Raw genomic sequence first — 72,089 nt, forward strand, 5'->3', positions numbered from 1 at the left:
GATACAATGATTGAAGCAAACAATGATCAATGTTACTGTAGGTCAGCAGTAATAATGGTGATTCTCTTGTGGCAAGCTTCAGGGACAGCAGGAACAACCAGTAGTAGTCTCAGGTAAGCTACAAAAGTTTCCTCTGAGTCAAAATGGTCCAGTGGAGGATATGGGCTGCCAAATGTTGACCTGAAACCTTTTGCCACTGTGTAGATCAGTCCATAAGGGTGGAAACTGGGATGCTCTTTTGCAATGACAGGCAGACTGCAAGTCTGCCTAACACATCACTACAGTGCCAGAGCTTCCTCTTTAGGGAGGGGTCGGTGGTCCTTTGGTGAGTTCAGAAGACAGCCTCGCAAAACATCATCCTTACCCCTCCAACTTAGACCTGTTGTTTGTTAGTGAGATTAATACATTTAAGAATCAGAAATCTTATTACAGGTTTGTGAATTGTTCAACATATCGAACCACAGGAGTTTCATTCATCTGTAATATTATATAAAATAGCAACTGTTAAGTGAAAAATCAAAGTCACTTTATGACTGCATATGCACTCATATAGCTGTTTATTGACATGATCGCATAAATTATAACAAGACATTGACTGCATGTTATCACCATTTATAACCAAGGTTATAACTCTAAGAGCAATGTGTGTAAATGCTAGGAGCTTAGGAAATAAAGTCCCTGAACTAATTGCAATAATGACAAGGGATGATCTGGATATTGTGGCTATTATGGAGTCATGGTGCAATGAAAATCATGACTGGGACATAGCTATACCGGGATATACTTTATTTAGGAAGGACAGAATGGGAAGAATAGGAGGAGGAGTAGCAATGTATGTCAAGGAAAGCATAAATACTACAATAATACATAGTATTGAAGAAAAAAAACGAGTCCCTTTGGGTGACTATAGAAATGGGAGAAAGTGATTCTTCATATTGATGTGATCTACAGACCACCAGGTCAGGAAGAGGAATTGGACAATAAACTATTGCAGGACATCACTAAAATGGCATTAAAAGGAGAGGTTATAATCATGGGAGATTTTAATCTACCCAATATAAACTGGGAGGTGTCTGTAGAAATAGGGACACCCTGAATTCATTGCAGGGAGCCTCCCTCCAGCAATTGGTGAGGGAGCCCACTCGGAAAGATGCAATATTAGACTTAATACTTACAAATGGAGACACAATATCTGATGTAAAAGTGGGTGAAACCTGGGATCCAGTGATCATCAAGCAGTATGGTTAAGTATAAAGATAGATACTGACTTACCCCATACAAGAACAAAGGTGTTAGATTTTAGGAAGGCTGATTTTCCAAGGATGGGAAGATGTGTAAGCAAATCTTTGGCAGAGTGGAGAAACTTGAAAGGAGTGCAGGAGAGATGGGAAAATTTAAAAAGTACAATATTAAAGGCAACAGACCTTTGTATCAAAAGGGTTAGGAAAACCACTAGGAAAAGGAAGCCAGTGTGGTTTGGGAAAAAGATAGCAAGTATTGTGAAAGCAAAAAAGATGGCCTTTAGGAAATACAAGCAGATGCAAAATAATAAGGACAAAGAGGTGTATCTTGTAAAACTGAAGGAGGCTAAGAAAGTAATCAGATGTGCAAAGGCAAAAGCTGAGGAGAAAATGGCACAATCAGTGGGTAAGGGGGCAAAACTTATTTTAAGTATATAAGCAAAATGATAAAAACAAATGGTGGAATAAAAAGACTAAAAACAGAAAGAGGGAGTCTTGTTGAGGGAGACAATTATTTTTGTTCAGTATTCACTACTGAAAGAGAGTGCAAGGGGCCACAGTTAAGTTGCAGGTGTAATCAGAAAAATGAGGTAGGAACAAGCACATTTACAGAGGAGAACTCTCAAAACTGAAAGTGGATAAATCAATGGGATACATCCAAGGATACTAAAAGAGCTTAAAGGGGTGCTGGTAACACCATTAACAGAATTGTTCAACCAGTCACTAGCTACTGGAGTAATTCCAGAGGACTGGAAAAGAGCAAACGTCCCACTGCACAAAAGTGGAAGCAAGGAAGAGGCAAGCAGCTACCAACCAATCAGTCTTACATCAGTAGTAGGGAAATTGATGGAAACACTCTTAAAAGAAAGTGTCATAGATTATTTCAAATTCAGCAATTTGCAGGATCCCAAACAGCATGGATTTACTGGGGGGAGATCATGTCAAACAAATCTTATTGACTTTTTTGACTGGGTGACTAAGGAAATAGATAAAGGTGGGGGGCATAAATATAGCTTATCTAGACTTTATTAAGGCTTGTAACACTGTTCTACATCGCAGACTGTTAAACTGGAAAGCATGGGATTGGATGCAAAGATAGTTGAATGGATAAGATCTTTGCTGCAGGATAGGAAACAGAGAGTTGTAGTAAATGGAGTGCAGTCTCAAGAGGGAAATTTTACAAGTGCAGTACCTCAGGGACCAGTGCTTTTTAATATCTTTATTTGTGACATTGCAAATGGTATTGAAGGGAAACTATGCCTTTTTGCAGATGACACAAAAGGTATGCAACAGGGTAGACACACCAGGATGGGTAAAACATATGATTGATGATCTAGGTAGACTAGAGGAATGGTCAAGAACGTGGCAACTACACTTTAATGCCAAAAAATGCAAGATCATGTACTTGGGTCTCAAAATTCCAAAGGCTAAATATAGTTTTAATTGCACTATACTGGAACTGGAAACTACTGGTGGAAAGAGATCTAGGAGTCACTATTTCAGGTGGCTTAAAGGCAAGCAAACATTGTACAAAGCAATGAGGAAGGCAAGTCAGATGCTTGGTTGCATAGGGAGAGGAATCAGTAGCAGAAAGAAAGAAGTGATAATACCACTGTATAGGTCATTGGTACAGCCTCATCTCGAATACTGTGTTCAGTTCTGGGGGCCATATCTCCAGAAAGATATTAATACATTAGAGACTGTACAAAGAAGGGCAACTTAAATGGTGCAAGGTCTACACTATAAAACATACTAGGAAAAACTAAAAGATCTTAATATGTATATTTTTGAGCAGAGAAGGGAAAGGGGGGACATGATAGAAACATTCAAATATATAAAAGGATTTTAACAAGGTAAAGGAAGGAGACATTCTTCAAAGAAAAGTATTAGAACAAGAGAACATGTTCTGAAACTGGAGGGTGGTAGGTTCAGGGGAAATTTGAGGAAAAAATAATTCACAGAAAAGGTAGTGGACAAGTGGAATAGCTTCCCATCAGAGGTGGTAGAGGCTAAGACAGTAGAGCAATTTAAACATGCATGGGATAGATATAAGGATATCCTTCAGTAGAAGGATCAATAAGGGTTGAGGTAACAATATTTTTTAAAATGGGGCAGACTAGATGGGCCAAGTGTTTCTTATCTGCCATCAAATTCTATGTTTCTATAGGTTTGTACCTAGAATTCAGATTACAATCGCAAAGGACAGCTCTTCTGAAAAGAGCTGTACTTTGCGATGATTTGACTTCCAGGTATATGATACAGAAGTTCCTCGGGAGTCCCTCTGCACATGCACCATGGATGCATAAGTCACGGGGGACACTGGGAGAACTCATAATGGATCCCCCTCAGTTAACATTGTGGAGAGTAGCCCATAGGCTTCTATTAGGCAACACCATCAACAGATGATATTGCCTAATGGATCCAAGCTCCAAAACTTCTCATTCCGGAGCTTGGTACATATGAGAGTAGGTGTCATTTACCATCCCCCTGGCCCTCCTTCCAAATTCCTTGACAACTTTGCTTCCTGGCTCCCTCACTTTCTGTCCTCTGACCTTCCTTCCATTATCCTAGGTGACTTCAATATTCCAATTGATATTCCCACAGAATCCTCTGCCTCCAAACTCCTTACCCTCACATCTTCATTTGGTCTCTCCCTATGGACCTCCTCACCCTCCCATGTGAGTGGGCATTCGCTTGACCTGGTCTTCACTCACCATTGTGATATTTCTGAATAATCCAATTCTCCATTTCCCCTTTCTGACCATAACCTATCCCTCTCTCCTTCCCCTCTTCTACCTCCTAAGACCATCATCACTAAGCGTAACAAATTTATGTTATCATCCTACAGTGCTACCCTTTCCCCCTCTAAACAGTCATATTTCAAGAACCTCATCTCCTTCCAGTCCTCAAATCCCCAGCGTCTCTCCACCACCTTCAACTCTCTCCTCTGACCACCCCATTCTCACCTCCCCTCCTTGCTCTCTGTCCTTGACTTTGTTACTTTACATCTAAAATAGATTCCATACATCAGGACATCATATAGGAAAGGTTCCTGGACTGCACACCCTTAATATATATAATGGGAGGTGGTACCTGATGAGACTAATTGCAGGCACAGAAACAGACACATCTCAGGTGCACAACTCCAAATTACTGATAATATATAAATACAATAAAATTTTGCAATCAGTAGAGGTTTTTAGAATAATCATGGCCAAGGTTATGGGCCTACCCACCATATCCAGGTAACCTCTTTAGGGTAGGTCCCTAACATACTAGGGTTCAAATCCAGAGTGCAGGACACCCCCAAACTAGCCCAGCTAAGCCATTAGGGACCTACCCTAAAGAGGTTACCTGGATATGGTGGGTAGACCCATAACCTTGGCCATGATTATGCTATAAACCTCTATTGATTGCAACATTTTATTGCATTTATATATTATCAGTAATTTGGAGCTGTGCACCTGAGATTTGTAAGTTTCTGTATCAGGACATCACATCCCAGCAGTCCCCCCGCTCTCCACCTCCTCCTTTCCTGGATCACCCCTCCCCATCCATTTTACCGACTCTGACATCCTTCTTCCCTGTATCTGAAGAGGAAGTTATGTTCCTCATCCAGTCCTCCCCCCTTCCACCTCCCCCCTTGACCCTATCCCTTCATGTCTCCTCCACTAACTCTCTCCTTCTGCCTGCTCCCATCTTTCCCTCTGCCTTAATTGCTCCCTCTCATCAGGCACTGTCCCTTCTGCATTCAAACATGCCCTTGTCTCCCCCATTCTTAAAAAAACCTACCCTTGATCCTAACACTCTCTCCAACTACTGTCCCATCTCTCTCCTCCCTTTTGCCTACAAGCTCCTTGAGCATGTTGCCTTACCACCTTTCTTTCCTCTACTCCCTCCTTGACCCTTTTCAGTCTGGCTTCCATTCACTCCACTGAAACTGCCCTCACAAAAGTCAGCAATGAACTCCTTGCTGCTAACTCCAATGGCCATTACTCTCTCTGGCCATTCTCCTTGACCTCTCTGCTGCTTTCAACACTGTGGACCACCTCTCCTGCTGCAAATCCTTAACTCCCATGGTCTCGGTGACTCCTCTCCCCCCTACAGCCTCTTACAGTAGGTTTTCCCCAAGGTTCTGTTCTTGGACCTCTCCTATTCTCACTCTATAAGTCCTCACTAGGTGTACTCATCAGCTCTTTTGACCTCCATTATCATCTCTATGCTTATAATACTCAGATCTACCTTTTCATCTGACCTCTCCCCCTCTCTCCTCACTCGTATCTCTTAAAAACTTAATATGTCTAAGACTGAGCTGATCATTTTCCCACCATCCAACATGACCGCACTTCCCACCATTTCTTTAAAAAATAATGGCACAACTATCTCCTCTAGTCCCTAAGTGAGCTATCTTGTAGTTATCCTGGACTCCACCCTCTCCTACAAACCACATATCCAGAATCTCTCGTAGTCCTGAGGCGAAGAGTCTAACCCACTTGGTGGTCTTCACCAGTGACCCCTCCTGTTGGGATATGGGTTTCGCCGCACCAAGTGAGCAGGTCGTGGCCCTCTGGTTAGCTACCTGGGAGTAACGAGGAGACTAGGAAATGTCATTGCAATAATGTGTAGAATGATGCATTGGTATGCACTATAACACATTGCTGGATACACCAAGAAGTGAAACAGGAGCACAGGCACAGACTAGTTGGGAGTAAAGATGAATAATGGAAGGTCAGGTACTGGATGCTTTGGGTAACTCTGAAGATCTGGATGCAGAGTAGTGTAAGGAAGCTTGGGAATCTAGACAGAGAGTCACTGGGTGTATAAAGGGCCCAGACACAGGGTAGTGTACTTGGTGCACTGTAGATCCAGAAACGGAACACAATAACTTGTGCATGGAACTCAGACGCAGTTGAGTGAACTTGATACATGGAAAATTCAGTCACAGCATACACGTGACTATGCAGGGAACTCAGGTGCAGGTAGTGAACTGGATACACTGAAGATTCAGTCACAGCAAGCAAGTAACTGTGCAGGGAACTCAGGTGCAGATAGCGAACTTGATACACTGAAGATTCAGGCCCTGATTCAGAGCCGGACACTCTGACCAGAGCGCTCGCTCTTAATCAGGGCCGTCCTATTTAAATGTGGAGCGGCCTTTTGGACGCTCGCATAGCTGTGGGTTACCACCCACAGCTTATGCGAGCGTCCATGATGATGGTTGTGATGGTCAAGACCATTGCGACCATCGGGCTTGCGACGAGACCCTGCGGCAGGGTCTCGTGGCAGCAAGCCCTGGAGTGATTTTGGCTCTATCAGAGCCAAAATCACTTCCACTGACACCACTAGTGATGTCAGTGGGGCCGGACCCAGACGGTAGGCGTTCCCATGGGAACGCCTCCGTCTGGCAGCCACACCCCTGGCATGCCCACCAAAGGGGGCGTGCTGTCAGTCACCATCGACAGCATGCCCCCTTTGGTGCGAGACCTGGAGCAACAGCTTGGCTGTCTCTGTCCGGGTCTCGCACATGCGCACGACGGAGCTCCCTCTGTCGTGCGCATGCGCATTGGGGTAACATCGACCCGCTTGCGAGCGTCCTGCGCTCGTGAGTGGGTCTGAATGAGATCCTCAGTCACAGCAACCAAGTAACTGTGCGGGGAACTCTGGTGCAGGTAGTGAACTTGATACACTGAAGGTTCAGACAGACAGAATGAAGTAGCTGTGCAGGGAACTCAGACACAGGGAAAGCTATTGAAACTAGTTCTTGGGAACAGTACTGGAGGAGACACAGGAAAACTTGGTAAATGAACCAGAGCTGGATAAAAACAGAAGGATAAACTGAAGCAGGTGAAGAGGTGAAACAAAACAAGACACTGGTATCCAGACGTGGATATGCTCAGGAAGGCACAGGAGACAGAGACGTGAGCTAGCTACAATGGTACTAAAGAGCCAGATGCAAACTAGCCAGTATTCCAGGCTCTAGGTTACTTTCTTAGCGTAGATAAGAAAGTAACCTAGAGCCTGGAATACTGGCATCGTAGTCACTGGGGAAAGCAAAGTTGAACAGCAACTTCCTGTTCCTGGAATCAGGCTAAATACCCTTAGGTAGTTGGTCTTTTGATCAGAGGAGCAGCTGAGTGACCGCAGGACTACCATTTGAAGAGACTAGTCAGGTGATATGGACCAACATGGCTGCGCCCATGCCCGCACCACGGGAACCAAGAAGAATGCATGGAAGCTCTAGCAGACCCTGGGGAAAATACTCAGCCACCACTCACCTCCACTCCTAGCGACTGAACACCTAAGCCCAAGGACATGGACACGGATGTGAGTAGCAGCCGATCCTAGGCCGCATCCTGACAAACCATCGGGATACTAATGTGCATACTAAACTAAAGAAATTAGTAGAGACCAAAGCAATGCATATGCATTACCGCTGAGATTCCTTTAGTTTACTCTAAGTGCTTCACACAATATACAAGGTAATTCACAAGGAAATAAGCCTGTTCCTAAAGGAGTACACTAATAATATAGCACATAAATACCTCATCCAGTCAGATTGGTACTTCCACATTACTCAGCATACTATATGTTTATTTAGTGAAACTACATAGATCATTGCGGTAACATATATCAATGTTATGGATGGCAAAGCTGCTGAGACATATACAGTGAGCCCAGTTGATAGAGGGGGTATGGGCAAACATGAGTGTGTGTGGCCATGGCTGCTTGTTAATGCTTGGATAAAAATGTCAGCCCCCCCCATAAAAGCCTGGACCATGGTAATTAGTACCTACACCATCCCCCTCTCTTCATCTCAGCTATTTTAATATAATGTTTTTTTGCATATATATTAAAAAGTCTATTGTCACAACTCTCACTGGGATGGTTTGGATGGTAACCATACAAATAGGACTGCCATGAACCCAGAACAGAGGCACTGAGTCTAGCCTTCACCAGGTACCCCCACAGGGGGCTTGGGCTTAGTTTCACCCAATACACAGGTTTTAACCCTCTGACTTGGCTTCTATGTACAGGCTGTTGAGTACAATGGCAGACAAAGAATGGTCACCGTGAGGTGTACTAGAACGTAGTAATTAGAAATGGGTCAAAACCGAGCAGATAATGCGGTACCAGGGGACAAGCAGAATCAGATCAGGAGAAAGCCAAGTCGGAACTAGGAAGTCACAAGAAGTAGTGTCAAGGAAGCATGTGAAGATAAATCTCAGATGGACCAGATCAGAATGCAAGTAAGTATCAAAGGAGTTCTAGCAGGACAGAGGCTATAGATCAGAAAGTAAGCCTAATACTCTGGGACTGAATAGTACCCAGACACTTCCTTATATATGGAGGAGATTCAAATTCTGTGCCACTGTGACATATAGTTTTGGGTCCCTATTGGAGTCACAGCCATCCGAAGCTAAGCCACCTGCAGTAGTAGGTAAGGATCAGAGACACTGGCATTCTCATCAGAAGATGCCAGCAGTCCCTACAGAAGCACAGGATTTGGATCGCTGGCAGCAAGGATTAACTTCACCACAGTGCGAGCCAAACAGCACCCACCTGCAACAGCCAGTGCCACCATACCTGATAAAAGAATTAGCTGTGCTTCTGTAGCGCTGTGACACCTATACAACTGACCCATTAAAGACTCCTGGACAACTTTGGCTCCTGGCTCCCCCACTTTCTTTCTTCTGAACTTCCCTAATTCATATTTGATGATTCAATATCCCTATTGATATCCCAATGATGCCTCTGCCTCTAAACTCCTTTTCTAAACATAATAATAGTCTCTCTCAATGGACCTCTTCACCCTCCCCTGCAAGTGGGCACTTCCTTGATCTGATTTTGACTTACTACTGTGATATCTGAGACTTTATCAATTCCCCATTCCCTCTCTCTGACCATCGTTATCTTTCATTTATCCCTTACCCCTTCTCCACCTTTCCCTTCCAATTTCTACCTTTATCAAGTATAACCTTGAGGCAAATGTCCCCACTTACTTCTCCTTCAAGCTCAACTCTCTTCTCTCCCCTATTGTTACCCTCTCATGTCCTGACCAAGACATTTTCTTGTACAATGGCACCCCTACTTCTACTCTTGACTCTGTTGCTCCAGTTGTCACTATGCATCTTCACAGATCTATGCCTCAACCCTGGCATTACAAGTTAACCAGATACCTACAAAAGTATTCTCTAACTGCCGAGCAACACTGGATAAACTTGTGCACCCATGCAGACTTTCTCCAATTCAAATTAATGATTTCTTCCTACATTGCTGCCCTTTATCTCTCCGAACAGCCAAAGCCAAGGATAACTACTTTCTGCTTATTCTCCTTTACCTGACCAGTTTTTAACACCATAGACCACCCTATCTTCATGCAAATCCTTTCCTCCTTTGGTCTGTGTAAAGTGAACCTCTCCTGGCTGTCCTTCAACCTCTCTAACCACTAGTACTTTGACTCTTCTAATGGCTCAACCACTCCCTCTCTTCCACTAACAGTTGGTATCCCCCAGTGCTCTTTTCTTTGTCAGATTGTCTTCTCTCTGTATACTGCCTTTTAGGTAAGTTCATCAGATCTTTTGGATCCCACATATTCGATCTCATCTCAAATAACTCTTCCAGCTGCCCACTTTGCTCAGCCAATGACCACCATCTTTATTTCCAACTGATTACCTCCTTCCACTCCAAGTTTTTGCCTGTGCTGCCCCCCATCACTGGAAATCTCTCCCTTCTCCAAAGAGGCTCTCCACTTTTCTCCAGTGTTTCAAAGAAGCTCTCAAAACACACTTCTTTATTAAAGCCTTCAGCTCTTATCCTAACTCACCCCATCATGATCCTATGATCCTACCTCACTGTCTATCCCCTCTGTGTCACCTCTTTCTATTTGCCACTCCAGTGTAGACTGCAAGCTCTTATAAGCAGGACCTTCTTCTCTCTTCCCCAACACACACAGACACCAAAACCTTAGGCTCAACATGCAGCACTACCTCTGTGGGTACTGTGACATCATATGAAACAATGTATATATAGCTTGTATCACATGTTCTACAATGTTTTGTGCTAGAAGTATTTTGCATTTTATATTTTTTCTTTCTGTGTTGTTTGTATAGTTTATGCTTACATACTTTGTACATTGAGATAATAATCATAATAATAATCATAAAATAGTTTGTTATATACTTATTCCCTAAATTAAGACCAATTAGCACTTTTTTATCTTTCCATTAGGATTTTGTTGTGTAGTCAATAGTTATTTATAAACAATCAATAAAACTTCAGTGTTAGTATTAGACCATCTTAACAGTTGCTGTTTACACATAAGAGTTTGTTAGCAACAGCATGCTTGTTAAATTAAAGATTGTGTTACAATTAAATGACAGTTGGCAGTAATATTCAAGTTATACTGATTAAAAATTAAATCACATTGACATAAATGCTCTCTTATGGCTGACACATATGAATGTCTTTGCCAGTTGACATCACAAGCTATCTACAGCAGCTATAGCTAACCTTCAGCACCACACTGTTTCTAGCCTACAAATGTCATCATGTTTGGCGTGCTGGTTAAAGCTGCATACACACACGATTTAGTAAATGAACGATTTTAGTAAACGATTTTCGTTCATTTTTTCAAGGGAAAATTGTTTACTAAAATCGTTCATTTACGAAATGTAATGAACGATTTTTTTGAACTACAAACAATTTTTGCATATTCCCTTACTGAATATCGTTGAGTTGGTCAGTCTGACTGAACTACAAACGTGAACGCGCATGAACGATAATCGTTCATCGTTTTAACTCTGAAAGTGAACGATTTTTTAAACTATTGAATGATAAACGATATCGTTATCGATAACCGTTCAAAAAATCGTTGTGTGTGTATGCACCTTTAGAATAATATCTTTCTGATCTATAATATAACTGATTTGGTAAAATTATTACTTAAATAAACATTATGGGCCAAATGCAATTGGGTGAGAGCTTAGAAAATGTGAAAGTTTAGCAGTAGAGTTGTGTCTTCAAAATTGGAATCTGGAAGAGAGATTAAATCGTGAGAGTTTTTTTGAGTCTGAAAAACATGTGCGTTTGCATGTTCTCGGTCTATTACATTGGTCGAGTTTGAAAAGTGTGAGAAAACTTACATTTTCTTCTCTCATCCTATTAAATTTGGTTCTAAGGATCTGTTTCAGAGTTCAGATCAAATTAAAACAAAGGAGCAAACAAGGAACAAGTTGCTTTAGGAACAAACCGTGTTCCAATGTAAGGGATGTAAATGCTGAATACACAAATGTACTGCGCCATCTTACACATGACTTTATTCCGAATCTCACACAGGTCTGTATGCTGTCACACCTAGCAAATTTTAGCAAAATGCATCTTCGCCATAGCAAACATATGCAACTTTGCATATCTCCAATTGTCAGATGCACCTCAGCTGCTTCTCTCATTATTGAAATACTGCATTTGCATGTAAGAGAACCATTTTGCCACGGTTGTGTCCTATTCATATGGATCTCTTACACCCAGCATAGGGTAGGTGTAAATCCCAATACCAGTTATGATGGATGCACCTGCAAATGGACAACAGTGCAGCTGCACGATGCGTACCCATAATGACTTGCATATAGTTACATTAGTATTCCATTAGTAAAATTTTCTTGTATAAAAAGTGATAGTATTTTGGTGTACAAATTGGGGGTGGTCCCAGTGATTAACAAGCAAAAGTAATCTTAATTGTCTTCATTTAGTTTGCTTTTCCATTTAGTGCTGTGCTTACTGGTGTTTAATGTGGTCTTCACAGTATGGCAATTGTTTAGCCAATGCCCTTTTAATAATCTGTCCTGACAAATTTACTATTTGTAAACTTGTCAGGCCAGATTACAAGAATTGATGATGAAATCCCTTCCCTCAGCGACTTTGCAGGCATATCAAGTGGCTTGGAGGGACTACCTGGCATTTTAGGACATCAAGGTAAGAGCCTGCATCATGCCATACTCAATCTGTATGGGAGTGGAAATATTCTTTTTTACTAAGATGCATGGTGATTTTGATTATATTAATAGCTTTTTAATTAGTAGGGCTTTAAATTGGTTTGTGTTGGGATCCCCAATGCTTGTAGATAGACATCGCCCCATTGATGTTAATTTGCCGGAATGGTTTTATTGAGTGGCTAGGTTCAGTTGTGCTCAATGCTTATAGGGAGGCCTTATTTAGTCTAGCCTTTGTATGACCTTCTGGGTTTTTCAAGTTAGTGAATGATAAATGTATTTGTCCTGTTCTTTAAACTACTTCTAAACCTGGCCCTGCATTGGGGGTGTTTGGCTGCTACACATGGACTCTTCTCCTTTTCAAAATAATAGTTTTCTGCTGTATTCAAGCGTTGCTTAGCTGAGGTTTGCCTTAATGCATCACAATTTGGAATTCAATCCTGCCATATCGATTTAGCTACTGTGTGCCTGAAGATGGTATTAAGGCTTTAGGACAGCTGTGAAAAATACATAAGGGTTGATCTTATAGTCATGGACACTTCCGGGAACAATTTAGCCTTGGGCTCTGTCTGCTTGCCGCTGTTCCTGGAATTAAGGAAATTGACCTGCATTTGACAACTTGGACCCTAAAGGGCATATGGTGTCTTTTACAGGTTTTTCACCTTCACAAAAGGTTAACTTTACCCTCCCATTGCTAGGCCATGTTAATTTACTTTGTTTGCCCTGTTTAAGGGGGATGTAGTCAGGAAGCCGACAGTCTAAATGCCAACCGCCAGCTTCCTGACTGTCTAATCCTGGCAAAGTACCAATGACTGGCATCGAAATCCTGATGCCTGTCATTAGACCTATGCTGGGAGACCGAGCGCGGACAGCCGTGGGGGGAGAGGGTTAGGTTTTATGGCTCCCAGGGAGACTTACGGTTAGGCATCCCCCTGGGAGGGTTAGGTTTAGGCTAGGTGAAGGGGGAGTTAGGGTTAGGCACCCCCAGGTAGAGGTTAGGGTTAGGCACCCCAAGGGAGACTTAGGTTAAGGCTGCGGGGGAAGGGGGGGGGTTAGGTTTAGGCACTTGGGGGGGAGGTTAGGGTTAGGCACTTGGGGGGGTGGTTAGGGTTAGGCACCCCTAAAGGAGGGTTAGGGGGGGAGTAGGTTAGCGATACTCACCTACTGTAATTAGCAGCCAGGATCTTCACTGGTGCTGGGCTTCCGCTGTCGGGATTCGAACTGCCGGCCATGCGGCTGGCAGTAATACCTACTACACCCGTTTCAGGATGGGAGAATGTTTTCATGTTACTAACATAATGTTTATTGATCAAATCAGTCACCTGTAGAAGAATTACCACATAGGAAAAGTGTGTGTGGATTGTGGGTGACTTTTACATGTTATGGATGTCCTGGCATGCTACCGCAAAGAATACATCCCTGGTCCCTGGAGAGCTAACTATCTGATAACTCAAGGTGTGTGTTTGGTGTTGGCCAGATTTGAGAGGTTCTGTTAACTGAGTCTTCTGATAGAGTTGTTGTACCTTGGCTTGTAGTGTTCCTTTAAGTGATAACAACCTTGGGATTTCAAAGTTTATGGCCTTGATTTGGATTTAGGTGCACTTTTAGGTGACAGATTGTTGGAGTGATATGGCGCTTAGACAGTTTTGAAAATTTGTGGCACTGCGATTGATGAAGTATGTAAGAAACTGAATACTGTGGTTAGGCATTTTGTGATGTAAATAGGTGTTTTGGTGGTGCAACACCATATGTTGTAATTCTGTTACATTTAGTTATATAGGCTGGATGGTGTGCATGTGACGGCAAAGTGCCTCAGCTTGTCTATAGAGCAAATCAGGAGGATTTGTGTGGCGATAGGGGATGTTGTTGCTTAGTTAAAAGACGTTGCTGAGGTGGAGGAAGAGTATGTCTGGTGATGTCTTCCTTTTGGGAACCTGGCTTTGGCGGTAAAGCACAGCAATCAGCAGCCATATAGGGTTATTGATATGGTTTGTAACACCTTTCTTGACAGGGGTAGATGTTAATATCACCCATAAGTGAGTTTTTGAACACCACCCTTTCTGGGGTGAAGGCGGTGGCCATGTTGTACAGATGGACTATATGTGTCACCTGAGCTGTTTGCATGTGCCACCAGCTGTCTATTGATATAATGTTAATCTTTTTTGTTTGCAGTTCTCATTGACCACAAGAATACCTTATTAAATAGCCCCTTATAGAGGAAAACATCATATGTTCATATTTCATTAAATTTAATTGGTACTTTTATTTTGTTTGGATTTGTTCGCATTTATTACACTGTCCAGACATTTTATGTGTAGAAGTTGGTGAGTAGTATTTATTACTTATGTGATCAACCTCAATCTCCATTCTTTTATTGCTAATGTAATAAACCAAGTTCATATACTACGATTTACTTATAGCAAACGATTTTTTTTTATGTAAAATTCATCCAACGCTACACAAGCCCCACAGAGTAGAAAAAAAGCTATTTCCACATGGTTGTAAGCTTAATAAATAGATCATTTAAAATTAGAGACCCTCTATTCTGAATATACTGTTTGGTCAAAGCAAGTTATTATTCGTGAGAGTAAAAGACATTGGTAGTGGCAGTTCCATTATCATAACATTTGAATGTGTTTATTACAATAGCAGTATGAAATGTGCTTTCCTGCATAAGTTCACCAGGAAAATGCTCCATTGAAAGTATAGGCCATAGCTGGATTTGTTCCACCACTTCCGAGACCTGATGCAGAGTTGGACATATGTCTGCTTGCAGCATATATCTTATGTGTGTTCACACTGCTAATACTCTAGAACAAAGTGTACTAATTTCAGATGCATCTCCATTTACAAATGAAGCCATGCAAGTGCGCTGTAAAGGGGGCATTCCCACACAGGCAAAGTTCAGCGAGGGTATGTCAAAGCAGAGTTGGATGGAAGCACATGCTTCCAGGTGTATCATTTGCACCAAATATAATCTGTACTGATAATGATCAGTAACAAAGCAAGCACATAGTTTGGAGGCAGGTTCAACAAGATGCATACAACTCTGTAGTCCAGAAAACAAAGTGTTTGTGGAAGTATCAACAGAAATATTGGAGAGAATGGTTGGTAATGCGTATGCACTTTCATGTTTGACCATGATTGTACCATGATGTCGGATACATTTTAGAACTTCCATGAAATCAGATCAGCAGATACTACCACTTTTCTTGCAATAAAACATGATCGTGGGTACATAGAGTACACATTCTTATGCTGGGTACACACTGGAGCGACCGCCGATTGTTCCGACTTTACAGACGATTTCCCTTGAGCCCAGAACTAGCCACATTGAGTGTACACACACTGCAATCTTGTGAATGGCTGAATGATATATAGTATTGTTTGGTCGTATATGATATATCGTTGCTCCTGTACACACTAGAACAACCATCATTAGAAGCTCCTGGAAATGTAAATAATGGGCTGTACAATATACAGTGGGCTGTGCTGTACTAAAGAGGAATAAAGGTTAATGCAATTTTCTCTGTAGTATTGCTTTGTCTGCTGGACTCTCTACATAGCTACTGCTCTGCTTTGTTTTGCTTTGCTATACAAAGTGTTCTGAATCTTATGGATACTTATGGCTATCAAGCTGTGGCTGCATATGCTGTCATTTTCGGGTCACTCCCTCTTATCACAGAGCCTAATACACTTAGAGATGTTTGCTGCTACTGCTGCTGCTAAGCACTGATGATCAGGATGGCACCAACCATCGCCCAACATGCACGGAAATGGCGGAGGACAGTGGCAGATACAGGGAGTGTCTAGAAGGAAACTTCAAATCGGACCGCCATATCGTAGGTCATCCGGTTGGACATACACACTAAGCGATGTGCACCATATTGCTAGCGAGGTCATCAGGTTTGATGTGCAGCACATCAAACCTGATGCTACATGCGACTGCGGGAGCATACATATTGAGCGTACACACTGAAGGTTTTGAATCTTATGATCTGTTTGACGAATGCATAGGTGTGTACCCAGCTTAATTTGTGTGGGGGAAGCAAGAACACTCTAATAAACAGGCCTTCAACTGTGTCTAGATCAGATCAGAATAAATTCAAATCTGGGAAATGTAGCATAGGTGTCAAACATATGTGCATGAAAACGGAAAGTGAGCAAATGTTACTTTATTTACATTAATCTTCTGCTCAGTTCTCTTCAGCCAATTAAAATTTTGTTTGGCATGCTGATGTGATGACAGATGATTAATAGCAAATGTAAATGGATAGCACTTTCTCTGTACTCTCTCTGTTGGTCAGAATTAAATCCATAAATGTTATTATAAAAAGGTACACTTCTTTGCTTACAGAATAACATTTGTGTAGAAATATTTACAGTTTACCCATGTACATCCTACTAACAGAGACACTGCTTATCCTATACATTACAGCTATCTATGTAAGAAAACAAGAAAATGCAGATACAACTAATGGCCACTAGAAGGCAATATTAGCCTTTCAAGTTTCTTTGGAAAAAAAAAACCTTAAGAATAATGTGTTTATACATGACAAGCATCTATTGCCTGTCTGAAATGCCTCACAGCTCTAGTTATCTGGCTTACGTGAAAGTAACAAACACACAGAAAATATCAATTTATTGTATGTTAAAGCACATTGTGTCACTTTCAGCTCAAGAAAAAAAATAACTGTCTTTGAAAAAGAATAACAGGGTTTATATTTTATGCAGGCAGCTATTCTGACACTGTTTAAAAGATGCCAGATTTTGAATAAAAATGGCATGGGCCTTTTGTAACCCTCTTTATTTACAACTTAACTATCTTTTCTAAAAATGACATCTACATCCCTGTAGAATATAATAATTATGTGTTCCATCCTTTAAATGACAATAAATCAACTAAGATTTCGGTCTGTAATCTGTAGAACACAGGATGCCATGATCCCTGGCCATTACACTGGGATCACTGGAATTATAAAGTTGCCATTCCAGGGAACTCAATCTTGTTATTGATCCCAGCCTCAGTAGCACAAGGGAGCCAGTAAAAGCCTCAGCATTTCTCAGATCAGGAATATTAGTGTCTGAAAGGGAACTATGGACTGTTTTTGCATAGATCTTTGGAGAACCAGCTCTGAGCTGATCAACCTAGAGTAGGTTTTCACTATTGCAAGAGGCTCATTATCTTATTACAGTGGAAACCAGCTTAGGGTGTATTCAGGAGCATTGAGATTAATAGACGATTTGGGGGACAAGGTCAAACCACTAATTTTTATGACCTGGTACATGAGATATGGGAAGTGTTTTGTCCTACAGAAATAAGAGTAAAAAGGGAAACTGGATGAAAAAAAATAAAAAATACATAGTTTGAATTAAGCTCAAACTCAGTGAAGCGTGCAAAATTTCACTGTCAAATAAGTAAGATAAAAGATAAATAATTTTGGAAACATCTGTCATCTCTACTTCAAATTATATATTATCTTATAGATATGTGCTATAATGCAAAGGACAGGACCTAGTTACTTAAACTTAAATACATAAAGATAGAAAGACTGATAAAGCAAGTAAAAAAAATTGTGCCAGGGTTAAAGCAAATAATAGTAATAAAAATATATATTGTTCTTATTTTTTATATATATATATATATATATATATATATATACATACACACATATATATATATACATATATATATATATATATATATACATACACACGCACACACACACACACACACATCTTAGATGAAAAAGAAATACAAAATATATGTTGTCATTTTACATTTTCACATATATAGCATGAAATATGTAGACAATTATCTGTACATGCCTAGGGAATGGATTTTAAGGCTTGTGCAGGAAAAAGTAAGGAGATAATTGAGGAAGGATTATGGAAAATGCCAGCAAGATGATGTGTTCTAGCTCTCCTTTATAGCGGCCTAGTAAATGCTGCATGTGGTGATGTAGGTGTTGTGATTTGTATATCTTTAGGTGTTTATTTGCATCTCCAGATAATTATGGCCAATCTTTCCTTGTGTAAGAAACCAATGAGTCCAAAGTGTATTTAGCTTTATCATATAGATGTATTATAATTTAAAATAGAAAATTATATATCAAGTGGAGCGCTTGTTTGAAGAAGTATACCACAATTTAAAAAAATATATATATATTTACTAAATTATAAAAAATTAAATACACACATCTAATTATCAATAAGGTGCATGTAACCACCCAGACTACAAATGCAAGTGAGTATACAAATGCAATCCAACAGAAGACAATGTATGGAGTATCATACGGAACTTAGACCAGAGTCCCTCTCTTATAAAATATGTCAGTAGATCACACTTTTCAATAGAATCAGTACTCACTGTCCAAATAGTATGCCAATGATCTCACCCAAAAAGCTAGTTTATCTCCCGCCGGCCTGGTGTGCAAGATGCGGTAAGGTACAGATATATGTGGAGAGGTCCCTATATCCACCAGTGGGGCTGTATAAGCAGCGACTCCCTCCGGGCTTAGGTGCAATCAGCCTCCCAGGTGCCGCACAAACTGGAACCAGCCAATAATCTCAATCCTATACCGTAGAGCGGCTGTTCTCACCGGACTCTCCTATTAGCGGGGATATGCTGGTCCCTCTCTCCTGCTCCTGGAAGGGGAGTACCCACATTTAATATGTGTGTATTGAATTTTTTAGAATTTATTAACTATGAATTTTATAAATTGTGGTATGCTTCTTCAAACAAGCGCTCCACTTGTATTATATTGTTTGCTTTTTGCAGGTAGCAGTTCCTGCAGTGGGAGCTGCTAGATTTTAATTAGTTCATACTCATTTGCTGATATAAAGAGACAGGCGCACCTATGTCTAAATTCTATTTTTAATATGAAGTTTTTAAAGGCTAAGAATGAGGGGATCTGACTTCATCCAGTTTCTGTGTAATGTTTTCCACAGTCCAACATTTTGATTGGCTACTTAAATGTTAAGGTGGGTATGAAGGAGAAAGATCTCAGATTATGTTACTCCCACATCAAATTAAGGACTTTGTGCACCCTGATTGGTGAAACTGATTTTCAGTTCTGTAATCTATGGTAAAGAGCTCCCATGTGGCCATAGTTGCTTCAACATCCAATTTTAGCAGCACTAAACACCATTACACACTTAAGGGTGTGTTTCATTTTGAGTACTTCTCGCATTTATCTCACGGTTTGCTTTTATCCCGGTGGTGTGGGACTAAGACAGTAAAAATATTGTTTTTTTTTGTCTTTTTTGTTTTTATATCCATCTACATCTGGGAGGGAAAGGAAGAACCTTTGGAAATTAAAAGACCCCTCCGGGCCCAAGGAATTAAATTACCCTACCAGAATCAAGTACTATATCTGATTTCATACACTTTCATTGAGAAGCATCTTCATCTGATGGAGCATACACACGGTCAGATTTGTCAGACTTGTCAGATTTGTCAGATGAACGATTGAACGATTTGAACGATTTTACCAAAGTTTTGAACGATTTGAACAATTGAACGATTTTTGACTGCATTAAAATGAATGGAATCGTCCAAGTCTGACTGCAAACACATCAGATGTCAGATATCGGTATCTGACAAACGGGAACGCGCATCGTTGATCGTCCATCGTTCAGGCATGTCAGATATGTCAGATTTTCCTTCAGATATGAATGACTGAACGATTTTTAAATCGTTATCGTTCATATCTGAAGGAAAAATCTGACCGTGTGTAAGCACCATGAGTCCCACCTTTGTTTGTATCATTCTAAATAGCTTACCTGAAGCCAAGTACAACTTGCTGTATACTTTATAGGAACTATTTACAATTCCATCTCTCACTTCCTCCAAACAATCTTCTTTTGGAAAGTGTGCTGATAGGGGTACAAAATCTTTATCCCATTCTCTTTTATGTCATCTCTGAGAGCTAACTATTAAATTGTTAACATGTTGTATATTAAGGAATTAATTTCTTTATGTTTAACGTATCAAAGGCAAATCATTTCAAAGTGAAGACCTCGCATGAAGGGCATGCAAGAGAAGGCAGTGTCTGGTCTAAAGATATTCAAAGTGCCTTGTTTGCATAGCTGTGCTTTATTACCAACATGAGATACTTACTATGAAAATGTATACATTTTTTAATTAGCAATTTCTGCATGTACTTGTTCAGTATGATATCAGATAACGTTATCAAATAAGCACTTATTAATGCATTTAGTTAGTAATATGTTTAATCAAATTATATATAAGATTATGATCCTGTTAGGCTAAATTCTTAACATAGCTGTCAAGTGATGCTAAGACAGATAAAGAAGTCATTGTAATATGATTTAAAAAAGGATTTGATTAAAGGAAAATAACAATTGATGAACTGAAACACTTTAAAAGTATTTTTAAATGATCATAGTAGCTTAATCTGTGCAAGGTCGCAAATGTTGCACTTTTGGTCTCCAATCTATCATGGCGGATTGTCGGTCTTTACATACAGTAGGTCTAATAAACAAATAGAATTCACAATATGTATATCGTTGTTTTAGATATACACATCTTCCAGAATTTTGTGTGCAGGACTAGAGTAAAGTTGACTGATGTACTCATTTGTATCTGAAAGGGTTTTTACTTTATATATCAATATCAGTAGTAACAAGGTTGATTGCAAAATCACCAACAGACTGTAGTGAAGGAAGATATACAGTACTATCCAGATGTCCACAAAAAAACTACTACTACTAGCTTTATTTTATGTTTTTTTTTGTTTGTTTGTTGTTTAACACATTATTTGTGACGTCCCATGGTACTAGGCAGTGGTATTTGTTAGATTTACTAATGGGTCATTGTATCAGCAATTGATTTTTATCCTGAAGTTTAAGCAGAGTCCTAGTGTGGCAGGTTATTGGACTTGTTTGTCAGCTGTAATTTGTAGAATCATAGTGACAGTATCAATGACAATCCTGTGCTATAGCTGTGTAATAGGCTGGCCCAAGATAATCTGATCATAAGGCAGTCACATTTGCACAAATAGAGGCATTCATTCCAAAGATATATTGGTAGAGAGTAAGAGTTCTGAGTCTTTCTATACAGTACCTCCATAGACTCCTCTGCTGACAGGATTTCTGAAGGGATTTCTTAAAGAGCGTTTAAGTGATCAGCCTATTTTCAGTAAGAGCTCACATGAAGTGGTAATATGGAGAATGTTGCCATAATCCCGTTCACACCACCAAATTCAATAAGTGTTACAAACGGTAATGCCCTATATTCTGCTTTGCACTATTAACATCATGCCAGGAACTTGTCAATTGTCTCCCCTGCAACAAAGGCTGCTGTTGTTCAGGTGCTTAATGCACATTATGTCCCTTCTAAAATAGATGGATGGCTTTACTGATGGAAGCAAATGTGTAAACTTGAAAACAGACTAAGATAAAGAGCATATGAATGATACAGGGAGGAACATTTAGGACATAAATAACATAACATAAGCAGTTTCAGCTAGGACATAATATGAAAACCAGTACTCAAAAAAAGGATGTTATAATTGTTAGCAACCAAATACGTGTTGCGCTCCAATATTCACATTTGCTGTTTAAGTAACAGTTCACAGTGCAGCTAGCTATGCACACCCATTTGCAGGTTCACCTATCACTTTTCATTTGTCATGACACCTGACTTCCCATTTTCACCAATAAATTGTGCTCAGTAGCAGAGTTATGCATGGTCTGTCCAACAAGCTTGAAAATGACCAAAGTAGTTAAAAAGATATTGCAGTGTGTAAGCAAGCAGGGGAAGATCAAGTGTCACCTCTTAAAGCATTATTGCTAACAGCTGAATCCTAAATGAATCTAATATTACACTTCTAATAATATCAATTATCATATGATGTTATATTTAAATGACAAAGAAAGTTAATTTAATATTCTACTGGAATTGAGGAATGTAGTTAATGTTCACTGTTTAACACATACAAATCTTATATATTGAATAAAGAATGCCCTATATTAAAGATATGCAAATAAACCATTTTAAAAACAATGACAGGCTAAAACTGAGCACAAACAGTATGTATCCATTTGTTTCTGGACACATTAACCTGGGATTCTATAGCTCAATGTACATCCATAACAGGGCTTATGGATGGAATTTGAGCTATAGAACCCTGGCACAAATGTTAATTTCTCATAAGGTAAAAGTACAAAAGTGCAACGGAAATGCAATACTCCTATTTATACATAAATGCAAAATTTATTAGGTAAAACACATAGGGCCTGATTCAGACCCACTCGCGAGCGGCTGTCCGCTCGCAAGTGGGTCGATGTTGTGCACTGCGCATGCGCACGACGGCGGGAGCTCCGTGGTGTGCATGCGTCAGACACGACGAGCGAAGGACTTTCCTTCGCTCATTGTGTCTGATCAAAGGGGGCGTGCTATCGATGTTGATTGACAGCACACCCCCTTTGGTGGGCGTGCCGGGGGGCATGCCTCCCTGACGGGGGCGTTCCCAAGAGAACACCTACCGTCAGAAGCCGGCCCACTGACATCACTAGTGATGTCAGTGGGAGTGATTTTGGCTCTGATAGAGCCAAAATCACTCCGGGCATTGCGGTTGAAAACCTCAACCGCAGGCTCCGGCTCGCAGTGGCGATGGTCGCGATGGCCAAGACCATCGCGGCCATCAAACTGCACGCTCGTATAGGCTGTGGGTGGTGACCCACTGCTATACGAGCGTCCAGGAGGACGCTCCATAATTATGGAGGCCGGCCCTCATTCAGAGCGTGCGCTCTGCTCAGAGCGTACGGCTCTGAATGAGGGCCATAGTTTTGTATGCCGAGATGGCAACGTCTCAGGGTGTACAAAATCCTACATTAACTCATGTTAGAAGCAAGGTGGATTAAAGGTCATTGTTTGTCTACCATAGGCTAAAAGGGGTCACACAGCATTTTTTTTCCAACCACAGTAGGTGCCTGTAAATAAGTTCCCTACTGCACTTTCAATGGGATGCCGTTTACATTATTCAGCTGGATATTATATGAGAAAGTGTCTAATGTATTAGAAACAATCAAGCATACATTATAGGTAGTAAAAATATCACCTTGTTGTCGTGATTACTTTGAGGCATAAAAATACTGAAAAGTACTGTCTATTAAGAGAGAAAAAAATCAATATAATATTAGTGGGGGGGTTGTCTAAAAAAGTAGTAGGTAGTGAATTTCCATTTTAGACCCATTATCCCCCCCAAAAAATGTTGAGATATCTGTGGACAGTTCCAGGAACAGAGGCGCGCGCAAGAGACTATGATGTGCTAGGTGCATAGTAATACACATTTGCACAAATAGAATAGCTATTTTTGTGTTTTGAGAAATCACCTTATTCGTTAATAAAAAAGGATAATGGGCATGGTCCAGAGTTGAAAGTACAAAAAAATGCATATATTCACCAATATGTATAGTTGAATGCAATCGTCAGATGCGTCTGCATCTGCGCACACGTTGGGATTACTATTGGCATCATCAGTTTGGACTTGTACCTATTATCAGAGCCGGCCCTAGCCAGTTTGGTGCCCTAGGCAAAATTTTGACTGGTGCCCCCTAGCAGATAATCCCACCAGCAATCTAAGTGCTTATACGCGGATTTAGTTATACTGCCGGCCGTTGATATATCGCTGCTGGAATCTCGCCACTCGGCAATAATGCTGACGCCGATACCCCGAAGGAGATCAGATTACCACTGTTGGCATCACGAATGCCAGACTCCCGAACGTCCAGACCCGAATAAGTATTTTGGTTGCCCCGGGGATGGGGGGGGTTAGGTTTAGGCACCTTCGGGGGGAGATTGGGGATAGGCACCCCCCCGCGGAGGGTTAGGCTACATAGGATATATATATATATATATATTATATATATATATATATACATATACACACACACACACATACATTATATATATATATATACACACACACACACACACACACCTCTCTTGGCGGTACTCAAATAATGAAATACTGCAACACACAGGATTGCTCCAACATTTCGATGTATTTTACTCCCTGATTACGATGGAGTAAAATACATCGAAATGTTGGGGCAATCCTGTGTGTTGCAGTATTTCATTACTTGAGTGCCGCCGAGGGAGGGAGGTGTAATATATATATATATATATATATATATATTTATTAGGGGTGTGCAGCGGCCACTTTTCGTGTTTTGGTTTTGGATCTGGATCTTTCTTCATGTTTTTGATCTGGTTTGGTTTTGCCAAAACCACCCTTCCGTGTTTTGGGTTCTGGGTTTTGTGTTTTGGATCTGGATTTTTTCTTAAAAGAAAAAAAAAAAAAATCTAAAATCACATAAAATGGGCCTTTTTTTGTTCCTACGCTATTAATAACCCCAATAACATTAATTTCCACTCATTTCCAGTCTATTCTGAACACCTCACACCTCACAATATTGTTTTTTGGCCAAAAGGTTGCACCGAGGTAGCTGGATGACTATGCTAAGCGACACAAGTGGGCGGCACAAACACGTGGCCCATCTAGGATTGGCACTGCAGTGGCAGACAGGAAGCCAATCAGCGTTATGGTGCCCATTTGCATGTAGCACGGACCCAGGAGATCCGTGTTACATGCATCTGTGCGATTGGCACAGAGCAATGACGGGTCCGTGAGACCAGTCTGTGCTGCTGTGGTAAAAAAAAAAGAAAAACCTGTGTAAACAAAGAAAAAAATGGCGTGCCCCCCCTCCCCCCAAAAAAAAGAGCAACCAGCCCCGGGCATTAGTGACCCAGTGCTGGGTGTGCTTAAATACAGGGGACAAATGACGTAAGGGTCCCCTGTACTTAAGCACAACCAGCACCGGGCTAATCAGAACCAGCACTGGTTGCCAAAATACGGGGGACAAACGACATAGGGGTCCCCCATATTCTGCGCAACCAGCTCTGGGCTCTGATCCGGTCCTAGTTCTGGAAATACAGGGGAAAAAAATGAGTGGGGTTCCCCTGTATGTTCCAGAACCAGCACTGGACTTTTTCTAGCAGGGGGCTGATGCCACAGCCAGGGGAGCCCTTTCACCGGGCCCCCCAGCCGCAGCATCAGCCCTGACCGCAAGTCAGCCCAGGCCGGGGATCCCTAGAGAGCTGGGGACTCCCCCAATAAAGGGGTCACCCTCTCTAGGGCACCCCAGGCTGATAGCCCGGGGCTATCCCTGCCACCCCTGGTGGCGGTGGGTGGTGGGTTGATTTTGTGGTGTGGTGTAAATAAATAATATCAAACAATGTCTTTACAAGTAGAACTGCAAGTCAAAGCAAGCCTGCCCCGCATGCTGGTACTTGGAGAACCACAAGTACCAGCATGCAGGGCATTAAGGGCCCACTAGTACCTGTAGTTCACCTGTAAAAAAATGTTTAAAAAAAAACACAGGACACACACACCGTGACAGTATGTGTGTAAGGAAGGAGTCCTCTACCCAGGAGAGGGACCCCCTAACCGAACTGTTTCACAATATATATATATATATATATATATATATATATATTACACAACACATATACATCCTATATATAAATATATATATATATATATATATATATGTGGATATATATATTGTGACACAGTTAGGTTAGGGGGTCCCTCTCCTTGGTAGAGGACTCCTTCCTTACACACACACACACAGCAGCAGGGAAGCAGCACACCAGTCTGGATGCAAGTACAAGCTGGTCGGCACCAGTCTTTATTGTACAATGTCAGAAACATAAAGAAAACATAAATATAAATCCTAGCCCTGTCGGGGCACTAACTTCACAGGTAGTTCCCTCACTACCAGAACCTGGCAGGGCCTAATGCCCTCGCCAGCAACAAAAGCACAGCACAACACTCACAGTTAGGTATCCAAGTGTCTCTGAGCAAACTCCCTGTCTGCTCTCCCAGGTGAGACAATCAGCCCTCAACACACTAGGCTTATATTGGCCACTCTCAGGTGGAAAACTAACAAGCCTGATGCCAGGCTGCGAGAACCAAAACCTGGAGTCGCCGTGGGTGGAGCCCTCCCTCTCCTCTCACCCACAACCCCCAGGTCCCAAACCGGCTTTTCAAAAAGCCGAAACTCAAGCCTGCTACACTGCAGACTTTCTCCTGGGGGTTTAAAACACAAAAGACAGGAATCTGGGACAAATGTACCTGCCACAGACCACTTTACCAGTGATCCTATCACATATCCCCACCCTTTGTTTCGACCTGGGGGGCGGAACAACTGAAGCCCCCAAACAATGAACGCGTGACAACGCATCAGCATTGGCCAGCTGGCTTCCTGGCCTGTGTTCCACTGAAAATGTAAAAGTTTGTAACGCCAAGAACCATCTTGTAATTCTCGCATTACTGTCCTTACTTTCAGACATCCACTTCAGAGGGGCATGGTCAGTGATCAATTTGAACTTTCTTCCGACCAAGTAGTACCTGAGAGCCTCTAACGCCCACTTTATGGCCAACGCCTCCTTCTCCACTGTGGCATAGTTTCTCTCATGTACATTCAACTTTCTGCTAAGATAGAAAATAGGGTGTTCCTCATCCTCCTTGTTCTGGGACAGGACCGCTCCTATACCTACTTCTGATGCATCGGTTTGTACTATAAATTCCCTTTCAAAATTAGGAGTCGTCAGGACTGGTTGGGAACACAATGCTACTTTCAACTCCTGAAAAGCTTTCTCTGCCTCAGGACTCCATTCTACCATGACTTTTTGTTTGCCTTTGGTCAGGTCAGTCAGTGGGACTGCCATGGTGGCAAAGTTGGGTATAAACCTCCTGTAGTACCCCGTAATTCCCAAGAAGGCTCTCACCTGCTTCTTATTCAGAGGCAGTGGCCAGTTTTGTATGGCATCAACTTTATTGAGCTGAGGCTTTATCAGGCCTCTGCCAATGGTGTATCCCAGATATTTTACTTCCTCCATGCCTAGACAACACTTTTTTGGGTTGGCTGTCAAACCTGCCTTATAGATGGAGTCCAACACTGTTTGCACCCTGGGTAAGTGAGACTGCCAATCAGGACTATGAACGACCACGTCATCCAGATAAGCAGCCGCATACCGTCTATGGGGCCTTAGAATCCTGTCCATCATTCTTTGGAAGGTAGCGGGTGCCCCATGTAACCCGAATGGGAACATCTTGTACTGAAACAAGCCCTCTGGCGCTGAAAAAGCTGTCTTTTGTTTGGCGCTCTCGGTTAACGGTACTTGCCAATACCCTTTGGTTAGATCAAGAGTGGTTAAATACCTTGCCGTCCCTAGTCTCTCAATCAGTTCATCCACTCTTGGCATCGGGTAGGCATCGAATTTTGAGACACTGTTCAACTTTCGGAAGTCATTGCAGAAACGCACACTCCCGTCGGGCTTTGGAATCAACACAATGGGACTTGACCATTCACTATGTGATTCTTCAATAACCCCTAACTCTAGCATATTTTTAATTTCTTTCGACACCGATTCTCTTTGTGCTTCTGGTAACCTATAGGGCTTTAGATTAACTTTAACCCCTGGGTCAGTGATGATGTCATGTTTAATGACCGAGGTTTTCCCAGGTACATCAGAGAACAGCACCCTATTTCTAATCAGAAACTCCTTGACCTCTTGTTGTTGAATTGCCGACAGGGTTTTTGCCACTGTCACTAAGGGCCCTGGACTTACTGGAGGGTCTCGGACGGCCGATAGTACCGTTCTATCTTTCCAGGGCTTTAACAGATTTATATGGTATATCTGTTCCGGCTTTCTTTTCCCCGGCTGGTAAACTTTGTAATTGACCTGCCCCACTCTTTCTAAGATTTCAAAGTGCCCTTGCCATTTAGCCAAAAGTTTATTTTCCACAGTGGGAACCAATACTAACATTCTGTTCCCAGGAGCAAAGCTGCGTAACCGAGCATTGCGGTTGTATACCCTCTGCTGTGCCTGTTGAGCCTGTTCCAGGTGCTCTCTCACTATCGGCACTACTGCAGCAATTCTCTCCTGCATTTGAGAAACATACTCAATCACCGTTTTGTAAGGACTAGACTGCCCCTCCCATGTCTCTTTGGCAATGTCTAGTAACCCCCTTGGGTGTCTCCCATACAACAAGTCGAAGGGTGAAAACCCGGTGGAGGACTGGGAAACTTCTCTTATGGCCAACAATAAATACGGCAATAAGTAGTCCCAATCCCTACCATCCTTGTCGACCACTTTCCTAAGCATGTGTTTTAACATCTTGTTAAACCTCTCGACCAGCCCATCGGTTTGGGGGTGATAAACCGAAGTTCTTAACTGTTCGATTTTGAACAGGCGGCATAACTCTTTCATGACTTTGGACATAAACGGTGTACCCTGGTCAGTTAGTATCTCCTTAGGTATACCCAGCCTGCTAAAGACATGAACTAGCTCTCTGGCAATGGTCTTGGTTGACGTATTGCGCAACGGGATCGCTTCCGGGTGCCTGGTAGCGTAATCCATTATGACCAGAATATACTGGTGTCCCCTGGCAGACTTCATTAAGGGTCCAACCAAATCCATCGCTATTCTTTCAAACGGCACCTCTATGATAGGCAATGGAACTAGTGGACCCTTAAAATGTGGCCTGGGAGCATGATACTGACACTCAGGGCAGGATGCGCAAAAATCAGATACCTCTTTGTGAAGCCCGGGCCAGAAATATCTCTGCATTATTCGCTCAGTGGTTTTCTCTACCCCTCGATGTCCTGCCGTTATATGACCATGGGCCAGATCCAACACTGTTCTTCTGTAGGCTTTGGGAACTATTAGTTGTTCCACAACATCTTCCCCCTTCTTAGTCACCTGATATAACAAATCCTGACACATTGCCATGTGGGGATAGGACAAAAGACTATCAGGGTCTACGGGTTTACCATCAACTACTTTTACATTCTCCCTGGCTTTTACCAAAGTAGGGTCATTCAACTGCTCCACGGCAAAGACCTCTCTTCTGACCTCTAAGTCAGGCAGACGATCACCTGGCCCAACAACACTTCCCACCTCAATGGGAGGCACATCAGTTGGCGGGCCACCATCACGTTCCGCATTCTCTAGTTCGCCAACCATAGTAGAAAAAGGGAATAACTGACTCAAAAGAAACTCCCTCCTCCACTACATCAACAACCTTCTCAAATGGATCGGGGTTGTTCACCTCTGGAACAAAACGGCTTTCCCACAACTTCCAAAAGTGAGCAAAGTCTCTCTCCAATATTGCATCGAACACCAGACCATGCACCAAACCCACAGAAACTATAGCAGAGCCACATGGTGTCTCGATGTTCACCTCGGCCGTAACATAATATCGAGTATCCCCATGTATGCAGGTCACACCAACAGTTTTCCCTGTATGCCTCAAGGGGTTCACCAGCTCAGCTTTTATAAGTGTCACCAAGCTACCAGAGTCTAACAGTGCCTCTACTCGGTTGCCATCTACAGTGAGTACACACATGTGCTTATCAGTCTCAGCCTGCCGGTCAGCCGTACAGGAAAGACCCCCTGCGGTAGACATGAGCAGTATCACATTGCATAGGTTCAGTTGTAAGTGCACAATTAGCGGCAATATGGCCAAAGCCACCACATCGGAAACACTGAGTCATATTAATGTCTAGTCGTTTATGGGGCAAGAACCTTCCCGGCCTGGCAGGCCTGTCTCCAGGTTCTACACCCTCAGTCTTAGGTACATTCCACCGCCCAGCACCCTTCTCCCCTGGAACAGTCTTACCAGTGTCTGTGGGAGTTTGCCGGTGCGCCATCGGGGCTCAGTGGGGTATACTCATCAGCTCCTCAGCCGCCACATACCTCTCCACCAGCTCGACCAACTGGTCTGCGGACTTAGGGTCTGCATGGCTCACCCACTTGCGCAGCGTCACAGGTATTGATCACAGGTACCGGTCCATCACGACCCTTTCCACGATCTGTGGTCTCGTCAGCGTCTCGGGCTGTAGCCATTTTGAGGACAGATGGACGAGGTCAGGCATCTGTGAACGTGGAGGCTTGTCCTTATGGAACTCCCAGCGGTGGACCCGTTGGGCACGAACAAAGGTGGTGACTCCCAAGCGAGTTAGGATCTCCTGTTTTAGTTTTTTATAGTCTTTGGCATCAGCCAGGCATAAGTCAAAATAGACCTTTTGTGGCTCCCCAGACAAAAATGGTGCCACCAGACTGGCCCACTGTTCCTTGGACCAACTCTCCCTTTCGACCGTTCTTTCAAATGCTGTGAGATAGGCCTCCACATCAACGCCCAAAGTCATCTTCTGGAGGAAGTGACTGGCTCGTACGGAGTGAGTGGTGGTGGGAGGACCAGTACCAATATCTCTGGGCCGGGCGATCAGGTGCTGTACCACCTCTTTTATGGCCTGGCTGTTTTCCGCTAAGGCCCGGCGGGTTTCCTTGATGGCAACCTGTTGTTGCCCCTGGGCAGTCTCCAAGGCCGACAGTTGCACCCTGGTGGATTCCTGCAGAGCCCTGGTAGATTCCTGCTGAGCTGCTGTAGCTTGGAGCAGGGCTTTAATAATGTCCTCCATTTTGTCCTGGGGTGTAGGTTGGAAGCTAAACCTTGCCTCTCTGAGCATGGGCTGACGCCTCCTCTATGGGACTCCAAGGACACAGCGTTATTTCCACACTCACAAATTGGGTGTCTGTCCCTTTAATTTTTAAACGGAAAGTTTTCCTCTTGCTGCAACTTCAGTGTGTGTGGGTGCCCGCATTCCCCACCATATTGTGTTACAGTTAGGTTAGGAGGTCCCTCTCCTGGGTAGAGGACTCCTTCCTTACACACACACACACACACACACACACAGCAGCAGGGAAGCAGCACACCAGTCTAGATGCAAGTACAAGCTGGTTGGCGCCAGTCTTTATTGTACAATGTCAGAAACATAAAGAAAACATAAATATAAATCCTAGCCCTGTTGGGGCACTAACTTCACAGGTAGTTCCCTCACTACCAGAACCTGGCAGGGCCTAATGCCCTCGCCAGCAACAAAAGTACAGCACAACACTCACAGTTAGGTATCCAAGTGTCTCTGAGCAAACTCCCTGTCTGCTCTCCCAGGTGAGACAATCAGCCCTCAACACACTAGGCTTATATTGGCCACTCATGTGGAAAACTAACAAGCCTGATACCAGGCTGCGAGAACCAAAACCTGGAACGGCCGTGGGTGGAGCCCTCCCTCTCCTCTCACCCACAACCCCCAGGTCCCAAACCGGCTTTTCAAAAAGCCGAAACTCAAGCCTGCTACACTGCAGACTTTCTCCTGGGGGTTTAAAACACAAAAGACAGGAATCTGGGACAAATGTACCTGCCACAGACCACTTTACCAGTGATCCTATCACAATATATATACACAGCACACATATACATATATATATATATATATACACACAGACACATACATACATACATACATACATACACACACACCCCAGGTAAAATATATATATATATATATATATATATAAAACTATACTGCCTGGCTTACTTTTCCTGCTTGATAGACTGCACGTTCCTCTCTTCATTGAACAAATGTAATTTCTTTCAACATCTTTGTCGGGGCCGGGCTGCGGCTGTGCCCTCCCTTCCTCCAGCCTTCTCCTTCTGTGCAGCCTGTCACTGAGCCACAGGCTGCAGCTTCATAAGCTGTCCAGCACTTCACTGCGGCGGCCATCGTGGTACGCGTGCGCACTGAGCCGCGCTGGATCGGTGCCGGTGGGCCCGGGGGTACTTATACCACCAGCGTTCTTCCAGGACCCGGGACTGGGGGGGCAGCATTGTGGAGAGAGGGAGGGTGGGTTGCCGGGGGTGGGAGGGGGAGAGCATGGCAGCTGCAAATCCCTTGAATACCCCTTCCAGTCTGGAGCCAGGGCAGAGACGTCAAATTACGTCTCTGCTCCGCAAAGGCTCATGAGAGGAGTGGCCGCGGCTGGGCATGCGCGGCATGCCCTACCGTGGCCATCTTGTTTTCTCCTCCTGTAGCCTAGCCACAATGAGCTTCTGTGCAGAAGCTCATTGTGACCTGGCTCACGCTGCGCTGCCCGATTGGAGCTCTCAGCTCCGATTGTGGCAGTGGCAGGTGTGGGGCAGCTGCCGCTGGTGGGGAGTGTTTGAAATGTATCACACGATAGGGGGACAGTGGCAGGCGGGGGGCCTGGTTAGTTGCAGAGCCCTGGATGCCCCCTAGGAATTCAAGTCGCCCCTAGGCATTTGCTTATTATGCCTATGCCTAGGGCCGGCTCTGCCTATTATATACTAACTACAAAAAAATTACCCCTCTAAAAAGGCCTCTCTTTCCTTAGTCCTGCTTTGTAATGTATAGTCCAACTTTGTTTGAACTGAACTTATGGCCTGATTCAGACCCGCATGCGAGCGCACAGTGCTCGCAAGCGGGTCGATGGTCCCCCACTGCGCATGCCGGCTCCGGTGTGTGCATGCGCAAAACCCAGCCAGCAACGGGCGCTGTTGCTTCGGGTCTCGCACCAAAATGGGGAAGCTGTCGACTGTGATTGACAGCTTGCCCCATTTTGGAGGCGGGCAGGGGGGGTGGCTGGCCAAATGGAGGTGTTCCCGAAGGAACGCCTGCCGTTTGGGGGCGGCCCCACTCACATCACGAATGATGTCAGTGGTGAGCTTCCGGCTCTATTTGAGCCGAAAGCTCGCTGGGGCTTGTGGGAATGAGACCTTACCACAAGGGTCTTGTTGCAAACGCGATGGTCGTGACCATCCCGACCATCACCTGGCCACTCGCTAAAGCTGTGGGTGGTCACCCACAGCTTAGCGAACGGCCAGGAGGCCGTCTTTAAATAAAAACAGGGACGCCCTGATTCAGAGCGTGCGCTCTCAAAGAACGTCCGGCTCTGAATCAGGCCATTAGTCTATGTGAGAAGGTCTCTTTACAACTAGAGATGAATGGTTCGGTTTTACTTGGTTATGTTGGGATCTCAAAACAAGCATCTTATTGACTATCTGGCTCACCCGTGTTTTGGGTAGCCAATAAGATAAATCCAAACTTGCACTAATTTGTTGAAAAGAGTCAAAACCGAACCATTCATCTCTATTTACAATCATCCTGTTCCGGCTCTTCTGTCTTAGGTATAGAGGAGGCAATCAAATGCACACATTTATGACCATATGCAGTAAAAAGTAATGTAATATACCATCCACAAATGGAAGAACTTTAAACTTTGCATTATAATATCACTATGTGAGGATGAAAACAAGTATTGGCTATAAGGTGACAAGACAAAGCTAACATATAAGAACGATATTTAACACAAATGAACAAAATCTAAGAGCATAGAAAAAAATATTATGACTAAGATATAGATTTTACCACAAACACATTGTATTTTCCACCATTGGTGGCAGGTAGATTAGGCCTGAAGAAAAAGGCATCACATGCCACCCCGACCGGTCCCTATTTAAGCCTTCCAGAGTTAAAAATATTAATAAATCTTATGTGACCACGTTATTCACAGTTACAGAATAAGTCCCACAGGATTTTTGTAGGACTAATGTTTGAAAAATGAATTATGCTGCATACTTGCCTACTTTTGAAAATGACTTTGAGGGAGATTGTAGATGGCTGCAGAATGCGACGCGCCGTTGTGGGGGCGTGGTCTGCTCCACCCAAAGGGCATGTCTAACTCCAGCTATGGGCGTATATATTCCTATAAGCTGACGCCCTAGCTCCCCCACTGACATTAATACATCTCTACCCTTCCATATTGACATTAATAGATTCCCCCCCAGACACACACATTCATTTATATGAATAGATTCACACACACACACACACACACACACACACACACACACACACACACACACACACACACACACACACACACACACACACACACACACACACACACACACACACATCCCATGAATAGATTCATACACACACACACAGTCTCATACACAGTCACACACAGACAGTCTCAGCACATCCCATGAATAGATTCACACACACACAGGAGCTTATTCAGAGGCGGCCGTACGGTCTTCCTATGGGAACGCCTGCCGTTTGGGTGAGGCCCCACTGACATCACTAGTGATGTCAGTGGAGAGCTTCCGGCTCAGACAGAGCCAGAAGCTCTCCGGGGCTTACGACAAGTGAGACCCTACCCTAGGGTCTCATCGTAAGCACTGATGGTCGCGATGGTCTCTGACCATCGCGACCATCACCCGAGCGGTCGTTAGAGCTGTAGGTGTTAACCCACAGCCTAACGACCGCAACAGAGGCGGGCGGTCAGGATGCAAGTTGCCGCCCAGTTTCTGAGCGACCGCTTGCATCCTCCGACCGCCTCTGAATGAGGCCCACAGTCTCTCACACACAGACACCCAGTCAGTCACACACATCATATGAAGATTTCACCTCCACACACCCACACACACACACACAAATACATCACATTACTACACACACACATACATCACATTAGTACACACACACACATCACATTACTACACATACATCCATCACATTACTACACACACACACACATTACATTACTACACATACATCACATTACTACACCCACACATACTGTACATCACATTACCACACACATACATCACATTACTACACATACATCACATTACTACACCCACACATACTGTACATCACATTACTACATACACACACACATACAACAAACACACAGTAATAGATCGTCCTCCCTCCCCCACGGCACTGACATGAGTTATACATGTGGCAGGAGCTGCAGTGAGCTCTACACTCACAGTCTCAGGCAGCTCCTCTGTTTTCAGTGTCCTCTGGCGTCGGCTCCTCCCCCCTCTGTCATCACAGGCTGGCCAGGGAATGCTGGGAGCATCAGTCTCTCCCAGCAGCAGTCTGTGAGCAGGGGAAGGCGTGCCCAGGAGACCTCCCGGCCAGCAGCAGCCACACTCCTGACTCCCTGCACCCGGTGAGTGCGCCCCTGCATCTTAAGCTCGGGCCCCGCCCCCTTTACCTCCGGACTCGCGCATGCGCAGTCCGGAATTTTAGACAGGGCAGAGGGAATGCGGGGGATTCAACCTACTTCACGGGGTAGCGGGAGCTCCCACCTTTATTCGGGAGACCCGTGAAAATCGGGAGGGTAGGCAACTCTGTTATGCTGCCTTAACTGGCTAAGTTCGATACCACCTGGCTGCCCAAACATTGGCTAAAGTCAGTCAATGTAAACTTTTTGACAGTGACAAACCCTCATAAACCTGATGCTAGGAGGCGGAGTCTCTCCCGCTGCTAGACAATGTGGTTAATGGAGCCTAAATCAACATCTGTTCCATACTGCAGTGTTTGCAGCATCAGATTCTGTTACAAATCAGGCAAGAAAGGTTATAAATTTCCTGTTTTTTCACAGAAGTCACATAGAAAGCTCATACTGAATATAAATAAACCTTTTTTTCTTATTTAGGATGCAGCATATATCTGGCGTCTACCATAGATAGTGGTTCACTTCATACTAATAGAAAAAAAAATTACACACAATTTGTTTTCTTTTTTTGTTTGAATCATGCAGCTATAGTATTTGAACAATTTATTCATGCAAAAGATTATATATATTTTTCTGTATAAATATATACAGACGCTCTCAATGTACACAAGTGCCCTTACAATAGTTCGATTCATTAGCACCTGGAATTCTTTGGTGTTTTCTGAAAGTGTTTCATGTAGAATAAACAACCTCTTCACTTGTTACACTTCCCATGTAACTTCAATAGAAAATAAATATTTTTTTATAAATTATTTTCAATTTTTGAAAATGATTTATATCATAAAACAATAAATCCATGGTACAGTAAGTGTAAACCAATCAGAAACACAATGTATACTTACATTTACTAGTAAATGCATACAAAAAGTCTATTGAAATAATTCAGAACAGAGTAAATCATATTTACTGGGGGGGGCGGGGGGGCAAGACAAAGGAGAGAGGGAAGGGAAAATCAAAAATTCAGGAGAGTTTATGTTATTTACAGGTACTGTAGAATAAGCAACATGTCTGTATGGAGGGGCATAGCTATATAAAATATGAGATATGTTAAGAACTTACCCTTGTTATCTCTATTTCTACGAAGTCCATAGGGTTCCACAGGATACCTTGGGGGCATAGGCGATGGACGCAGTCATCGGGCTCCTCAGAGTTAAAGTTTTTAGCCTCCCAGGATGCACTGGGTCCCCCTCCTATACCCCGCCCCCGAGCCAAGGCAAATCGGTTACTGACCAAGCCATAGACCGGAGGAGAAGAAAGAGAGAGAAGAAAGTTCTGGAAGACACAAGAATCACATTTTCACCAGAAAGAGACAGAAAAACCAGTGACCAGAGTAAAGCCAATCTGCAGTACAGGTGCGATAGGGCGGGAGTCCTGTGGAACCCTATGGACTTTGTAGAAATAGAGATAAAGAGGGTAAGTTCTTACCATATCTCATATTTTCTACTTCAGGGTCCATAGGGTATCCACAGGATACCTTAGGGATGTCCCAAAGCAGTATCCTTTAAGGGTGGTGACGCTCCTGTGCTGAATGGAGAATCTGCTGCCCGAAGGAAGCATCCTGAGGAGGTGATGATGTCAAATACATAATACCTCACAAAAGTATGGACAGAAGACCACGTGGCAGCCTTGCACAGCTGAACAGCAGAGGCACCACATCAAGCTGCCCACGAAGGACCCACAGACCTAATGGAATGAGCCCTAACAGAGGATGGAACAGGAAGGCCTTCATGAATATAAGCCTCAGAAATTGCCATGCAAATCCATCCTGCCAAAGTTTGCTTAGTGGCAGGCCAACCCTTCTTCCGGAAGCCATAGGGGTCAAACAAGGAGTCAGACTTCCTAAAAGAATTGGTGCTTTCAACATAAATCCTTAGAGCCCATACCACACCCAAGGTGGCCTAACCAACTGAGAGGTCTGGAGAATTAAAGGCCGGCACTGATTTCCTTGTTAATGTGGAAACTAGATACCACCTTTTGGAGGAAACTAGGGCAAGTGCAAAGCACCACCCTGTCCCTATGAAAAATGAGAAAGGGAGGCCGACATGAGAGCCCCCAATTCTGAAACCCTTCTGGCCAAAGCAATGGCCATTAGAAATACAGTCTTAGCTGTAAGCCATTTCCAATCCACTGAGCCCAGTGGTTCAAATGGAAGTCCTTGGAGAGCCCTCAGGACCACAGCCAGATCCCAAGGAGCCACTGGTGGGACAAAGGGAGGCTGAATATGAAGTACACCTTGCAGAAAGGTGCGGACATCAGGAAGAGTAGCAATCCTATGCTGAAACCACACTGACAGTGCAGAAATTTGCACCTTCAGAGAAACAAGGTGAAGGACTGTGATCTAAGCCCACCTGTAGGAAAGCCAACACCCTGGATATCCTGAACACCGTAGGATCATAGCCTCTAGGGCAACACCATTCAAATAAAGTATGCCATACTCGATGGTAAATTCTTGCAGATGCAGACTTCTGAGCTCTGAGCATGGTGTTAACTTATTTCAGGATCACCATGGGTACAAAACTCCTGTATGATGTGAATAAATAATCTAGAATTTATAGGAGCATAATTACCCAGAATTATTTGAATGTTTATTTTGCCGTATCCATTTATTCTATTAAAATGAGGAGATCCACAGCTTTTTAATAATTAATAAAGGTTACATTTTATTAAATTTGATTTAAGAGTGCCCCAACAACTAGCCCTTCTTGGCTCTTTGTTTTTTGTACATGTTATATTTTGGGCTTTGGGAGCACCACCAACAACATGTTATGTCACGATCTCTAAATACAAAATGAAATATGGTTGGTTGTAAATTAATGCCATAATAATATATGGTTCTGTGTGGTACCAAAACCCCCCTGTTTTTTCATGGTGTTAACTACCAACCTGGAAAAACCCCTGGACCTTAAGAGGGCAGTCTCAACAGCCACGCCGTCAAAGACAGACGACTCAGGTCTGGGTAATGACAAGGACCCTGTGATAACAGGTCTGGATGTAAAGGCAACAGCATCGGAGTGTCTACAGAGAGACTCCGAAGATCTGAGTACCAGTGATGTCTGGGCAATGTCAGAGCTATCAACAGGAGTGTGCCGCTTTCTTGCTTGAATTTTCAAACCACTTGAGGAAGAAGGGAGAACAGAGGGAAGAGTTACGCAAATTGGAAGGTCCACTGGACCGACAGAGCATCCACCAGAAGAGCTTCCATGTCTCTTGTTCTTGACCCATACACAGGCAGCTTGTTGTTGTGTCGGGAGGCCATGAGGTCTATCTCTGGAAGGCCCCACTTGTCCACCAGGAGTTGAAACATCTCCTGGTGAAGAGACCATTCTTCTGGATGCACATCTTGATGGCTGAGTCCAGTTGAGGACTCCCGGGATGACCACCACCGAGATGGCAGGAGATTTCCCTCTGCCCAAGTCAGGATGTGCGACACCTCTGTCAGCACCGCCTGACTTCGGGTTCCTCCTTAGCGGTTTATGTAAGCCACCATGGTGGCGTTGTCTGGCTGTACCTGCACGGGTTTTCCATGGAGAATGTGTTTTGCTTGCTGGAGAGCTTTGAATACCATGCAAACTTCCAAGATGTTTATTGGAAGCACAGATTCTGCTGGGGTCCACCTGCCCTGGAACAAGTGTGGACCCGTCAGTGCTCCCCAGCCTCGGAAACTGGCATCCATCATCAGAAGAACCCAGTTTGCCATCCAAAAAGGATGTCCCCTGTTCAGGTGAGTTGTCCGCAAACAGGTCAGAAACAGATGTACCTCCGGAGAAAGCACCATGGTCTGTCTTTATCTGATGGGGCAACCCATTCCATCTGGAGAGGATCAACTGCTGCAGAGGTCTAGAGTGAAACTGGGCATATTTCACCATGTCGAACAGTGACACCATGGAGCCCAGTAACCTCATCGCTGAGTGAATAGACACTTGGCGTCTCTGAAGGCAACTGCGTACCCTTGCCTGTAATGCAGAGATCTTTTCCTCCATCACAAAGAGCCTCTGTTGTTGAGAGTCCCCCGAGATGGAGCATCCTCTGTGAGGGAACCAGGGTGGATTTCTTCCAGTTTATTAACCAGCCATGATTCTGCAACACAGAGATTGTCAGTTGCAGATGGAGCTGGAGGACCTCCTGCAACCGCAGGTGGGCTGCCATAACCACCATGACTTTGGTAAAGACTCGAGGCACTGTTGCCAGACCAAAGGGCAGTGCCTGGAACTGAAAATGTTGGTCGAGTACTGCAAACCTGAGGAATTGCTGGTGTGTTAAGATAATGGGGACATGCAGGTAGGTGTCCTGAATGTCAAACAACGCCATAAAATCCCCAGGCTCCATTGCCAAGTATAATGGAACACAGGGTCTCTATCCTGAACCGAGGAACCCTCAAGGACTTGTTGAGGGATTTGAGGTTGAGGATGGGTTGGTAAGACCCATTGGGTTTCTGCACCAGAAAAAGATTGGAATTGAAACCCATGTCCCTCTGGGAGAATGGAAAAGGCGTAATAGGGCCGAAAGGACGAAGTACCAGACCCTGATGGGACTGTAGCTGATGGCAGACATGCAGACATAGCTGCTGCCAGAGTGGCCACAATTTTGTCCAGATCAGGGCCAAACAGGACCTGTCCATTAAAAGGCTAGCATTCCAATCCCTTTTTGGAATCTGTGTCTGCTTTCCAAGAGCGCAACCATAGGGTGCGGCGAGCGGCCACTGCTGCCGAGGAGATTCTGGAAGTAAGGAGACCTATATCCAAGGCTGCCTCATTAATGTATGTGGCTGAGTCTCTGAGATTGCCCACTAACTCTGCCTGCTCAGCAGTAGAGTCAGTGTCCAGAGATGTTTCCAAGCTATCAGCCCAGTGCTCCATGGCTCTTGCCACCCAGCACACGGCCATAGCCGGTCTGGACACCCCTCCAGCAAGGGAATAAATGGATTTTAGTTATATTTCCACCTTGCAATCTGTAGCATTCTTTAAGGAGGACATGGAGGGCATGGGCAATGTAGCACTCCTCACTAGGCGTGTGACATGAGAATCCACCCGGGGTTTCTCACTTAGAAAAATATTATCCGCAATAGGGTATGCAAAGGCCAAGCATTTTTGAGGCTGGAACCATTTACCCGGAGTTTTCCACACCTCCTCTAAATGATCCTCCAACTGACCAGATAGAGGAAATACAGTGGCATCCTTAAAGAAGGCATATTTGGATTTGGCCACGGGGGGATCCTCATCCTCAATAACCAAAGCCGCACGGACTGCCCGTATAAGGCCAGGTATATAGACTTTAGACTTTGACTCCGCTTAATTTGTATGCAGGGGCTCTTGGTCCGAAAAGTCAAAAATCTCCCCATCAGATGAGACTTCATCCTCATCAAACTGAACCATCTGAGACACTAAAGGCTGCTTAGGAGGCCGTAATGAGGACTCCCCTTGTAAAACATCCATCAGGTGCTGTACCATATTGGACGATGAATTCACCCATGCAGGCTCCTGATAGAACTGGGGGGGTGAATGCGGGAGACACTGGGGTACCATCTATTGACTGGGGAACCCCTGCATGAGTGATAACACTACCAACTACTGTGATAACCCCATCTGGGGAAACGCAGGGGGCGTCGCCAGCTGGCCCACAAGGGTTGTAAGTACCTTAGGAAAACAAGCCCAGTGCGGTTCCTGCACAGGTGCAGTGACAGAAATCAGGCAAGATATCAAATAACATGCTCTACATAATCCCTCAGTGTTCCCATCACCCTCCGCTAATGGTACATTACATGTGGTACACTTTAGCAGAAGAGGAAAGTCACGTTCACTCTCAGACATGAGTGTAAATGGAGTGTATGTGACTCCCCTTACAGAAAATACATTCCCTGTGAGGTAATGAACACCCTGCAACACCACACTGCAAGGGCTTTAGCAGAGGAAGAACAGGGATAGTAAAATGGCTGACAGCCAAAAGTGAAAGTACAGGCAGACAGTGCTAGCAATAAGTCACATACAATGCTGAAATAAATCCCTGCACTACCAGCACTATGATCACCTACACAGACACAGAGCCTGGTAGGAAACAGTGCTGCATACTCTGACCTTAATCGGAGGACAGGTATGCAGGGGACCCGGACCACAATGGCATCTGTATACAGCATCCAGCAGCATTTGCACACTTCAGAAAATGGCCGCCGAGGAGCTGAGGGGAGGCGGGCCCAGGGGAGGAGCGCTGACACAGTCCATCAGACCGCTATGGAGAGGCACTGTGCAGTGGGGGAGGCACCGGCTGTGAAACAGGGAAAGCATGCTCCCCTGGCATGCAATTAAGCCCTGGGATGCCGTAGCTTTACTGTTCAGCTGCGGCCCGCTGTCCCTGGTGGTGTAGTTGAAGCGCAGGTTAATACCTGGCTCCACAAGCAGCCTGTCCCCAAGGAGCCCCGTGCCTGAGGACCTAGGGCTGTGTATCGTCAGGTACACTCTGTGGGACCCTGCCACTTACCTGACCCTCTTGAATCTCGCCACAGTCCGGGTAATCCGGGGTCACCGCTAGCTGTGACCCCAGACACCCTCCAGCATCCCCTGGATCAGTACCGGCGTTCTGGTCTGGCGGGGTGGAGGAGCGACAGCATAGACATCTGTACTGACTGTCTGCTGTACAGCTCTTGTTGCAGCAATGCTGATTTAAAGAACTTCAGGGGCTAATAGCCCCCCTCTGAAAATGGTGACCCGACTCAGAGCCGGACACCTACGAAACTGATTTGCCTTGGCTCGGGGGCATGGTATAGGAGGGGGACAAAGTGCGTCCTTGGAGGCTGAAAACTAACTATGAGGTGACCAATGACTGCCACCATTGCCTATACCCCGAAGGTATCCTGTGGATACCCTATGGACCCTGAAGTAGAAACCTGAAAATTACTTTGTCTAATGTAACGGTACCAGATCTTTATATAAAGGAGATGAGTTAAATTCAATCCAGTTAAACCAAGTAGCAACAAAATCTAAGTGCTTCTCTAAGGCTGTATGGAAGACATCCTCCATATTCATATAAAAATCTAACAACTGATACAATTGCCATTGTGAGGGAGTGACCTCTGAACACCAGTGGATTGGGAAGACCACTCTTGCTGCATTAGCTAAGTGTTTAAGGAGAGACTTCTTATATTGAGATACAGGGATATTTGAGTATGAAAGAAGCCAGAAGTCCGGTCCACTTGGAACCTGGTAGCCCAAAATTTCAGAGGACAGTTCAATTATCTTCTTCCAGAAGGGGATAATCTGGGAGCAGTCCACAACGCCAGCACATAAGGGACACTGAATGGAAGTACTTATGTAATGTGACTGGGCATCTATACCACCTTGTCAATAATTGTACCGAGTCTCAAGTATCTCTAGACTAGTAGAACAGAAAGTAATTTGACAACGTTTCTCCCAATTTATGTGAATGCTGCAAAGGGATAAATCACTCTCCCGTGCTTTACAAAAAGAGGGAATATCTAGGAAGTAACTGTCAGGTTGCGGCCTAGGATCGGCCGTTACTGACCTCAGTGCCGGCTTCCCCTTCCCCAATCGGCGGGGGGTCTCCACCCTGTTTGAGAGTGAAGCTCACTGCCCATAACACATTGTGTTGCAGTTTAAAAATGTTAGTTAAGGGATGATGTATATATATAAAAATTAATCATAAATAGACTCACATGCATAAACACCGCACACTATGCGCAGTTGCGCTACCATAACGCACATTAGCGAGTGCATGATATCCTGCATGTGAACGCTGTTTATTAGCTTCATGCGTATGCATCTGCCACAAGTTAACTAGCATCTTTTCCCAAACCATAATACTTACACACTGCATACTCACGTAAAAGGTTCCATAGCTTCAAAGTGTAATATCCAAGGTTTATTCATTTATTGCTAATGTTGTGAAATAAAAGATTTGGTATCTAAGGTTTAGTACATGATAAGCAAACAGTGTTTGGTGTTGTACTGATCGACTCTCTCAACAGCTTTCCGGTATCATCGGTGAGAAGATCGCAACCTGCATTCTCAACTTATGAACAGTAGAGAATTAAAACACTAAAATGTACTTTGTAAAATTAACTGCTTAGATTTGCATGCAGGGGGGATAGAGGAGACAATAGGCTGTCGGTGGCTTACCTGTGTCCATTTGAATCAACCTGTTAAATATCCTGTAACAGATGCACCCGCACTGGGAACCAATGAAACCATGCCAAACTTTTCTATTGAATTGCTTATCCCTGTAAGGGTATAAATGTGCTTACAGACTCCAATCTGGAGTCTTCATGGTGATGCTGTTGATGGAGGTTTCTTGTTGATGCCAGAATCTGGTCCCAGAGCATGTGCGTATGTATAACTGTACCTTGGGTCTGTATAATTTCTTTGCGCTAAATTGTCTTTAGATCACAGCGTGTAACCTACTGTTTTTTATGTTGAATAACATACCTTGTGCTTTGGAAACACATTTTCAAGGTCTGAAGGCTTTTATTTTACTGTATGACTGCATATGCAAATAGCTTCAGTTTCAGAAGGTATAGGCAGGTTTTAGAAGGTATAGGCAGGAGCATATACAGGTTTAAATTCAGTATCCTTATGTGGTTCCTGTGGTTACCGTCATGAACGCAGCCGTGACAGTCTATATCCTGATTAGCCCTTTACCCAATGGAAGCATTGGTTGCTGTCAGCTGACACTATCCTCCAATGGACTGCTAACTTAGGGTATTCAACTGGACTCTCGACAAACAGGAAGTTTCCTGTACTATGTCATCACTTCCAGTGAAGACTTGCTGTTGCAGTGTTCCAGGTCCCAAGCTCCGTTGCTTCTAGTGACTGGTTCCTAACGTTTATCAATGGTGTGTGTACTCAGTACATCTTCTGAGTACAATCTCCTAGAGTCATCTCCTGTGCCAGTTCTGCATCTGAAGCCAGTGTGTGTACTTAGTATGCCATCCAAGTACCATCTCATAATGTCATGTTCCTGTGCCAGTTCCTATCACTGTTTCTCTCCCAGTTCCTAGCCCAATATAGAATCCTACACAAAACATAAGCCTGGTAGTAAGCAGATATCATGGGCAGCTGCTGAACACCCTGGGATTTCCATCTGAAGAGATTAAAATGCTTGAATCTAAATTCCCTTCCTCCCCAGACAAATTTGCGGATAGCCTTGTGCATACCCTGTAAGAAATGGGGTGGGAGTCTCAAAGGCACTGCCTGAAAGAGGTTTAGGAACCTGGGGAGAACATTCATTTTTATTATATTAATTCAATAAATTTAACAGTGATTACACTAACAAAACAGTGCTTCCTGGTAAATATATTGACATAAAGGATAATTTATAAAGTTCCAGAGTGTCTAATTAAACACCATTTATGTTAGTCACACAAATAAAGATAGAAAATGGTCACCATAAAAACTCTTTTCAAATGATGCAGCACAGGACTGTTCAGTGTAGGCTTAAATAGAAAAATCCTTTTATAGTGGAATGGTTGTAATTTAGATGCATTCCTCTTTTGTTCCTCCACAATGTGAAAGATAGTGCCTCCCCTTCTGTTTGCACCACAGTGCCATTAATCAGGGAAGACACATAAAAAGCGAAGTAGTGCATAAATCCTTTTTAAAGACAATTCAATAATACATTGCACTTACAATAAAATCGATACATAAATAAATGATCCTTTATGTCAATATATTTACTGGGGGAGTTCTGTTAGTGTAATCACTGTTTCATGTATTGTGTTGTATTTGAGTAACATTGGATGTTTATTCTGGTTGCACTGATTTAGCTGCACTTCTAGTTTATTTGCACACCTTTCCAGCTCTTTTCTGCTATATTATATTAATTCCCCCTAGCCAAGAAAACCTGTGTGAGCCACTGCGTCATTTCGTCGGATTTTATTCAAAAGAGGTATATGGTCACAGTAGTATGGAGTGACTTAGGGATAAGAACCCCCAGGTATTTAATGTGAGATGGGTTCCAGGAGAATGAGAAGGATGAGGTCAAGGCAGAGGCAGTCTCCACTGAGGCGGTAACATTCAAAGCCAAGGATTTTGTATAGTTGATTATAAAATTGGAAATGTAACCAAAACAAACAATTCCTCTATGAAGTTGGGCAAAGAAGTCACTGGAATGGTGATGACTGCTAACAAATCATCAGCAAAGACAGCTAATCAATGGTCCCTCACACCTACTCTCAACCCAGTGATGTGTGGGTTGCTTCTAACAGCCCTAGCCTGACCCTCTATACACAGAAAAAAGACCAATGGTGAAAGGGCAACCCTGGCACGTACCTATAGATATTTCAATGTGATCGGATAAGATCCATTTACCCTAACCTGTACTGATAGTGCCTGGTATAGTGAGAGAATCATTTGTAAAAAATCATAACCGCTGCAGGACCACCTCTAGAAATCCCCAGTCCTCCCGATCAAAGGCCTTCTCGGCATCAGTAGAGAGAAGCATCATTGGGGTTTTTGAAATCTGAGCATGAGTTATCAAGTCAAACACTTTAATGGTATTGACCCTCGCCTCCCTTCCTGGGACAAAACCAACCTGGTCAGAGTGAATGACGCTTGGGAGCAATGGCCCAAGACGGTGCGTCATAAGTTCAGCATTCAGTTTTGCATCTACATTTAGGAGAGAAATAGGCCTATAATTGGTCGGAAGGCATGGGTCTTTGCCTTCTTTCGGGATAACAGTGATATGGGCACCGAGAGACTGGTATAAGAGGGGAGTCTGATGAGAAACAGCATTACAAGCCTGCAAGAGGAGAGGGATAAGTTTATCTTGATAGGCTTTGTAATACGAGATAGGGAAGCCATTAGGGCTCAGGCTCTTGCCTTTTTGTGATGATCTAAGAGCATCTAGTAATTTACCTTCCATGAAGAGCTCATCCAAGGCTTGTGTAACTGCCTCAGGGAGAACAGGAAACTTCACCTTTTCCAGGAATTTCGAAACTGCATGATTATAAGCTACACACTCAGATGCCGAATGTGTCAAGCTCAGATTATGCAAATCTGAATAGTATGAGTGAAAGACCTGGCAATTGCCCCATCCATTATGCAAAGAGTGCCAGAAGGGTCTTAAATTTTGGAAATATACATGAGCAACCTCTGGGCTCTAAGGACCCTTGCTAGCATTTTGCCAGGCTTGTTGCCCCAGCATTGATAGTTATGTCTGCAACATTTAAACGCACGTTGGACTCTTGTTTAGCAACTATTCAGAAATTACCTTGCATTTTAAAGTTCTATGTAAGCATCAGGAGCAAGTGTATACTTGTGAGTTAGCTCAAGTGCTTTGATTTTTGAGAGCAGGGAATTTCTGCATTCAGCTTTTTGTTTTTTGAGAAAAGAACCCAACTGTATGCACTTGCCCCTGATGACACACTTATGTCCTTCCCATAACAAGACCGGAGAAACGTCAAGGGATGCATTAAGAGCAATATAGTCATCTATAGTCTTTGCTATCTGCACATGACAAGTTGTGTCCCAGAAGAAAATGTTCTTTAAAATCGCCAGTGCCAATGGTGGGGAGGGGTTCGTGGAAGAGTAAAAAGTGTGATAGGTGCATGGTTAGAGTCTGCTATCTGGCCATTAGTCGCATCCAAAAGGAGGTCCAAATTAGAGTGGCTCACACAGAAGTAATCTATACATGAGTATGTGTTGTGGCGAATAGAATGTGTAGTCTCTCTCTGAGGGCTGTAGTAATCACCAAGTATCAATTGAAATTACTGAAGAATTGATTTAAATTATTTGGCCTCTTTAAATGAAGCTCTGGAGGTCCCAGTGGAAGTATCCAGAGGAGGTTCTACTGCCCAATTAAAGTCTCCTCCCACCACAAGGGTTCCTTCTATATGTGGTTCAACTAACTCCAAAGATTCATGTAGGAAGAGGGACTGTCCTTGATTAGGGAGGTATAAATTAAAAAAGAGAATATTTTATGGCCAATGGTGGCTTTGACCAACAGGCCCCTGCCATCTCCTATCGGTACTTCAGTAACATCATCCAGCCAAAGGTTCTTAAAGAATAAAATAACCTTGGGGGAAGTAATGAGCGCAAAGGCCCAGGTTGGTACCCCTTTCAAAATGAGTCTTTTCAAGAACACAACATCAACCCTGTCTACATACAAAAAGTGTAATAGGCACGACCTTCCTCAGCAACATTAAGACCCTTCACATTATTGGAATACACTGTTAGTTTAGCAATAGGATAATATATCAGAAATAATCCATGAATAGCTTAGATACCCAACAGCATACATTTGAATACAGCACAGCACATTGTTAGCATTACTGCCTCACAGCACTGGAGGTCATGGGTTCAATTCCCACTTACATGGGTTTCCTCCGGGTACTCCTGTTTCCCCCCACACTCCAAAAATATACTGGTAGGTTAATTGGCTCCCCACAAAATTGACCATAGTGTGTATGTTTGTGAACATGTGGTAGGGAATATAGATTGAAAGCTCCACTGGGGCAGGGACAGACATGGATGGTAAGATATTCTCTGTAAAGTGCTGCGGAATATGTGTGTGCTATATAAATAACTGGTAATAAATAAAGCAATTGCTAACTGCAGAGGAGGAAATTGGTAAAGAAGGAATGGGAGAAAACAGAAGTGTAGAGGGGAAAATGAACATACATATATGGAGGGACAGTCAGCATAAATCCCAGAAAAACCATCATAAATTCCCAACCCACATTGTAGAAACACATTAAACAAAGAAAATAAGAGAAAACCTAGAAACTCTGCATGGAAACCATGTATAGGCCCATGGTCAATGTATATACAGAGAGCACTGGTTGATGCAACACCAAAACAATAATCAAAACCATAAATCACTAAAGTGGCCTAGGCAAACATACTAAATGTTGGTGCAGACCTGGCCTATAGGCAAGACCATATACATTGAAGCATATGGCAATGACCTATAATATTCAGGGTAGTATAGCTTAAGAAATTTAAACCTAAGAGAAAATAATCATTGAAGAAATCCGACAGCAGGACATATTGGCTATAGAGACTGACTGCCTCATCCAGCTGTGTAATAAAAGGATTAAAAATGGTGGAACTGAATTATTTTTCAAGTAATTGCTGGAGTGGCATCTACCGATCCTAGGTGAGGTCTCTGTCTTGAGGTACGGAGGATGTGCCAAGGTTCCTTGTGTGGGGGAGGCGGTGTCTTTGGCTCGAGAGAATCTAACCAATTTGGAAGTGTTAGGGGCAGCAGATCCAGAGTGGACAGAATTTTGGGATTTCATCATATTTATTGCAGCGTACATAAAGTCCCGTTCATGAGTTACTTGTATACTGAGAGAGAATCCCGAGCGAAAATGAATGTTACGCTTCTTGAGTTCATCATTGAGTGGCCGGAGTCATCTCTGCTGAAGAGTGTTCTAAGAGATATGTTGGAAGATTTGTATTTGGTGGCCATTCTAAGGCTTGTCTAGTATTCCACATGATCTCCTCTTTTACTGTGAAGTAGTGAAGGCGACAGATAATGTCCTGAGGTCTTTCCGAGGGGGCTCCTTTGGATCGCAAGGCTCTGTGGGCTCTATCAAATAGAATCTGCAAATCTGGATCAGTTCCCAAGAGTTAATTGAAGATTTTAGTTCAGGCGTCTACTATACCCTGAGGAGGAATATCTTCAGGAATCCCTTTGATGCTCAAATTATTCCTGCTGCTTATACTGTCAATGTCATCTAACTGTTGCCTTATATGAACCAGAGAATGAGACTGATGAGAGATGATATCGTGGAGATCAGTCATTCTGGAATCAGACTCCTCCTTCTGATCTTCAAGCACTACCACCCATTCCATGACCTGGGTGAGGTCAGTCAGTAGGGAAGATATACAGTCAGGTGCATAAATACATTGACAGAATTTTCATATTTTGGCCTCTATTCAACACCACAATGGTTATGAAATGGAACAAACACGATGTGCTTTAACTGCAGACTTTCAGATTTAATTTGAGGGTAATTACATCCAAATCAGGTGAACGGTGTAGGAATTACAATGGTTTCTATATGTGCCTCCCACTTTTTAAGGGGCCAAAAGTAATGGGACTATCAACTCAAAAGCTATTTCATGGACAGGTGTGGGCTATTCACTCGTTATTTCATTATCAATTAAGCAGGTAAAAGGTCTGGAGTTGATTCTAGGTGTGACATTTGCATTTGGAATCAGTTGCTGTCGACTCTCAATATGAGAGCCAAAGAGCTGTCACTATCAGTGAAGCAAGCCATCATTAGGCTGAAAAAATCAAAACAAGCCCATCAGAGAGATAGCAAAAACATTAGGTGTGGCCAAATCAACTGTTTGGAACATTCTTAAAAAGAAAGAATGCACCAGAGAGCTCAGTAACACCAAAAGACCCGGAAGACCACGGAAAACAACTGTGGTGGATGACAGAAGAATTATTTCCCTGGTGAAGAAAAACCCCTTCACAACAGTTGGCCAAATGAAGAACACTCTCCAGGAGGTAGGTGTATATGTGTCAAAGTCAACAATCAAGAGAAGACTTCACAAGAGTGAATATAGAGGGTTCACCACAAGATGTAAACCATTTGTGAGCCTCAAAAACAGGAAGACCAGATTAGAGTTTGCCAAACATCTAAAAAAGCTATTACAGTTCTGGAACAACATCCTATGGACAGATGAGACTTAATCGACTTGTACCAGAGTGATGGGAAGAGAAGAGTATGGAGAAGGAAAGGAACTGCTCATGATCCAAAACATACCACCTCATCAGTAAAGTATGGTGGTGGTAGTGTCATGGCGTGGGCAAGAATGGCTGCCAATGGAACCGGTTCCCTTGTATTTATTGATGATGTAACTGCTGACAAAAGCAACAGAATGAATTCTAAAGTGTTTCGGGCAATATTATATGCTCATATTCAGTCAAATGCTTCAGAACTCATTGAACGGCACTTCACAGTGCTGATGGACAATGACCCGAAGCATAATTCAAAAGCAACCAAAGAGTTTTTAAGGCTAAAAAGTGGAATGTTATGCAATCGCCAAGTCAATCCCCTGACCTGAATCCGATTGAGCATGCATTTCAATTGATGAAGACAAAACTGAAGGGAAAATGCCCCAAGAACAAGCAGGAACTGAAGACCTTTGCAGTAGAGGCCTGGCAGAGCATCACCAGGGATGAAACCTAGCATCTGGTGATGTCTATGTGTTCCAGACTTCAAGCTGTAATTGCCTGCAAAGGATTTGCAACAAAGTATTAAAAAGTGAAAGTTAGATTTAGGATTGTTTAGTTTGTCCCATTACTTTTGGCCCCTTAAAAAGTGGGAGGCAGATATAGAAACCGTTGTAATTCCTACACCGTTCACCTGATTTGGATGTAATTACCCTCAAATGAAATCTGAAAGTCTGCAGTTAAAGCACATCTTGTTTGTTTAATTTCAAAGCCATTGTGGTGTTGAATAGAGGCCAAAATATGAAAATTCTGTCAATGCCCCAATATTTATGCACCTGACTGTATGTGCTTGAATGGAGTCCAGATTCCTCTGCACCCAGAGTTGCAAGTCCTGCCAGGTCAGAAGAGACTTGAGATGGGTCAAGATTTTGCCATCATCAGAGCTACCCATACAATGCTGGGGCAGCAAAGTGGAGGATTGAGACTCGGGGGTAGAACCTCCCTCTGAACTGCCAGAAGCCATGGAAGGAGAAGCTGGACCCAAAAGGTGTAGACCCAGATGTGGATGTTCCAAATAAAGAGTGAAAAGCCGCTGTCTGGGAGGGCTTGACAGGAGTGACAGCAGGTTTCTTGGAGTTGTTACATCTCCCTGTTGAACAGGGCTCCAGGTGTCTGAACTAGGTCTGCAGTAGATGATTTTGGAATAGGTTTAGGCACACATCGAGAAGGTATCCAGGGATGGTGCAACCCCAACAGGTCAGGGCATTAATTAAGATTGTGTGAAGAAACAGTCTCAAGCATGGTAATGTAGTAAAGTTGATTTGTAAAGACTGGCCACTAGAGGGGCTCCAGCAGCAAAAATCTTACAGTGAAAGCAACTGGCAGGGAAAATGTGAATAACTGTGGAAAACACTGGTAAATGGCTGGAAAGAGGACAAATGCTGTGTCTTTAATTTAGGGCCCACTCTAGATAACTGGTCCCCTGTATAAAGGTATTTAAGGAAGTTCTGGAGATGGAGAGAAAACCAGGTAGCCACATATTACTAGCATGTGGAGAGTAGAAGGAGAGCAACACATCCAATCCCCCTGTAGGTGTGCACAGGTCCCTCCAGCAGTATGTATGGCTGGAGTCCCAGGGAGCCCAAAGTCCAGGGTCCCGAAGTCAGGTGTTAGGCTGTGGGGTCCGATGCCCAGCAGCCTTGAGGCAGGACTGGAAGGAGACACCTGGGAGCCACCACTGACAGGAGTGCAGCCACTGGAAGCCACAGGTGGCTGGGGAGCATGAGGAGAGTTCAGTCGAGACACCACACCCAAAGCGTCCGGCAGTCTCAAGAGGTAAATGAGGAAAGCACATGGGTCCAGGTCATCCCGGGAGGATGTAGTGAACACCACTGCAGGCTGTAAGGAGGGAGGAACGATGGTCCGGGGCTGTCGGATCAACCCACCGGGCAGGCGGAAAATCGAGGCCAGGGCTTTGTAAGGGTGGATAGGCAACCTGCAGGATCACATAACGTGGCCCCTGCTCCACGGACCCTATCCCCCAAAGGCCCCAAGATGTAGTGGCACTGTATAAATAAAGGGGTAGCCCCCAGCCATGGGAAAATAGTGAAAATAATGAAAAAAAAAAAAAATTTAGGTGCCGGACATGAGCAATAAGGAAACACATCTAATGCTGATGCCCCCCAGGCCATGCCCCTCAGAAAATAAATATTTAACTCTGGTTTTCTGGGTTAATACAACATTTTCAACTAATATGAATTGTTAGTGTTGCTGGATTATTCATTTATTTAATGACAATATAAACTTCCCCTAAGTGAAAATGTGGGTTAGAGAGTTGAAGGTGTTTCCCATAGCAACCAGATTCTACTTTATGCACTCTCTAGAAGATAATAGATAGAATCTGATTGGTTGCTATGGGCATCACCTCCACTTTTATAAAATTGCACTTTAGTAAATATACCCCTAAAAAATCTCTGTTTTGACTGTACTGCTCCAGCACAATCCCATAATGCCTTTTAATGTCTAATGTAGAAATAACAAGCTAAAAAAAAAAAAAGACAATTTAAAGGGTGGAATACCAATAGAATAAGCAAAGTGCCATTACAAAATGTGCTAAGGACTTGGACATTGATCTTTCAGGACTAGTGTGAAAATAACCTGAAACAGTATGAACCTGGTGATATATATTACACCCATGAGCCAATAGCAGTTGTAGCTTAAAGAAAGCCATTAGATCAGTGAAGGGCAAACAAATAAATTCCAAGGTTCTTCTAATCCTTCAAAAGTGCAGGTTATTATTCTTAATTTCAAGAATGAAACACATTACTAATCCCAGAATACCTATATATGCCCATCACTTCCTCTAAAATTCCAACACTTTACCTAACCACTTGTCCCTGGCATGATAGTCAGATAATGGTGGATTAAGAGAGTAGGGAGCCCATGGGAAGTCTGTGCACCTGTGCTACCACATCCTAGAATTAGTCTCTGGAAATGTGCCAGAGTCAACTGCACATGTGCAGATCTCCAAAAACATGGTGTCCATGCCATTTTCCTGGTGATTTTTCTACTGTGCAGATCTTCAGGAAAATGGCATTCCTGGCAACCCCATTATAAATATGCTCAGATACACTGCCCCCCCCCCCCACACACACACACACACCCCACAAGGGTGTGCATGCTCCTCAGACCTAACCAAAGGGAATTTAAATAAAATCCTCCTGTAAATGGAGGGATGTAAGGAGGATTATTTTAACATTAATTTAGTTTCTTAAAAACACTAGGCTTCCATTATCTGATTTTGGCTCACTGCTATCAGCCGTTAACTTTCACGTGTGCCAGTGGCAGGTTAATGCATTAATTGGAACATGGTTATATAGTCAAAGAAAGGACATACATTGCCAACTGCATGGCAACTGGGAGAATCCCAATTGTGACAGCAGGACAAAGCATTCTCCAGTGGCAGGTCCCATTCATTGCTAGATGATTGGAACACTGTCATACTGGCCACTATGGCAGATGGTCCAGCAACCAGGACTCTGAACACAGTGCCTGTTGGTCTCGGCTGTAACTAGTTCTTGGGTAAACTTACTTCACCCAGGAAAAGAGGTGAAGTCCATTATAGTCTGCCAGGATGAATGTGCGGCTACTTAGGCAAGAGTAACACATAGCCCTCAAATCAGGACCATTCCAATAAAAATGATTGTGTCCAATTTTCTTTATTAGGTTTTACATACCTTTCAACAAACAGAAACTATCACAAAAATACATTCAAGTCCCTTTTCCCCCACACTGCCCATCGTTTATCTTAATTAATTTACTTAATAGTGCTGCATACAAATAATGTGGTACATTTATATTATATTAAATAATACAACAATGCATTGGACAAATGACCAAATCACTTTGCTGGTGTATGTATGTGAATTTACAAAGTTGCCTTTTCATAGAGATAATTACATTACATTTTTAATCTTAGGTAAAATTATAATGTTAAGAAAACTTTTTTTTCTCTGGCAATGTACTTAAATTATTTTGTCACCAATTGTAATAGTGATGAGTGATAACAGAAACATCACTAGGAAGTAAAAAAATATCTATAATGAAGTTATTCACATTAAATTATGCAGCTTGACAGTTGTGCTAGTTCCATCTACAAGAATCTATTAGTAAAATGTATCCAGACTCGTTTTGAACAAAACCATTAAATAAACTTTTTATATTTAATATTCTAAAAGAAAAGTGAAAAACAAACTTCTTTGTGGCTAAAACCTACAATTGCTCTATGCAGTAATGAAGAAGGAAGGTTTTTTTTTAAGTGTTTATATTACTAAATTTAAATAATGTTTTCACTACATATTCATAAATCTATTAAAAAACACTTTAAAAACAAATTTGCTATGGAAAGATAATGCCACAATATGACCTGTTTAAGGCTAATAAGGCCAGAGTGTTACCTATAGGATAAATATTTTAAACTATATTTTTGCAGATGTTGCAAACATACGGTAATTTCTTTCATTGTTTAATTATAACATTAAGATTTAAGAATTTGATGTCATATTATATATCATACAGAGTAACAGCAATAAATGTGTCAGTGTACATGTTAGTGGTTTTCAACATGTGGCCCTCCAGCTGCTGCAGAATGACAGTTTTGCTATAAGAATATGCTAAGAGGGTGGCAGGGCATATGTAATGTGTAGTTCCACAGCAGCTGGAAGGCCACTTGTTGAATACCCCTGATATATGTGTATACTACTGTATATAGCTGATAACAGATTGCTCTATACCAAGCTAAGTAAAAGCTAATTAACATACCAAGCTAAGTTAAAGCCGAGTAACATTACAAAGCTGAGTAACATTATAAGTCAGCCTAGTCAGCTGTTACAGAACCTGACTGCATTTAATTTACATTCGCATTCAAATGCTTTCATCAGATGCAACCTAGAAGCTAGTCATTGCAAAAGTCCATTTAGGGAGAAAAAAATTGAATGGCACCCCAATTGGAAACTGTTCAAGAACACCTCAGTCTTTTGAATTGATGAATCCCGAGTTGTTACAGGAATTTCATTTGAAGACCAAACAGTTGCAGAATTTGTTGTATAGTAGTAATTTTTTAGTACAAACATTTTGGGGAATTTACCAGTTTGAAAATACGCCATCCTTCCCAGCAGAAACTAAAGAGATGTCAGACTTCTGTAATATAAGTCAGTCGCATATTAGCCTAGTCAGCCGATACATCACAACCTGACTGCATTTCATTTATGTTAGCATTCAAATGCTTTCATGCAGTTAAATTATTAAAATGTTTTAGAATCAAACCTAGAGTTCAATTGTAGTGTCTTGGATCCATCCTGTCAGATGCAACCTAAAAGCTACCAGTACCTTATCTTCAACTTTACATGTCCTCTGGAAATACAGTAGTTTAAATATTTTCTGACTTAAATATTGTATATCCACTGACTTATATGTAATTTGTTCTTGCACTCAATCTCACTCATACAGATACACTCTGCTCTGGTGCCAAAAGTCCCAAATATATAGTGTCTTGGGACACATGCATATGTGCCTCAGGTTGGTGGTCCAGCAGCAAATCAAATCATTTATGGTCAATGTAAGAGGAAAAAACATAAAATATGTGCACAAACAGAAGTGCAACCCTAGCCACCACCATACAACTGAAGCTTAGATAAGTATAATTTACTTAATCATGTTTTTCTGAATTTCTCAATAACAAACTTTTGGCCTAGGGGTGCCATGAAAAAAATGCTGATAATCGTGTTCCGTGATTCAAGAAAGTTTGGGAACCACTGGGGTAACCAGTAGAGGTTAATGACTAATTTGTGGCCCTGCCCTACATTCAGCAACTTTGAAAGCTCTGTGTCTGTCCTTGTCTGTTGATCAAAACATACTGTTTGTAGAACAGCATTTGAAGCTGTTGTTCTTTGTGTAGAGATTTTATTGAGGTTAGGAATGTTTAGTGTGTAGAAAAATTAGGTAACAATAATAGGTTATATTGCTTACATAGATAAATATGCGGTTTAATATGTTATAACCATAACTAGGAGTAGAGAACCAATGTATACATTCTAAAGCTTAAGTGGGAAGTCACCGCCTCCAAAACCATTAGGAATAAAAAGTTGTGACATGCAATACACTTTAGCCAACCCATCTTCCTGGAACTTCCTGCTGATGTAGCAAGTCTACATCAGGGGTGTGGAACGTCCGGCCCGCGGGCCGTATAAGGCCTTCAAAATAATTTGCTCTGGCCCTGCCATGGTGACTGCAGAAGAGACTCAAAATTCAATAATTCTAGGAGCTTTTTTTAATATCATCCATAACTGTGGCAGTCGGGCTGTGGCTTTTTTAGCATACCACAGTGACACTACTCCATGGGTGGGATTCTCCCCCTCAGCAGGCTGTGGCTGTTACTATGGCAGTGCAGCAGGCGTACAGGCCTGTAATCAGTGGGGCTGGGCTGGTTACTTCAGTGCTGGTGAGAGGACCCCAGGGCTACCCCTCCACCTTGCCGGTCACACAACCCGACACCATCATGACTGCCCCTCCAGACTGTCTGCCCCTCTACTCTGCCTAGTGACATATAGACACAGCCTCCCCCTCCTCTTGGCTGTCAGAGCCCACCAAAGGAGTAAGTGAACAAATATAGCTGGCTAATATTTAAGTTTCTAATTTTGTATGGCCCGCGAATGTTGCTATAAATACCCAAAAGGCCCTTGGCAGAAAAAAAGGTTCCCCACCCCTGCTCTACGTACTTCTAACTGACTTAGGCAGAGGGCCTCCCCAGGTATCATTGAAGAAGCTGATGTCTATACACTCCATTGAAGTTAAGCCTTAGTCAAGTTTTATCTTTTGATAATATTTATATCTTCTGATTATATACAAATCTTAATAAACTGCTTTTTGCTTATTATCTTTAGAGATGTGAGCCAAGCCAATTTGCTGGGTTAGGTTCTAATTTGTCATCCAGTTTTGAATTTGCCAAAATGCAGCGACTGGTTTTTGATTTTTGGGCAAAAATTGTCAAAAAAGCTAAAAATTACATAATTTGAGCTGTTTTTGTCCCTAGAGCATTGTTAACCTCAATAACATTAATATCCACTCATTTCCAATCAATTATGACCACCTCACAGCTCACAATATTGTTTTCATCCAAGTTAGGCCAAAAAGTTGCACCAAGCTAGCTGGCTGACTGACTAAGCTAAGCAATAGCAGTGGGCAGCACAAACATGTGGCAGTTCAACTTCAAACATGGCACATACTGTGTGGAGTCACAGGGCTTATATATGCACATGAACAAAGCGCACTATGGTAAAGAGCACCAAACCATACAAACAGAGGAGTAGTGTGAAAAAATGGCACCCGGAGAAAATTATGTCATATCTCCCCCCTCCCTGTACTGAACTGAGCCAGTGGGGTATTGCAAGCCTACGGGAAAATACTGAAGTGAAGAGAAAAACAGCAAACAGTGGCAATATTACACTGGGCACTGAGGTCCCATTGGGGGAATGGAATTCTTCGGTGACGGTGGTGACATTAAGGGGTAGCTCCTTTGGCACTGCTTTGTTTATGTATAACACCTAGGATCTGATTTTTATCTCCTTTCAATCATTGTTATTAGTCAATAGAGGAGATTGTATTATAATATTCTGATAATTTAACTTAAATTGACAGAATACATGTGATAGAGTGCAGTAATAAGCTGTGCACATTGTGGAATTTTAATTACTGCCCCAAGCAGCTTTCACTGGAGTGGGAACACCTATGGGAAGCTCCCTTCTCAGCTATGCTCCTACTTCACAAATATACAGTACATTGCACCTATATTAATGTTAGTACTACTAATCATGTTCTGTCTACCACCATTATTATTATTTCAGGTCTCCTAATATTTTTTAGAAGACCTTTCAAATAACACTTTGTGGTCTTGCCTGGGAACACCTCCATTACTTTAAATAGCAAAGCAGTGACTTTTTTTTAAACTCATACCTTATAATTGAAGTTAAGGATTTTTTCTCAGATGTGCCACTTTTAAGCCCATTGAAACACAGAGTGAGGAGAGAAGGAGGGAGTGGATCAAAGAGGAGAGGGGAGAGAAAAGTTCTGATCAGAGAGGGAAGGTAACAGGCCAATAAGAAAGGAGAGGAGAGGGGCAAAGAGCCAATCACAGGGTAGAGAGAGGGGGGAATTGAAGAGGTGAGAAGTGAATGTAATCAATTTGACAGGAAAGGGGTGGTGACAGTAGATGATCACAGAGGAGGGAGGGCCGGACGGGAGATAATCTTGGCAGTTTGAGGGAGCATGAAATGTAGAAATGGATCTCAGCTCTGTAACTTATTTAGGATATAGAGCAAACAAATAGAGATAAAATTAACAGCCGGCCATCATACTGTGCAGTGCCCCATAAAATCCGGGACCCTGGATGGTGTCCTCTGTCCATTTTGGTGCCCGGAGCTCGTGCTCCACTGGAACCACCCTCGCTATTCCTCTGAGTACAAACAATAGAATTTAACTATATTTTTTTATGGCCGCAGCTCAATTCAAACTGTGTGGAGTCACAGGGCTTATATATGGATGTGAACATCGCCTTAGATGGACACAGCACAGCCAATTTACAGAAGAGTACAGCGCAGCATACAGCAGCGTGCCCCACTGTGCACATTGACTAAGACAGCGCCAGCTTGAGGCATGTTCGACCAGTGCAGTCAAACAGGGATGCCACCCCATAGAGGTTACACCCCTCCAAGCCATTCCCAATGTCAGTGGAACCATCTTGTTTTTCGGGCACTGCCCCACTGCTCCACCCGTGGGAAGAAGTGTCCCGCAGGTGGTTGGGAGATTAGGCACCTCCACCGGCGCATCTGTGAGGCAGTGCCGGCCCTGGAAAAGTGCCAGAAGAGAGCTCCTGGGCTTGCCCCCACCTCAATGTTAACGGGAGGCATGCCATATGGGCATGCCCCAAAATACTGTCATTTAGGGGGCATGGCCTATGGTAATTAGACCACACACCCATTTTCAGTCGCATGAGAGTAAGGGGCATCAAGAGCAGCACAGCCACTTCTGAGTCTGGACACAGGTAGAGTACAGTACAGTATACAACAGTATGTCTGACAGGTAAATAACGCAGAGTCCTGGCCGTGGTGCCTTATATAGAATTGAAGACCCTACAAAAATCCACCACCGTCAGGATGACGTTTTGCCTTGGAGTGGAATCTGAGTCAGACTGGAAGACCCGAGCTACTGCTCAGATTGACTCAGATGTATGAAATTCGGGTTGGTTCAGGTTACATGCAATCCGAACTGCTCAGCTCTAATAATCTTATGACATTGTGTTGTGTCTTTATTCAATTGTGTCTTGTTTTCACTGGTAAACCTGTGTATAAATGTCCCACTGATAATACTGTAGATAGTTGTGTGTTTAACATTCTTATAAAAGTACCGCCATCTACTTGCAACGAATATAATATAAATATATAAGTGTGTGTGTCTGGAAAAGAGGTTCAAGAAGACATGCACCTAATAGTGTAGTATTTAAAATAAAAATGGTGATTGGTGTTCATAAAAATAATTGTGCGTACCAAAATGAAAATCTTTAAAGCTTATCTGAATATCCAGGGGTGTGTGGCCCACACTGGAGGGATAAAGTGGGATGTCGTCTGCTGGATCACCTTGTAAAGAGCAAGGGTTTCCAAGTCTATCACAAGGGCATGGGTATCTAACGTTAACTTCCTCTGCTCGGATGACGTTATTTCCACTCTTCTGACATCATAATTAGACAAAACATTGCTGGAGGCCACAAACCTACAGGGGTGTTCCTACATGTCTAATTATGATGTCAGACCTGGAAACCCATGCTCGCATACACTGAACATATACGCTCCATAGAGGGACGGGAAACAGGTACTATGAGTTACATGGAGGATGACATGCTACAGGCTATTTAACTAGCATTATCTGGTACGCAGCCTCTTTAAGTATTTTCTATATCCATTTTAAGGAAATACTACACTATATTACTTTCTTTTCTATGAGCCTATATAAGCTCTTTACAAGGTGATCCAGCAGACGACATCCCACTTTATCCCTCCAGTGTGGACCACACACCCCTGGATATTCAGATAAGCTTTAAAGATTTCATTTTGGTACTCACAATTATTTTTATGAACACCAAGCACCATGTCTTCTTGAACCTCTTTTCCAGAAACAATCCATCTGTCAGCCAAACGGACCCCTAAGAGGACTGCTGCTGCCTTTCATTTAAGGATCAGTGACTCTATAGATTCACGTTTCACCCAATATCACATTGTCAATTTTATTATCACGATATTTCATTCATTTTTGAGGGAATAAGTATTTACTGAGCGCCGTCCCTACACACCTTCCACCATATATGTGTGTCTGTTTAACATAAGTTATCAATGTGTGCATAAATAGAAAAGGTCTGTTTTACTATTGTTGTAATGGGAAAAACAAACACACACACACACACACACAAACACACTTTTCCCCATGTTAATTAGGAAGTTAAAAACACTAAAATAATAGGCTATACACACCCCCATAAAAATATAAGTTATACTTCTTTGGGGCTTTTCTAGGTAGAAGTTTGAATTTCAAAACATACCAGAGCTAGTTTTATTCCATTTCATACTTGGTAAAGCTGGATCCCATATGCAATTCCCTGTTCCCTCTGTGGGTCTCATTGAGGGGATGTAGTCATTAGGTCAACAATAACAATGCCAACATTCATAATGTTGATATCACACTGTTGACAGTTATGATGTCAACAGTCTGAGAATGTCAACGTGTTAGGGTTAGTCTGTGGGACATGACAGTTACTGTTAGATACTAGGAGAGGTTAGGGTTAGGCACAAGAGGGAGAGTTAGGGATTAAGGTTAGGGCAGGTATACTCAATGGAGCACTGCTCCATCAGGAGTCTCCACCATAACTGAAAGTTACATGACCGCAGGGACCCAGAAGATACCACTGGAGCCGCTTCAACATTGGGGGCTACCAGGGACAAGTAAGCATTTCAACAGTGTCTACATGATGAATATCAACATGGTCAATGTTGGCATTATGAACATGATGACATTCTCATATCAACATTATGAATTTTGACCTATCATACCACATCCTTCATTGAGGCAGCATTTACTGTACTGGCTCACATAGTGATCTGACAAAGAGGATGTTGTCCTTTTCCCTTAGAAGCTAAACTAAGATCACCCTGGAGTCATGAGAGCATATACTATGGTTATATAGATAGTCACGAGGTCCAAGTTGTTGTCAAGCAACTGGGATACTGCAGCCTCCTGCAACAAAGTCAGACGAGGCCACTGTTTGCTAAGCAAATAGGACGCTGCGTAGCTATGTCACCTGCTACAATATAGGCTGGTCGCGGGCATTTGCAACACCTGTGGCTTAGGCCCAGCAGCTGCAGCCACTGATTGTTCACGGAGGCCTGGCCAAGAAGGCTCCCTGATTGGCTGCAGATCCAGTTATCAGGCAGTGAGGACTGAGCCTCTCTGCCAGTTACAGTTTATACCTTGTGTATAAGACCCTGGTCCTGTACATGCTTGTGAAGAATCTCTGCCTACCAGAATATCAGCCTTAAACCTACAAAACCTTTCCTGGTGTTTTAGTTCTAATCATTGTTGCATTTGCTGCCAGCTGCACAGTACTGTCAGAGCAGCAGCAAAGCCTGCAGCCCTGCCACTCATATCACCTCAGGGGCAGCAACATCCACCTGTGACCCTGCCACTCATCTTCTCATTGCAGCAATATCAGCCTGTGGCTTAGCCACCCATACTACCTCAGTGCTGCAACATCTACCCGTGGCATTGTCGCTAATTCCACCTCAGAGCAGCGACATCAGCCTGCATCCCAGCCGCTCATACCATCTCAGTGCTGCAACATCAACTCGCAGCCTCGTCGCTTATTTTAACTCGGAGCAGCAACATCGGCCTGTGGCCAGCCGCTCATACTATCTCAGTGCTGCAACATCTTTCCACACCCATGCCATTCATATTCACTTGGCATAGCAATCCAGCCAGCTACCCAGCCACCTTGCTCTGCATCCAATTAGTGGCTCAGTCAGTCTTGTGTTTATCTGTATTCATTATCCAGTCCAATCCCTAGCGATACCTGAACTACTGTGCAAGCCTCAACTGAGCGTAAGTCCAGGCAGCAACCTAAGCACCTGTGAGTGTGCTTAGCTCTTAGGGAAAAATGGGAAGCTGTTATTGGCATGAAGACATTGCCAGCGTAACTCTAGATGTCTAATGCAATAGTAGTTCCTGCCATTATAACAGATAGTTAGATACCCCTAATGGACATATTGTTGTAGGAAGAAACTACTGAGACTTGTTATTGACTAACTACTAATATTTAATACACCAATGGAATAAACAACTATATATACACACAAGCTACTTTCAGAGATTGTATATATATATATATATATATATATACATAGTATTACATACATACACACACACACACATAATTCCACATTTAGTGACTGTGGAATGTCCAGATATTTCAGGTTTGGCAGAGCAAAAGCAGTAAGACTGAAGGGTCCAGTTCAGGTGTTGCCTCAATCAGTTGTCAGATCCAGGCCAGAGTTGGTGTGTGTATCTTTGAGTCTGGAAGGCAGAGGATTACAGACACCTGTGTAAGTCTGATAATAGAGCTGCAGAGACACTGGGAAACTGATCCTGATGGTAAAGTAATCGTTCAGGTTATAGGATCGGGGTTTACTAGTGTTAGGGATCCTGAACCTGTGAGTCCACTAAATAACTGTGTTGCTGTTTGGAAGATTCTGTGTACCAGCCTGTAACATCTTGCCTGTGAACACTGCACTGTCCTGTATTAACGCCTGTAGTGAGAAAATAAACATCTGTTGGATTTTACCAGTGATTCTTGTCACATTTGGCATCTGAACAGGGATCTTGCTGGATACTACTATGCCGCAATAGCCCAGATACAGTGACCAGATCCACTCACAGTGGCAGTGAGATGCATTGCAGGATGCTACCCGATGCGCAGCAGCTTGGTGAGTCTGAGTCGCATTACTAGCAGCTGGGTAGAAGAGTGTGGCAGGCCAGCCATAAAACAGCAGTGATAATCTGTCCTTGTGTATATGCAAATTGTACACAATATAAAACTGCTTAATTCCTGTGTATGGGGCTTGGGGCCCAGCGAATGTAGTGCAGTTTTAAGGGAAGCCAGCTGATATAAATTGCTGGCAATCTGACTTGCAAGAGAGTTAATTAAGCCTGCTATTTTTGTCCACAAAGTGGAAAAACAGAGTCATATGGAGGAAATGATGAAAGGGTTTGTTGAATTGGTTGCAGGACAGTAGACTCTGGCTGCTGGGCAACAAACTGAAATTCACTTATTACATGCAGTTAACTGAAATGAGGAAAGGTGGGCATGAGCAAGATGTGTTACAGAAGCTTGCCCCATCTGATGACATTGAAGCTTTTCTGTGCACCTTTGAGCGTACTGCTGCACGGTTAAATTGGCCTGAGGAGGAGTGGGTAGCCAGACTTGCTTCCTGTCTCACAGGGGGACCTCAGAGAGCATATGTTGATTTAAATGTGACTGAGACAAACTCCTATACATGCCTGAAAAAGACCATACTCAGCAGGGTTGGAGTGACTGGCTCAAACAAAGCTCAAGAGTTTTAGGAATGGTGGCTGAACTTGTCTGAGCCTCCAAGGGTCCAGCTGGCCAAATTAGCTAGGCTGTAAAAGGCATGGTTGCAGCCGATAAAAACTCTGTTCATTGTATAGTAGAGGTGGTGGCTTTGGACCATGTGTGAGTACTAGACCATGTGGTGCAACAGTGAGCCCTACAGACTGATCCTCAAATGTTTGCAGTGGTGATTGAACTGTACCTTACTCTTGGGAAGTTGAATAGCCAAGCAAAGCTAACAGCCACTACCCAAGCCTAGAACCCAGGACTCAGTTATTAAAGCCAACAACCCACCTCCAACTGTGTGTTTTGACTGCGGCAAGCCCTGTCATTTGCGCCAGAACTGCACAAAACAGGGTGAGCTGATGGACTGCAGTGCTGGAAAAACAACTCGACCAGTGGTCAGCATGGCTGCTGGAAGCACTTCTCTGGTGCAAACCACCTGGACCTGTGAGTCCACTAAAGAACTGTGTTGCTGTTTGGAAGATTCAGTGTACCAGCCTGTAACATCTTGCCTGTGAACACTGCACCTTTGGGTAGGTTTAGGGCATCCTGGGGGGGGGATTTAGGGTTAGGCAATCCCTGGGGAGGGTTCCATTCCATATATACATACAGTATATATCTGGTGAAGGAGCTGTATTATTTGAGAGCTGTAAATACAATGTTACACCAGGAACCCCTGTGAGAAAGAACTTAAATAGAAATCTGCACAAACTTAGATTTTCAAGAAAATTAAAAGTGTACACCAACAAGTTACAATATTGGCCAATAAGGGATTGTTCTAGTTATGCAAGAATATGTATTCATCTATGTAATACGCATGTATGATTTGTGTTTCTTTGTTATAAAGAGTATGTGAAGCAAAATAAGGATAGTGAAATTAAAAGGAAACTGATGTATTAGGTCATTCTCAGCCTAGTGTTTTACAGAAATATACATTAATTCCAGTGCTAACTGGATATGTCTCTTAATACATTAATTTGGTAGGTTACGCTATCCTCTCAAGGTGAATATTCAATTGATAAAAAGCTTTGTGAATAGAGTATTATCCATTGCTATCTAGTATTAGTATATGGAGAGAGGTAAAATAAAACTGATATACCGGTTTGCGAGTTTAGCTGGTGTATGGTAACTATGCATGGATCTTCAATTAAATGTATTTTCTTATATGTATTTGTCACAGTAACTTGCCCTTATTGCAGATGGGTGATCTTCAATTGTTGAGTATATTATATGGATTTATATGTAAAACCCTTGTGCCTAGGTTGTTAAGATCTAAGAGTGATTAAATAAAATGCTACCTTGTGTTTTACATTTCAGTTAGGGTGTATGTGTGATTTGATATGTGTGATTTGATAGTTATCTTGTCACTTGGGATACCCAAGGGGTATCCCAAGTGACAAGATATATAATTAGGCTTGGGTGGAGGCATACTCTATTGGACCTAAAACCAAATGCAGTGATGTGCTTAATCAATCTGGGTTCTACAGTGAATCTACAGCAGCTGACATTCAGAGGAGACTGCCACAAATCCTCTCACAAAAGGCACAATGAAAATATAAGTATGTCTGCATTTGGGATCATTAAAGCATAAAAAGCAGAATGGAGCAATAAGTTTACCAAATGTTTAATAATGAAATACACATAAAAAAGAACTGCAGTTCCTGAGTATTAAATTGTGTTTTAAAAAAAAATTGTTTGGACAAGCAGTGACTCTGTTTTCTTTATTTATTTGGTTCCTTTTTTTGGGGGGGGGGGGATTGGTAATTACACCATTATAGAGGCTGCAGATTGCCAAGGTAGATAATTAGTCCAGCGCCAGCTGTTTAGCTATTCTTGATACTGGATTAGTACTGTAGATATATAATAAAAACACTCTTCTTACTGTAACCGGAATGCTGGAGTGGTAGATCTTGGCAATGTATTCACCAGGCTGAAACTGGGTTGTCGCTGTAGTCCAGGATCCAGGAGCACTCAGATGGTAGCAAGGCCAGATGCAGACAAAACACCGGAATGCGTAGTAGGTGACGATACTAGGAACGGCATTAAATGGAGCAGGAACCAGGAACACTCACCATGTAGTGAGAATGGTATACACAGGCAAGTTGTAGGTTCGGATAACAGGATCAGGTAGGTATTCACTGTGCAACTAGTGGGATAGCTGCCTCAACCATAGACAGAACTGGATTCAGACTGGACATTGGAATGGATAGTGGATAATGATACCAGGGACAGCATCAATGGTGCAGGAACCAGGTATGCTCACTATGCAATGAGAATGGTATACACAGGCGAGTGGCGGATTCGGATATCAGGAACAGGCTGAGATACTGGTGCAGCCAGTGGAATAGCTGCACCAGGTGTAGATCACTTGCAGGAGTCTGTGTAGCAAATGGAAACAAAACTGCACAAACAGGATACACGTAAGCAACAGACTCTCAGTATAGCTCACTCAGTAGGAACTGCGATTAGACATTGTACTAGCAATTAAGTAGAGTCAGCAGCTGGGATATATACCTCTGGGTTACCTGGGATAGGCTGAGCAGAGACAGGTGGTACGGTGAGGCTCAGGCTATCACTTGATTGGCTGTTGCAGACAGGTGATCGGGACTTGTCACTGCAGTACTCTGTAGCAGGCTTAGATCTTGCTTGAGGCCTAGCAAGCCGTGAAACACTGAAGCCTGTGCATCTGGGATGTGATAGAGAATGCTGGCAGAATCGATAAGTGACCCGGCAGCAGGGAAACAGACCCGGGTTGTGACAAGTATACAATATATGGTCCAAACCATTGGAATTTGACAATTATTTAAAATCCTATGCTGGTAATTTAGTTACCATCCACTTTAAAAGTAGTCCAGTATAATTGACAGTCATCACATTGTGGATATCCTCTGTAACACATTACCCCTATTAGAAGGTGCAGTATACATTTTTGATACAACGTATAATAATTGAGACACAGACAGCAGCATTCCTACACACAGCAGTTTTTAATCACTATTTATGTCTTTATTCACATTGGGTCTGAATCAGCAAGAAATGCAAGGAGAGAACGCACGCACCCGTCCGCTGCAGGAATATGCTAATCAATGCATATGCATAGAGACAGCAGTACAAGATGCAGACATCCAGCCCTATATTAATCTGCCTATCTCCCTTTACTCAGAGCCTGGTGAGTATGCAAGATAGTGTAAACATCGGTAACAATGAGAACCATTGACCACATTTGCCTAATAGTGGTTGACCAGGCCTTGCGCAGGATCTTGGCAACTTCCTCTGTGCATGGAGTCTCATCACTGCGTCTGTCACCGCACCAGCTTAATTATGGATGCCCCTAAAACGGCATCCCAACGCAAAGGCACGCCTGCATTAGCTTGACCACCCCCCCGTCACCACCCATAAACAGCACTTCCTGTCAATCAACACCATCCCCCGTCACCACCCACAAACGGCACTTCCTGTCAATCAATATAGGAAGGGGTCTGCATGCACGCTGCGTGGTCTGTGTACGCTTACCCGACTGCACTGGTTAGTTCGTGCATGCACAGTGCTATGCATACGTACAAAAACATCGGCCAAGTGCGTGTGCGTTCTCCCCTTTGCGTTGCTTGCTGAATCATATCCATTATCTGTACATCTTAGTATTAATTTGCAGTCATTTTCAGATGATATTTTAGTATATGTAATAAAGTTATTTTTTTCATTTAATTCAGTTTCTGTGCATCACAGTACACAAGTCTTTGTCTTTTAATTTTTTGCATTTGAAGTTATTGTGAAGTGGTAGTACCCCCTTGCCATTTTATATATATATATATATATATATATATATATATATATACATGTATGTATGTATATATATATATATATATATATATATATATATATATATATATAGTTATATAGTGTGATAGAGGCACTGGAGAAGTGTGGAATGGCTGCTATATATGTCCCAGATTCCTTTCTTATGTCTTTTAAAACTCCCAGCATAAGTCTGTTGGATAAGTAGACTAGAAATGTCGGCTTCTGTGAAAAGCCGGAATGGCTCCTGGGGGTGTGGATGTGAGGAGAGGGAAGGCTCCATCCACACGCCACTCCAGGTTTTGGGCCTTTCAGCCTAGTAGCAGGCTTATTAGGGCTTGCACCTGAAAGTGGCACAGATAAGCTGGGTTTTTTCATAGCTGAGTGTCTCATACCTGGGAGAGAAGGCCGCAGGTTAGCTTGCTCTGAGACATTGTTGGCTGTAAACCAGAAGGTACTGTGGATGGGGATTTTGTTTAGTGTTCTGTTAGAACTTACTGTCTAGTTAGTGCCCAGCTGGGCTAGGGTTTATTTTACGTTTTGTTTATTTGATTGTTGAAATTGCACAATAAAAAACTGGCACTGTCCAGCTTGCATGTAAATCCATGACTGGAGTGCTATTTCCTGGTTGCTGTGGGTAAGGTGGTGTCCATCTACCCCAGGAGAGGGACCAACTACCCAGACCTTATCACAATTAGTGGAGAATGCGGGCAAGCACACCCTAAAGTTGCACCAAGGAAAATTTGTCCTTTAAAATTTAAAGGGACAGACACGAGATTGTGGAATCCATGAAGGTGGTGTCAGCAGATGGTCAGAGAGGCCAGGTTCTTCTTTCAGCCTACCCCTAAAAACATGGAGGACATTGTTAAGGCCTTGCTCCAGGCTACGGCAGCCCAGCAGGAAACCAACAAAATTCAGGAGGCAGCCCTAAGGCAACAACAAGTTACCACCGATGAAACCCACCAGGCCTTAGCAGAGAACAGCCGGGCCATAAAAGAGGTGGTACAACACCTAGTAGCCCAGACTGGATATGCTTACAGTGACACTCCAACCCACACTCACTCTATACGGTCCAGTCATTTTTTGCAGAAGATGACCCCGAGTGATGACTTGGAGGCATATCTTGCGACCTTTGAGAGAACTGCAGAAAGGGAGAGTTGGCCCAAGGAACAGTGGGCAGGTCTTGTGGCACCCTTCCTGTCTGGAGAACCACAAAAGGCCTACTATGATTTATGCCTGGCTGATGCCAAGGACTATACAAAGTTAAAACGGGAGATCATAACCCGCTTGGGAGTCACCTCATTTGTTTGGGCCCAACAATGAGTCCACCGCTGGGAGTTCCAAATGGAAAAACCTCCATGCTCACAGTTGCATGACCTTGTCCATCTAACCACAAATGGCTACAGCCCGAGACCCTGACAGGACCACAGATTGTGGAAAGAGTTGTGATGGACCGGTATCTGCGGTCGCTACCTGAATCTCTGCGCAAGTGGGTGAGCCATGCAGACCCTAAGTCTGTAGACCAGCTAGTCGAACTGGTGGAGAATGTACATGGCAGCTGAGGAGCTGTTGAGTCTGAGTCTGCCCCACTGAGCCCCAATGGCACAACAGCAAACTCCCATCAGCACTGCTGGGTGATGGAATGTACCTAAAACTGAGGAACCTGGAGACAGGCCAGTCAGGCCAGGAAGGTTCCTTCCCCATAAAAGACTAGAAAAAAATGTGATTCAGGGTTTCTGATGTGGTGGCTTCGGCCATATTGCAGCTAATTGTTCTCTTACCTCTGAACCTATGCAATGTGATACTGCTCATGTATACCACAGGGGGTCTTTCTTTGCACAGCCAGCCTATACTGCTGAGCAGTGGGCTGAGTCTGAAAAGCACATGTGTTTACTAACTGTAGAAGGCAACCGTGCAGAGGCTCTGTTAGATTCTGGTAGCCTGGTGACACTTATGAAAGCTGAGCTGGTGAACCCCTTGAAGCGTAAGGGGAACACTGTTGGTGTGACCTGCATACATGGGGACACTCACTATTATATTACTGCAGAAGTGAACATCGAGACATCATGTGGTTCCGCAATAGTCTCTGTGGTTTTGGTACATGGCCTAATGTATGATGCAATATTGGGGAGAGACTTTGCTCACAAAGCCGGTTTTGCACAGATGTAAATCACCCTGACTCATTTGAGAAGGTTACTGGTGTAGTAGCAGAGGAAGTTTCTTCAGAGTCAGAGATATTCCCTTTTTCTAGTATGATTGGTGAACTAAAGAATGCGGAGTGTGATGGTGGCTCGCCAAGTGATGTGCCTCCCACTGAGGTGGAAAGTGTTGTTGAGCCAGTTGATCATCTGCCTGATTTAGAGGTCAGAAGAAAGGTCTTTGCCATGGAGCAGTTAAATGACCCTACTCTGGTAAAAGCCAGGTAGAATGTCAAGGTGATCGATGGTAAACCCATAGACCCAGATAGACCTTTGTCATATCCTCACATGGCAAAATGTCAGGATTTGTTGTATAAGGTGACTAAGAAGGGGGAAGATATTGTGGACAATTAATAGTTCCCAAATCTTACAGAAGAACAGTGTTAGATCTGGCCCATGGTCATATAATGGCGGGCCACCTAATGGTAGAGAAAACCACTGAGCAAATTGTGCAGAGGTTTTTTTGGCCCGGGGTCCATAAAGAGGTATCTGACTATTTTGCATCCTGCCCTGAATGTCAGTATCATGCTCCAAGGCCACATTTCAAAAGTCCCCTGGTTATGTTACCCATTATTGAGGTTCTGTTTGAAAGAATAGCTATGGATTTGGTTGGCCATTAATTAAATGTGCCTGGGGCCATTAACATATTCTGGTGATAATGGATTACGCTACCAGGTACCCGGAAAGAATACCATTACGCAATACGTCAACCAACACCATTGCTAGAGAATTAGTCCATGTCTTTAGCAGGTTGGGTATACCTAAGGAGATCCTGACTGACCAAGGTACCCCATTTATGTCAAAAATCATGAAGGAGTTATGCCGCCTGTTTAAAATTGTCCAGTTAAGAACCTCTGTGTACCATCCCTATACCGATGGATTAGTGGAGAGGTTTAATAAAACTTTAAAACATATACTAAGGAAAGTAGTGGACAAAGATGGTAGAGATTGGGATTACTTGTTACCTTATTTGCTGTTGGCCATAAGAGAGGTTCCCAATCCTCCACAGGGTTTTCCCCTTTTGATTTATTGTACGGGACACATCCAAGGGGATTACTTGACATTACCAAAGAGACATGGGAGGGGCTGTCCAGTCCGTATAAAACAGTTATTGAGCATGTTTCTGAAATGCAAGAAAGAATTGTTGCTGTGGTGCCGATAGTAAGAGAGCACTTGGAACAGGCCCAACAGGCCCAGCAGACTGTTTACAAATGCAATGCTCACTTACGCAACTTTGCTCCTGTGGAGTGTTGCTTTTTGGCTAAATGGCAAGGACCCTTTGAAATCTTAGAAAAAGTGGGGCAGTTCAATTATAAAGTTTACCAGCCGGGGAAAAGAAATCCAGAACAGATATACCATGTAGATCTAGTAAAACCCTGGAAGGATAGAGCAGCACTGTCAGCCATCCAAGCCCCTCCAGTAAACCCAGGGCCCATGGTACCCGAAGTGAAAGTGGCAAAAACTCTGTTAGCCAGTCAACAGCAGCAAGTTAAGGAATTTATGATCAGAAATAGGGTGCTGTTAAGGTTAACCTAAAGCCCTATAGGTTACCAAAAGCCCAAAGAGAATCAGTGTCAAAGGAAATTAAAAAAATGTTAGAGTTGGGTGTAATTGAAGAATCGCATAGTGAGTGGTCAAGTCCCATTGTGCTCATTCCAAAACCCGACGGGACTGTGCATTTCTGCAATGACTTCCGGAAATTGAACAGTGTGTCAAAGTTTGATGCCTATCCTATGCCTAGGGAGGACGCACTAATTGAAAGGCTGGGGACAGCCAGATATTTAACTACTCTTGACTTAACCAAAGGGTATTGGCAAGTGCTGTTAACTGAGAATGCCAAAGAAAAGACAGCTTTTTCTGCACCAGAGGGGTTGTTTCAATACAAGATGTTGCCCTTTGGGCTACATGGGGCACCTGCTACCTATCAAAGCATGATGGATAGGATTCTAAGGCCCCAAAGACAGTATGCTGCTGCTTATCTAGATGATATGGTCATTCATAGTCCTGAGTGGCAGTCTCACTTGCCCAGAGTACAAGCAGTGTTGGACTCCATCTATAAGGCAGGTTCGACAGCCAACCCTAAAAAGTGTTGTCTAGGGATGGAAGAAGTAAAGTATCTTGGGTATACCATTGGCAGAGGTTTGATAAAGCCACAGCTCAATAAGATTGAGGCAATACAAAACTGACCACGACCACTGAATAAGAAGCAGGTGAGAGCCTTCTTAGGGATCACTGGGTATTATAGGAGGTTTATACCCAATTTTGCCACCATTGCAGTCCCACTGACCAAGGGCAAACAGAAATTCATGGTGGAATGGTGTCCTGAAGCAGAGAAGGCTTTTCAGGAGTTGAAAATAGCAAAGAGGGTGAAGAACACCCTATTATTTTCTTAAGCTGGAAATTAAATGTACATGAGAGAAAGTTTGCTATAGTCGAGAAAGAAGCATTGGCCATAAAGTGGGCATTAGAGACTCTCAGGTACTACTTGGAGGGAAGGAAGTTCAGATTGAT

The sequence above is a fragment of the Taudactylus pleione genome, unplaced genomic scaffold (genome assembly GCF_031769625.1).
Source record: "Taudactylus pleione unplaced genomic scaffold, aTauple2 ptg001314l, whole genome shotgun sequence".
Lineage (NCBI taxonomy): Eukaryota > Metazoa > Chordata > Amphibia > Anura > Myobatrachidae > Taudactylus > Taudactylus pleione.